This window comes from Mizuhopecten yessoensis, unplaced genomic scaffold (assembly GCF_002113885.1).
Source record: "Mizuhopecten yessoensis strain PY_sf001 unplaced genomic scaffold, ASM211388v2 scaffold716343, whole genome shotgun sequence".
Taxonomy (NCBI): domain Eukaryota; kingdom Metazoa; phylum Mollusca; class Bivalvia; order Pectinida; family Pectinidae; genus Mizuhopecten; species Mizuhopecten yessoensis.
Genome location: NW_018480069.1, coordinates 485,529 through 557,617, shown reverse-complemented (window position 1 = coordinate 557,617; position 72,089 = coordinate 485,529). Strand labels below are relative to the sequence as shown.

The following is a 72,089-nucleotide window of genomic DNA, read 5'->3' as shown; positions in this document are numbered from 1 at the left end:
CAGAGACACAACAGCCAGGGCCAAATGTGGACCGATGTCTACAGAGACACAACAGTCAGGGTCAAATGTGGACCGATGCCTACAGAGACACAGCAGCCAGGGTCAAATGTGGACCGATGTCTACAGATACACAACAGCCAGGGTCAAATGTGGACCGATACCTACAGAGACACAACAGTCAGGGTCAAATGTGGACCGATGTCTACAGAGAAACAACAGCCAGGGTCAAATGTGGACCGATGCCTACAGAGACACAACAGCCAGGGACAAATGTGGACCGATGTCTACAGAGACACAACAGCCAGGGCCAAATGTGGACCGATGTCTACAGAGACACAACAGCCAGGGGCAAATGTGGACCGATGTCTACAGAGACACAACAGCCAGGGCCAAATGTGGACCGATGTCTATAGAGACACAACAGCCAGGGTCAAATGTGGACCGATGTCTACAGAGATTCTATACAGAAAGGAAGAATTCGGAAATGAGAAAAGAAAATATATAGACCGGAGTGTAAGGTAAAAACAAGAAACAATACAATTAAAAATATTGCTTAATCATTAATCAAATTATCATTGATGTTTAATTTTTTTTTTTATTAGAATAAATGGTTATAATTAGATATTTCGATTTGATATCAGCTGTCATTGGTTTCTGACCTAGGTGGCCTGTCAAATGTCTTTGCATGTGTAAATAACACTTAAAAGTTACTTATAGACTTTTTTTCATCACAGGTCAGTCAGACGTGTATTTTGTCTGATTTTCTCTTTTCATAATTTAATTTCAACTTCTTCAGTTCTTTTAAACTAAATGTTTTGGATTTACAATATTTGAAACTATCATGATCAAATTCTTACAAAAGATTAATGAAGTGTTTCCTTTTACTGAAAAGTTGTGTCTAATAAATCAATTATGATGTTTATGTATACTCTGTTTCGTAATGAGAAAATAAAGTATTTACAAATTTATAATGTGTTTTTAATAATGTATTTTCGAGTTGACGAACATATTTCAAAAGAAATCTTGCGGGAAAAGAAGCAAAAGTGGTTGTTTTCCGTGTGAAAACTGGCTGGGTGTAGAAACGAGGTGGTTCTCAAAGTTTTATCTTACGTAAACAAACACAAAAAATGGAAATACATGAGTGTATCTGATTGGGAAAGGCATGGTGCGTGACGTCTAACTATACACAACAGTTACAAACTTTGTTTCTCATTTAGCCATAGATGGGTTTAGCTTATTTTGTGAAATTGTCCAAACTCGACATAAATTACCTCATGTTTTACATAACTATGGTCTGATCACAGGAACGCTCTGTAACGTTGGTTGTGTTAATTTGAGATAGAAAACGAAACTTGGTGCAGAATTATCCTGTGTGAAAATTGATGAAAATTACTGGAAATATGAGATTCAGATTTTCAAAGAACATGAACACGTATATAAAAGTCCTCATTACAAAAATTATATAATGTTTCATTATACATATACATACGCTCATATGTTTATATGATAAGTTCTTAAACGGCACACGTGTAGGGACTGAGAAAATAAGTAAATAAAATAATAAAGGAAATGACTAAAAAATGAATGAATACATAAATAAACAAATAGAAATAAATAAATAAGTAAAAAACATAATCACATCATTGTAAATAAAAGAGGACAAAACATGAGCTCAGAATCGATTCAGAAAGCAACAACAGGAACTGAGGGGACACCAAAACATAAAGGAGAACATCATGAACCTTAACAAACTTGATGTGAACCAGGTGTTCCAGAGGGGTAAGCGTTTCCTGTACCACATAAGGTGTCCGACATGATGTATTCGGTAAAATAGATAATGTATGTAAGTTGTCAACGACCTAAAACATAGGTATCAAGTCTTTGTTCATAGTAAACAACGACATCAGGTTATTATTGCGACCATAAAAGTTCTTCAAATTTGATAGAAGTTTCTCGAGCAGACAACGCCTGTAACGTTATCCGAGTTATATAGATACATATAACAAACTCTGGAATGGTAAATCAACTGTAAGCATGTTAATATGTTCCAAAAACGGGCAGCTAAATTATCGTCAAAACGTTTGACAAAGAGTTTGTTTGGTTGGTGAACATTATTGTCTTACTATTAGTAAATGACGTAGAGTTTGGAACCGACGTAGTTTGGTAGTTGTGTGACCATTACTGTCATATTATATTTACAAAGTGTATANTATATATTTAAAAAAAAAAAAAAAAAAAAAAAAAGAAAGTCAGATAGGCAAGAAGCAGTGCTAACATTCCCGTTGTAGTACCGATATTCTAATGTGAAAGTGATTCATCAGATTTATTATAATTGTTGTTAACAATTCCAAATATATTTGATCTACAATCATGAAATTGGCTCCTATGATGAGTTTGAGTGTTTTATTATGATAGAGACTAGTGACCATGTCTAGGATTGTTTGTGGTATTGTACTTTCATTAGTGACATCAGCATACCCGAGTACACTGGTTCTCTTGCTCTAAGAAGGAACAGAGCAGAAAACTTCAACTATTGTATAAGATGCATAATAAAATAACTCCTGATTACTTCAATCATCTTTTGCCGCCTTTATATGGAGAAAATAATCATTACGCTTTACGTAACAATAATAACTATAGGATTCCTCCTTTCAGATTATCTCTTACTAACTCTTCTTTTCTACTTTCTACTCTTCACTATTGGAATAACTTAGAACATTCGGTTCGATCCCTACCCTCTATTAATTCATTCAAATCCTGTTTAACATCAAATATTCAGTCGAGTCCACCTATTTACTTTAATATCGGAAATCGTAAACTTAATATCTTGCATGCTAAGCTCCGACACCAGTGCAGTTCTCTTAATTATGACCTTTTTAGAGTTAAACTTGTTGGGAGTGTATCTTGTAATTGTGGTCATCCTTGTGAGAATGTCTTTCACTATTTTTTGGAATGTCACCTTTTTACAAACGAAAGAGGTATTTTGGTTCAAAATTAGATTAATTTGAATGTTGCGTTAAATTTAGAAATTCTTTTGTTGGCAATTCACAAATATCCGTGGACCTCAACTCAAACATGTTTAGATCTGTGCAAAACTTTATTAAATCCTGCAACAGATTTTGAGTTCAAATTGTAATTACAATTGTATATATTTATTGTCCTTATTGTAATGTCATTTCAAATGTATATTGGGAGAAGGCGTTGCTACGTTGTTATAACTTACTCTACCACAGATTATATCCTCCGTTTTTGCGACGTTCCTTTATGCTCGGTGTCCTTCCTACTTTTTGTCTCATCATTCCCTGTTATTTTATTTCAGTATCGTCTTTCAGGTATCGGCATTCCTTGTGCGCTGACGCTGTGTTGTTGTTTTATTGTATTTCACTATTAGATAAAGATGGGGTAACGATTATGTAATAGTCACATTTTATGACTTGCAGTCGTTCTAATTTTTACTGAATTATAAAGGCTCAGCATGGATACTTTCTATCTATGACTTGTTTCAATAGTTGCTTTGCTTCGTTTTGATACTTTGAAATTTTTCAACATATTAGCCAAAGAGTAGTTTAATTATGAAAACATGAAAGCGCATGCAATGTTTTTTTCGAGGTAATGTGTTGTGCATAGAAAGGCAAACACCTAAGTTTCCCATTGTTGCTAGTAAGATACTATTGGTTTTCACTACGGTCCTTCTCCGTCGCTTTAATAACAGGTGAACATGTCAATAAGATTCCAAATTAATGTAGTCATGATAAAGCAGGTGCTTTGTATGTAACCTGGTCAGTCACAAGGTGGTCAACTCTGCTGCTGTATTTATAGTGGTCAGTCACAAGATGGGTCACTTTGCTGCTGTATTTATAGTGGTCAGTCACAAGGTGGTCAACTCTGCTGCTGTATTTATAGTGGTCAGTCACAAGGTGGGTCACTCTGCTGCTTAACTTTCAGTCTCGTGGTGGTCGTAGCCTTGTTGCTGGATTTTGATTCTTTAACGATTGAAATCAAAGCTGGAAACATATAACGTTGATAGGTCTGTATAGGAACCTCTCCCCATGTCCAATACGTCTACATATTAGGAATACATTTCACCAGTTTGGTATGAAAATTTAAGGCAAAGTTTGTTTTGAACACAAACAGGAATTAAAAACATATTTCGCGAGCTTGAGAAAATATCTGTTTCCTTTGTCAAGCAGTAAGCGTCAATACATTTTCATTTTTTTTGTAACAAACTGACAAACTTAGCTTTTACTGCTACACAATATTTATTCTTTTGATACCTAGTACCAGAAATAATTCCTAAATTAACGAAATCGCTATATACATGTAGTGTGGTAATACGTTGACTTTTCGCATAAACGTACAGGCTGTTTTTCAGTAGAGGTTTCGTAACTTCATATTTTAGTGATTTTGATTTAAATATTGATGAAGCCATCATCTCTTTATTTCTCATTGTCAATAACATTGGGCAGTCAGTTTCTTGTCAGATTTTAATTGAGTATTTGTGTCTTCTTTGCACTAAAAGACGTGTTTTGTTTGTATTAAAAGGTGTGTTTTGTTTGAACTTAAAGAGGAGTTTGTTTGTAATAAAAGGTGTGTTTTGTTTGAACTTAAAGATGTGTTTGTTTGTATTAAAAGGTGTGTCTTGTTTGCACTTAAAGATGTGTTTGTTTGTATTAAAATATGTGTTTGTTTGTATAAATAGATGAGGAGTGTCCGAAGAGGAAAGTGACTCGAGGAGGAACAAAGGATAAGGCCCGAAGAAAATACAATGAAAAATATCAATCCCGTTAATGGTTGGTAATTTTCCATTACCACTCTGAGTAGGTAACGCAAACCAACCGAACCTGGAACATTACCACTCTGAGTAGGTAACGAAAACCACCCGAACCTGGATCATTACCACTCTGAGTAGGGAACGCAAACCACCCGAACCTGGATCATTACCACTCTGAGTAGGCAACGCAAACCAACCGAACCTGTAACATTACCACTCTGAGTAGGGAACGAAAACCACCCGAACCTTGAACATTACCTCTCTGAGTAGGTAACGAAAACCGCCCGAACCTGGAACATTAACACTCTGAGTAGGTAACGAAAACAACCCGAACCTGGAACATTACCACTCTGAGTAGGTAACGAAAATCACCCGAACCTGGAACATTACCACTTTGATTAGGCAACGAAAACCACCCGAACCTGGAACAGTCAAGCTATTGTTATAATCATCACATCAGGTCAGCGAATGAGCATTGCTAATTATAGGGATTGTATAGTTTGGTTAAATTTGGGTTTAGTTTGTTTAACGTCCTATCAACAGCTATGGTAATTACACTGTAAGTACGTGCCTCCATGTGTGTAATGTATACATGTGTGAAGCAGTCTGGATATTGTGGTGTATTTTTGATTGCTACCTAACTGAAACACAATGTCTAAGACACATATAGTGTGAAGTAATATGAATGGCTGTAGATAGGACAGAGTATCATTACAAGTTGTAGGTACATTGTAGTATTAAGTAAAATGTCTAGTTGTAGATTGTGTGAAATTATTAAACTAGTTGTAGGTAGTGTGAAGTAACATGGCTAGTTGTCGGTAGTGTGAAGTAATATGACTAGTTGTAGGTAGTGTGAAGTAACAAGACTAGTTGTAGGTAGTGTGAAGTAACAAGACTAGTGGTAGGTAGTTTGAAGTAACAAGACTAGTTGTAGGTAGTGTGAAGTAACATGATTAGTTGTAGGAAGTTTGAAGTAACATGACTGGTTGTAGGTAGTGTGAAGTAACATGTTTAGTTGTAGACAGTGTGAAGTAACAAGACTAGTTGTAGGAAGTGTGAAGTAACATGTTTAGTTGTAGGTAGTGTGAAGTAACATGACTGGTTGTAGGAAGTGTGAAGTAACAGTACTAGTTGTAGGTAGTGTGAAGTAACATGACTGGTTGTAGGTAGTGAGAAGTAACATGACTGATTGTAGGTAGTGTGAAGTAACATGTCTAGTTGTAGGTAATGAGAAGTAACATGTCTAGTTGTAGGTAGTGTGAAGGAACAAGACTAGTTGTAGGTAATGAGAAGTAACATGACTGATTGTAGGTAGTGTGAAGTAACATGTCTAGTTGTAGATAATGAGAAGTAACATGTCTAGTTGTAGGTAGTGTGAAGGAACAAGACTAGTTGTAGGTAATGAGAAGTAACATGTCTAGTTGTAGGTAGTGTGAAGTAACATGTCTAGTTGTAGGTAATGAGAAGTAACAAGACTAGTTGTAGGTTGTGTGAAGGAACAAGACTAGTTGTAGGTAATGAGAAGTAACATGACTGGTTGTAGGTAGTGTGAAGTAACAAGACTAGTTGTAGGTAGTGTGAAGTAACAAGACTAGTTGTAGGTAGCGTGAAGGAACAATACTCGTTGAAGGTAGTGTGAAGTAACATGACTAGTTGTAGGTAGTGTGAAGTAACAAGACTAGTTGTGGGTAGTGTGAAGTAACAAGACTAGTGGTCGGTAGTTTGAAGTAACAAGACTAGTTGTAGGTAGTGTGAAGTAACATGACTGGTTGTAGGAAGTGTGAAGTAACATGACTGGTTGTAGGAAGTGTGAAGTAACATGACTGGTTGTAGGTAGTGTGAAGTAACAATACTAGTTGTAGGTAGTGTGAAGTAACATGACTGTTTGTAGGAAGTGTGAAGTAACATGACTGGTTGTGGTTAGTGTGAATTAACATGACTGGTTTTAGGAAGTGTGAAGTAACATGACTGGTTGTAGGAAGTGTGAAGTAACATGACTGGTTGTGGTTAGTGTGAATTAACATGACTGGTTGTAGGAAGTGTGAAGTAACATGACTGGTTGTAGGTAGTGTGAAGTAACATGTTTAGTTGTAGGTAATGAGAAGTAACATGACTAGTTGTAGGTAATGAGAAGTAACATGACTAGTTGTAGGTAGTGTGAAGTAACATGACTGGTTGTAGGTTGTGAGAAGTAACATGACTACTTGTAGGAAGTGTGAAGTAACGTGGCTAGTTGGAGAAAGGGTGAAGTAACAAGACTAGTTGTACGTAGTGTGAAGTTACATGACTAGTTGTAGTTAGTGAGAAGTAACATTACTAGTTGTAGGTAGTGAGAAGTAACAATACTAGTTGTTGGTAGTGTGAAGTAGCATAAAACGGACAGTGCCCGCAAATATCTTTACAAATGGTCTTTAAAACAGACAAGTAACAGTAAACAATACGCGGACCAGCACTCCTTTACAAGGGTGTGCCCTGTGATCAACCATAGCATCATGCTTTTACTTCAAGTTGTTTAATTATATATCCGATATCATTTTCATAAACGTAAAAGTATAACATTTCAACATGTTTGTCGTCGTCACTCGATAAGGAGTGCCAGTTCACGTATTTAATATGAATATATTTACGATTAGATACCATACTTATATGCAAAGGCGCGTACACCCTGGAACATGTCACTATCATTAGGACAAGATACATGCTTGTGAATAGTACTGAAGATATCACGATTTCACTCGCAGTGCATTTCGCGTTATTTTCGCGAGCTCTGGGAGAAATACATACGAATAGCATGTACTAGTAATACATTCCTCCATGTCTAAATAATATCAATTACAATTCATATATCTATGTATATATATGCCTGGGGATGAATTCAGCATTAACGAGAAAAAACCCCGGAACAATTGCTTTGAATATAAATAAAATAAAGATATTGAAAATAAAAAAATAAAAGATATGGATATTTATAAACTAAATGATGCGATGATACCAAAATTCAAAGAAAATGTTGTCCAATCGAAAAAGCCAACATCCCGGAACAATAACGTTTTAGATTTATTATTGAATACTGCTGATTATGAAAAATAGTAATGAAATAATGATTCCCAAATGAATCTAACGACGCTATTGGCTGATTTCTCTATTGTGTTTTCATGATACCTATAATTACTTGACTAAAATCCGCCTCCAGATATATGTACAGCTGTGTTACTACACCTATGTAGGTAAGTTCTTGTAAAAGAGGACCGTAATTTAACCCAAACTTAGTAATTCCTGTAATAGCCGAACAACGTCACTTAAACTGTTTATTGCCACTTGTTGGTACAATGTATATCTGTATTAATATTCGATTATATATATAGATATATACTTTTAACTAGGTATATGTCAGTCCTTCTACATGTTTCAGGTAAAACTAATTAAACCGTTAAATTAATAATGAATTGTCTACTTCCGTATTCAGTAACAGATGCTTACATATCTAAAAACATGTTTCCAACCTTGTAGAGTCAATTCGTTAGCTAGAGATTCTCAACTTTATAATTATTTTATAGAAGAACCTTAGTCAAGCGACATTTTCTTACAAATTACTAAGCGTCTTTTCATGAAACAAGTTTTTATCTGTATAGCATGCACCTTGTACGGAGGGTAACAAGGGACATTACTCTACCATATTCACGTAGAAGTCAGCAATGGAATCAAACTTATCCAAGTTTATTTTTCAATTGATAATACATCACAGAAAATGCCCATGTTAATATCCCGTGGTGTACAAAATTCAGAAGTCCAGCAGTTCCAGATCCTTTCGGATCGTTGTAAGGTCATTTATACAACTGGGATGTGCTGAATAGTTTTTCTCAGACTCATATTTCATATTTGATTAAAAGTGAAAATCTCTTGGATTTTTCGAGTGACTTTCCTTCATTTTTTGTCAGTTTCGTAAAGTTAAACTAGAAATTGATGGGAAATGGACAGGTGGGTAAGGCTGAAACATGATTCATAAAGAGTGATTTATACGGTACTATGTATATTGTGATATATTTCATATATTACAATAGATGAGTGTCAATTTGGGCCACATATTTCAGTGCTTTGTTTTCTTTTGTTTCAAACTTTTCTTTTGATAAATATATATATTTTTTGTCCTTCTATGATTTATTTGAACCCACGTAAATACTTAAAAAAATACTTTATATATGTTATATGAAAAATGTCTTATTTAGTTTTTATCGAGCTGTTTTTCAGCGAACTTTTCTTAGTTCACTACTTACTGATTTTGGTCTTTATTATACGGACAAAATTACCAAGATATCAACACCAAATTTCATCAAAAGGAACAAAAGAGACACACAAAAATAATAATACCAATAAACAAAGGCGGAACTAGTTGTTATGGACGGGTAGTTATGCCTACCCCACGGGACGCACCGGTCAATGATGTCCTTTTGTACTCTGATAAATCTAGGAAGCCGAGATTTGACTAAAACCGTTTTATAAAAAGCTGATATTTATTTGTGACACTATTACTATGACACTTAAAAGACGAAGCAAAGCAAAGGCTAAATGATAGAAAATTTACAAACAATACTTCATCAGATTTTAGATTAAAGTTTCATTGTAAAAGAGATGTGGAGTCAAATTAAAAAACCGTTATTTCTCGCCGTTCTTTCTCAAGTAAACACATCCACCAACAGTTTCGCAGTACATCAATAGTCATAGACTTTAGGTCATTGACCATCCACACTGTATAACGAAACCCTTCTGTTCGTACAGAAAAGTAATTGTTCTCCCGCAGACATTTGGTTATACTCATTGCATTAGTGCAGTCTTATTATCGTCATACTTTATGGCAATCAAATTGTAAATTATTAAAAGAAAATGTCATCCTTGCGTGTGACCATTGTCTCACGTTGCTAAAATTGTACTGACATATTCTTTCTTCTGGTATGTTTATTCACTGCTCATCAACTGTGTATTTACCCCAAACATGGCACAGATAGATAAAAGTAACTATAATAAAGAAGATACCCTATCTGTATTTGAAACAAGTATAAGTTAACTGATCACATGTTTGCCGTGTTATTCAGAAAATGTTGTTACGTGAGAATAAAAACAATAGACATGTAGCCCAAATGATCACATACGATTGTCATGACCTTGAGAGCATTATCGGATTTTACAATTCTTATTATTGAAAAAGAATAAAAGAATATTTATCCGTTATTTTCCATTTGATAGGAAAATAGTCCGACGGTTCCTCAGCGTCTTGCAATAGAGCCTGACGTTAACTTGCTGAAAGGAACACATCTGAAATATTTAAAAAAAAAAAAGAAAAAATCGTTTCGCGTTGAAAATCATTTGAGATCCTTGATCACAATGCTCAATTCAGAAAAAAACCAAAGGCGCAATTATAATATGACGCATTCATACCTTTTGATACAATGTAAGGTGCTTTATAACTCTTAAGGTAAGTTGTGCGACTGGTACACTAATGGGGTTAGCAAATAGTACGTGTGTCTCCGTACATTGATGGGGTAGATACATGGTACTTGTTTCACGGGTCAAAACTAGGGGATGGGTTAATTAAGGAAAGGATTTATACAGGCTTTAATCTCGTTGTCCAATCCTTTTGGTGTTGTACAATTATATTGTCAATAATATTTGTTGAAATTAATGGGGTAACTAAGTATAACCGTGAAAATATGAAACTTAAATAATTGTATAAAATACGCTAAGTTTGCTTTTGAATTTATTTCCTATGATAACGATATTTGAAACGAGCCCTTATTAGTTGCATTTTACTTTGACATCTTTATTTACTGAAACATTCATTTTAAGGGAATAATATGTTGCTTCAATCGTTTTAACTCTACTGGCTCTTTTGTCCTTTACTTTTAAAACTATTTGACTTCCATTGTCTCTCTTGGTACACATACTGTGCTATCTTTCTGATCTTGATTTGTTGGTGGGTCCCTACAGGACTCTATCATATAACTAAATAATCTCTACTGACATTTCACCAATAAACAATAATTATAGGCGGTTTCTGTAATGATATGACATAGCATTTTTATCTGTCTTTGAAAGGTTATTCGGGATGATTATGTCGCTGGTATTGTATATAACACAACTGCGCAGGAACTACGAAAAACACGTTCTAATTTACATTTCATACACACGGTGTACAAGATAGTTTTATATTTCTAAGGTTAGTTGCAAGTTAAAGAGATTAATCGTGAGCAAATATTTCGATATACACTGAATTTGATTATTGTTATTTAGCTATCATATAACATACAGACATTGTAACTGTTACTAGGTTGTGTAATGTGTAAGGTGAAATGCAATTTATTTCCATAACTCTCCTCGAGGAATATAACCGAAAACTAATAACATTTTTGCAATCTTGTCTTGCCATGTTTCTTAGTTATGTACCCATGTTAACTCCTCTTTTTGTACAGACCAAGGCTAATTACAGTCACCTTGCAACTTGACGTAACTGTTTCTGCCGAGGAACACGACCTTCCTAGCGTTAGTAAGCGTCACGAAAGTGATTTACATATGACTTTATGGCCGTCCTTGAGAGAAGACTAGTATTTGTATGAAGCTTTCCCAAGTCCTGATTTCCCTCAGCACACATTGAGATGTCTTCCCAGTGTCTGAATCATACATACAGATTTTTATAAATAATATTGATTATGCATTGAGAAAATTATTTCACACTTAACAGCAGTTTGAAACTTGCAAAATATTGTTTTTCATCCACTAACTCTTCATATAGATGGGCCCATCTTTTTATGATGCAATTTAAGCAGTTTCCAGACATTTGTTGGATGATTACCTCTGCTTTGTTATATTGTTCCCATGTCATGTAAACATACGTTGTTTTGACAAATGGTGAAAATAATTCTTTCTGCAAATTACATTGTATTGTATTTTAAATTCATGGCTCACATCAAATGACATCATGGTTCCGATATCCCGCATTTTACATTCATTAGAATTCCCAATATGTATCGGTTATTTCTGTGACATGGTTAATTGACTTGTCTAAATCTCGTTGTCAATTTGTTTGCGATATCACCCGCATGTTAGAAATTATCAGAGTTGTCGTTCGTGACCAATGCCCGCATTTTATCCGTGCCTGTGTATTACGGTTTGGTTGTTGGTCACATCCTGTCGAACCACAGTGTTTAAACATAGAGCTAACCATTCCAAGTTCTCATACATCACATTTCTCAAAAGGAACAAGTGCTCGGTCTGTTGTGTGTTGGCCGGTACTGTTGTAGTATTGTCGTAAACACGGTAAAACAATGTCGTTATCACTTTCATCTTCTTCGTGTCACTTTCAGTTACGTCTGGTCATGTCTCTGCTTGACCATAGTTATCAAACGATGGCAGGAGAGAACCTGGCCTCATCAGACAATTCATAGGGGAAGAAGATGTCGCCAGTGTTCGTTATTTCTGAAGCCTGTATATTCATCTTTATGAGTTTTCCTCGTTTTGCATTATTTTTTATATCACGGAGACCATCATGTCTACAAGTGCTAGTACATAGGTCTTCTCGGGTCCACTAATATCTACCTCTTTACTCACAATCAACGTCGACACAACACAGAATAAGACTGCCAGGCGCAAAACATTTAAAGCATTCGTCTGAATGGTCTTTTGGATGCTTTTGATATTCTGGAATCGACAGCGGTCTCGTTCTTGCCTATTCTCTAGCGATTGATTTGCCATTAGTGTTTTCCATCATTTTCTTTGGTTTGTTATGATGATAAATTTGTCTTCAAAAGGAATTACAATATGCTAGTTGTATTCATTTTGTAATCATATGTAATTATATATCATCTGTTTTTAATATTAAATTATATACCATATATTATTATGGGTGGTCGGGTGGCGCACTGGATAACGTACTTGCCTTTTACCAAGGCGACCGGGGTTCGATTCCCTGATCGGACGTGAAAAGTATGGGATTACCTTCCCGACCACGTTTGTTTTCTCCGGTATCTCCCACATACAAAATATGTGTTATATAACTTGTTTCATAATTGTTGTTAAATAAATAAAGCTTGTAAATATTATATCTATTCTATTATTATGTATAGAGATCCTAACTTTCAGCAATACATATTTGGGGTTCATAAATAAAACACAAATCCTCATATTATACATCTTTAGGTCCTAACCTTTTGTCTAGTGGACAACTCATTTCAATTGTTTTTGATTATTAGATATGCTTATTAGCAGGGCGATTTAAGGAAAGGTTGTCACCTTACCAATTAAATACAGTGTCGTTTAACATCTGACATTTGCAATCAGTACAGTTATTCAATTGTAGAATATTTTTGACACCCGAGAAAAACCTCGAAACTCCAAGGTATCATCAACGTTTGTTATACTGGAAGTGACATAACGATACATGGTACTTATATTAGTATAAAAATGTCATCAGACAGTCTAACATTGTAAATCCAAATGTCAAACTGAACGGGATACAAAACGATGCATTATCTTTTTTGATTATACGTCTGTTTTATTTATATGCATTGAATTACATTGTATGTATCAGACTGTATATAAAGTGACATAATACAGGTGAGTAGATAGACATGCAAAAGGCATAGGTCAAAGAGGAAACGTTCAGTGTACGTAGTGAGTAACGGACAACCATTGTTCTTCTTCTTTACGTGACATGACATTAGTCACTCAATAATTACATTGAACGATTTCAATGGAAAGCTGTGAAGTTTTACTGATATTTGTAAGAATTAGAACAATGGGTCTGTCAAATTTAATCTGATAAAAATTAGGTAAAACAATTCTTGTAAACAGTAAAGTATAGACATAGATCCCACATTTGCTTGGTTAGCCCTGCTACTTCAATCCATAGCCCCAGTAATCTTTCCGTCAGCTCAATCGCCATACAGACAGCAGTTTACCACTGCAATTCGTCTCGATAACTGTTCACTTAGTGCTTCATTTGATTCTTGATTTGTTGACGACGTCAGACATGGCGGTCTACCACTGCTGTCCAGGTAATGTAGTAAATAGTCAATTTGGGCTTGAATGCAAACATAAATTTGACGTCGGAAATTTCATTTCCTTTTATCCTAAAATGGGACGTGTGGAAACCTTTCAATCCGCACTTCGAATTTATATTTTGGTTGTATCCAAACAAATCAACTATGCTCACCTCTGTGTGGTAAAACAACCTTAGTTAACATCTACCTATCGATCATTAGTGTTGACTTTCTCTGTCGAGTAATCATCACTGTGATTGTCTCTTCTCTTGGGAGCAGGTATTGATTGTTACGTCATTGGTTTGTGCGAGAAAATTACGTCGTTTTCTCAAAAATTGATGACGTTACTCTCACAAACAAGTGACGTAACAATACCTGCTCCCAAGAGAAGATAACTCTGCAATACGCAAAGACGGAATAGACAACAGGTGTTAATAAACAACTATACTATTGCTACAAATAAACGCTCGTTATGCTCGACCGGGACTTAATTATACATGCTACCAAAATGTGTATCGGTGTTCCACCATTTATTTATATATTTTTTTCTCCGATATATAGTTTTATAAAGCATTGTGGTTGGATGTGTTAATTTATATCAGTTTCAACTCTGACGTTATGTAATCTGTTGTCAGGTCATGTAGAGAGATTCGTGCTAGATCCAACAGAATGGGCATTATGCTTTTCCATCATAGTATGCAAACAATGCAAGTAACATTGTTATTGAAATGCACATTGTTGAAATCGAAATTAATCATACAACACAAACAGATACTATATCACCATCACCTACGGACCTCAGTAACAATTGCATTAAGGATGTATGTCATACAAACTTCACTTTACTGCATACTTGCATCTATCACTTATGGTATTTGCTTTACATTACCGACTTCTTCTCCTCACGGAATAAATATTGTGTGTAACTATGATTATTTTCCTATATCTGGAATAGGAAAAGCTTCTTATGTAAATACAATCGTGAAACATTATATAATTTGCTATGTACGTCGATAAATACAATGCTGCCAACACCTACAATTTTAGAAATTGTCATGCATCTTGCATTGTATTCACTTTCAAAATTTCAATAATTGTCAAGTTGAATGAATTTACGCTTAATTTGATGGAAATTGCATACGCAAGGCAGTTCTATTAAATATCGGCTATACCCGAACGGTAGATGGCCATCGCATGATGCCATTTCCAATCCATTCTTTCTAGACATGTTGTAAATAGCCAGATATTGCGCAAACGTGATTGACGGAATGTTTCAGAAGAAATAGATAATTTCCTATCATTTTAGCAATGTATTGATTTCTTTAAAGACTTAAAGTAGTGGAATGTCCGTGCCTGGTCGCTTCTCGTCCTCTACAAAGCCTAAGCCGGCCTGCCTGTTCGCTATTGTACGATAGAAAGGGAAATTGAAGCATTGGGATCGCGGCTCTGCTAATAATGAGCTACTGGCATTTCGGCGGCGTGTGAACATTAATTTTCGCTCTAACCGTCAATCCAGTATTAAATCCCTGTATTTGACCCTTTGTGCAGGGTGACAATAACGCTAGGGGAATTGTAAATGGAATGACAAGTTACCACCGAGAAAATAGACAAACAGTTATTCTTGGAACAGTCCTAAATTAACAAAGAAGCAGCGGGGTAGAAATTTGATACAGCAGTCCTGAGCGTTCACTGGACCCGAGTTGTCACACCGCCCTTCAGCGCAGTTTCACGCACTTTCACTACATAGCCATTATTATCCAATTTTCATCTCGTGTTCCGATTAAACGACGATAATTCGTGTAATTACACGTCCCATATGTGATCGGCCAGCAATCGGCCGACACGCACACCGAACCATTTGGACAGGGATCATATGTAATTGAATAAACAAATTAATATGGACGTAAATAAACACAATTACAGAATGTCATTAATTGGACATAGTACAAAACGACAATATGACAAATGAACAAGGTGTTGTACGATAAGAAATGTTTGCCATGACATTGATCAACTCTTTGCAGGTATTGAATAATTTTGATGTTTATACAAGTTTACTGTGTTTTATATTACCGTTTAGATACTGGAAAAAGTTTATCTACCTGGTAGTAATTTACATATGATACGTTTAATACATTCGACAAACAATTTTTTCAACACTTTCAGTAATTGCATAGAAGCATATTTTTTGAATTGATAATATGGCGATGTACTCAATCGGAGCGTTAGTATGCGCGCGCATATATACTGCCACACTATAAAACGTGCAGTGCAGAAAATCTTTGCACCGCGAAAAGATATGAAGAACAATACGTAAATACATAAAACGTCAACCTCTACTGTCCTAGGATGTGACCAGACAATCTTATCTATATCGTCATATTAATTTCAATTTATTTAAGATTAAATTGTGTGTAAGAAAGTAAGTAGAAACAAAAGCAAAACTTTAAAACGGGGATGCATTACGTCAAGATACTGTTTCTTGTGACGCCAACATGTGTGTTTTAACACACATACATAGGGACAAGTATGTAATAGTGCTAATACACTGTGTAATAGCCATGCCATATTATCGATACAAGTATATAACCTTTTGGTGGTTTCCTTTTTATGGGATGATTTTAAATGGGTCTAGAGGATTTAGTTTTATCGAGATTAATCCGGACATTGCCAATTTCTTGACTTAAATCTTTGTCTTTATTTTGACATCTCAGTGGGTGGTATTACATAAGTTGATACGTAAAATACGAAATGGATGAATTCACTGCATAACACAATAATCATGTGATAAAAATAATTCAAGGGAAAAAAGGTTTATTTAGATGAGATTTAATCCACTGATAGAAAGTTTGCAATGTGTTAAGAATAGAGGGATCATTTTAAAACAAATTATACAAATTTAGTAGTTTGAAAGATATACGTTTTAGAATATCTTATGTAAGTAAATTATGATATATTGTGGCTTGCCGTTAACTTACTACGGGTTTCCGTTTTCTGTCGGAGTTTCAGTAGTGATGTGTCGCGCCTGTCCTTGTTGATCTCATTTCATACAATGATTGACTGAGTTTCATGGTTTGCAACAGTGTAAATGCGGTTTTGACCAAATATTCTTCTAGTCGTTTTCGGAAAACACAAGTTTAGTTGTCATTACTGGATCTGTGAACACCGAAAATAAATGTTGACATAAAATCATATCAATATATCCTAATTTTCCGACCGCCCGGGTTATTTGACTTAATTCATTCGCCCCTGAAGACACAAATGAACTCTTCCAACTCTAAAATTATTATGTAGTTATTTACTTATGATACCTTTTAGACATTCAACAAAAAATAACAGGTTTGAATCGTTCATTATGAAATGTCTGGGGTGAATGAGTTAAAGGTTTCCTCCCCAAATGGTGTCGAATTAAACATATTTGGCTGTATAATGAAAGTGGGAGAACTGTTTATCAATGATTGTTGTACATCTGACCTGTACTGTTCCGACATGTTAAACACATGGAGTGTTGTTCTAGGTAACCTGTAGGAGCTGTAAACCATTAGCTGGATGTTACATATGGCTAAGGGTGTCATCAAAGTCTACCAGCCTTAAACCTGTCCACGTGGGTGGATTCCAAAAGTAATTTGGTTTATTTATGTTTGATATCACCTTAATGATAAACAGATGATCACTCAATCCTTGTGTTCATTGTGTTCACACCATTGGCGTGTTCTACAAACCGCTCAAGCTGTGTTCCCACTTACTATCGTACAGATAGCTAACCTCTCCTAAATTGTTGCACATTAAAATATTAATACCTACTGGTTATGATGTTGTGAGTACTTAAGTGTGTAGAGATAACACCGGCGCTAGCTATAGTTACATCGTTATTAGACTTATGCTTTACGTTCAGAAACACAACAATTATTTAAACCACCATCTTCTCTATTCTTTATCATTATCAGCGGTATACCTAAACTTTGATAAGTCGTACTCCTGTAGAGTATGTACAACTAGCCCCCAGTATACACAAGATATAAGTCGTTTTATGTAGCATGTTTGATTTAAGTAAGCAGCATACCAAATTGTCCACAAAGTAACAAAATGAAATATACATATATATATTTTTATCGAGTCGAATTTGTAGTGTTTCTTTAATCATAAGTCACACCATTGTGTATTGTTATTAATAAAACTAGGTAGAATGCTTAGGCTATACTTTGTCATTTCCCATTGTTTTTTACATATTAATATGCCGCATGTTATCGGTTTCAAATCTGATTAAATCTGATTATATAAATGACGTTACAGACCGCCTTTTAAACCGGTATGTGAATGTGTCATCAGTTAAAGAATATATTTCAACATTTCATGTGCATACCGACAATGTTAAAAATATATCGTTACTCGAATGTTTTTTAAAATAATCCTTATACACGTAAATCTCACAAAAGTAATATATACGATTACTTTGATACATGTTAATTGCAAATATGTATCATCATCTATTGTCTTTCGAGTCGACTTTTCAATTGCTGACTATTGGGAGATGAATTGATTTATGCTGTATACTTATGTTTCCCATCCCTTTGAGATTGCATGTAAGTTATAACTATGTTGGATTATGGAATGAAAATACTGTTTAAACTAAAAACTAATACCTGACTACATACGGTGTTTTCCTCGTAGCAAAATGGAAAGTTAACTGCAAATATTGTTATAAAAAACAAAAACAAATACACAACGTGTGATAGGTGCACGGATAAAATGGCATGTGGTGTACGTACGTTTAGGTTGTCCGCTGTCAGTGTACATGTGCAGTTTGTATACCTACATGATCTATTGTCTTTCTGCACTTGAAAATGATGGATCACCTGTTTAGTTAATTATGGTAAACTCTTTTTGATAAACAATAAGTAGTTTTTCTTTCGCCAAAATATTATTTATTATGTCCGTTTAACAAATTTTGAAAATAAGATCGCTTTTAGATGGTAACAGAATTATATATAATTTAACATAATGGAATAATATCGTTCTCCGCGTCTTGAAATGATTTTAGCATTTTCTGTGAAATTTATTGAAAGTCAGTATGATTTCATTATTGTTTTGATCCTATTTTGGTATAGTATACATAAACAGCACTTGCACTGTCATTTCTAACATAACAAAAATACATGAACATCTTGTAAAAAGAAAAAGTGTACTTTCATATGTTTAAATACAACCTAAACTATGCATACATTCTGCATTATTGAGTTAGGATTTTATCTAATCTAATAAATTGACAGTATTGTTTTCAAGGATTTAGTCTTTTATCATTATAAAAATAACTAAGTACAATTTTAAGAAGATAAATTTAAGCAGGAGTTTCCTCGGATGCATTCAATCAGACACATCAGATGAGTACCATCAGATTCCTATTACTTATACATGAATAATGGAAAATGTTTGTATATTTCCTAAGGTACACATACGTCACACTTGATTAAACATGACTGGTATGTAACCGATATAAACAAATAAGCAGCAGCTTTATATATACAGATTAATAAGTACTTCACCTAATATAACCATGGATATCATCGCTATTTGAATTAACCATCGTCATTGAGTGGCGGTGAACACGTTTTGGTATTATAGACATGCAATTGTATTAAAGATTCTATGAAAACATTATTTTATTATATATTATTATATTATTCCATAGTCACGGTTCGACATGAGTCTCAACATATCAATTATTTGTTCCTGTATAAATCGGTATAATGGAAGCGATTTCATAAATTGAATAGCTACGAATCCCGGGGTACCATTTAAATCTAGACAAGTTATACACTATGAAGCATACCAAGTATTAATCATGCTGTTGATATGATAGGAATGTCGCGTGAACATGCCGAGAAGTCTGCACGTGAATGATATTTTCTTTTGTAATTCAATGATGTTATAGTTGCCATAGCGTACCGGAAATGACACCGAAAAAAGGCAAACTACATAGGCGACACGCTCCCGTACAAACAGCGTTCGCTTTCGTTATCAACTACCCAAACCATTTCTCTCCGGAAATGTTAGCAGTTGTTCCAGAGGAAAGTTGATGTGTTTTGCTAACCAAACATGTGCTCCCATCTATTTCCTAAAATCACAACTGTACAATAGTTTATCTATGTCTGTGGAGATAGCATCTCTCTATAATTGGAACTTTGGTTTTCAGAACAAATCTTTTTCTTTCATGAATTGGATATACTAACTAAATTTTTACCCACAACGAACAATTATATGGAAGAGAGCATCAACTCCTTTAACACCAGTTATATTGTTGGCACATGAAATGTAAATAGCTCTATTTCACTGATTAATTGTTTATTTTTAATGGTTTTCTCTTTATGTTCAGCTTCTGTATCACAATAGTGAGGATTTGTATAAGCAATTTATGTTGCCTGATCTAAACGACTCTGTCATTACAATTGCTGAAATGAAAATAAAAACATGAAACGGAATTGTTGGCACATTCTGTCTTTATAAGATAATTATTTAAATTTTGAATGAATTGGAATCGATACAGCTAATTTCCACATTCAGTAAAATGCACGACTTTCTAATAGGCCCTAAAGCAGGCGATAAAGGCTGATCGCACGGCATGGTTCCAGTGCGTTTCTTTGTGCTTCAATACAAAAACTGGCTTTAAAGATTTATGGTTATATATGCACCAGAAGACACATTGCAGATTACCATGTACGTGTATTTATAAGTTTAGTAAGATTGTGGAGAGAATGTATTAACATACAATTGAACAAACGTCAGGGTTCAGATAAACGATATCTGTTTTTGTTGGATATAAACCCCCATAAAGAAGAATGGAGATATGGGCAATGACTTTCAACTAAACACCTTGTCACACGGTGATTAGAACAAGATACATGTCATACTGCGAACAACCAATCATAGAAGAACTAAAATATGTATAATTAGCACTACTATACTGATAACAAATATATACAATTTTATTCCTTAAATGTTAAAGATGCTGTTAAAAAATGATTTTTTACAACAGTGTATTTTCAATGTGTAGCATACATTAATTCTTGTATAAAAACAACATATTTATTTACATGAATGAAAAAAATACGTTTCGAAATATTCAGAGCTTTGTCATTATATCATTGTATCAAAATACATTAACAGTATGTTAAGACATGAAAATTATACACATGCAAAATACTTCTACATACAAGACACCGTTCCTGGGTAATCATTGTTATTAAACTTGTAAAAATATTGCAAATAATATGTATTCACATGAGCATGAATAACACAAAGTTCATAAAAATATGTTTATGAATCAATTAATTCTAGTCCATTCCATAGGTTCAGTGAAGTGAACGTGCAGCGGAAAGAGTAAAGGAACACAATCAGTTAGCATGGTAATTAACGTGTACGGTTCTTTGGCCTGACATTGGCGGCACGTGCGATGAAACAATAACTTAATAACCCGTGGACGTGCCGCCAGTTATCACCGCACCACCAGACTATTTGATTACTATCATTTTGTCTTGTTAATGTACTTTTATCTTTGTTTTCTGAAATTAAAAAGAACGAGAGGAGTTGTGTTCATTCTGTAAATATGTGCATGTGCTCGAAATGGAGTCTGAATTATGACAGAGAGAAAGTATGATAAACATTTAATTTAAACATAAAATGTTTCATGCAATATTAAATTTCGTCATTCGTGTAACACATATTTCCCCCAGTGAGATAATATTAGGTTAATATAGAAACCTTTTCATTAACAACCATTAAATTTGATTTTGAAAATGATCAATCTTACTCATGTTTGTATTCGATTTTTCATTTTCATCATTTAAAAAGTAATTGGAATATTTTAATCATTCATAAGGCAGATTGCATGAGTTATTTAATAGGAAAGAAAACTGTGAGTTTTCATTGATTGTCTACAACTAGATTGGTTATAAATATTAATATAAGTTTAAAACAAATATATGTCGTAAAAGACTTAAAGTATGGATGCAAGACTCTGATATCAGAGATGTAAGTGTTTTTAAAATACATCTTAAGCTCCAAAGATGACGTAATATATAATCAGCATCTGGAAGCATTTACAATAACGGTAATTGAAACGAAACAAAAGGGAATGCATCATAAGGAAACGTGAAACTCTAATAATATGGAATGAGTATTAGTGTATCTTTCTTATTTGTGTATTTCACATGAACAAGTATTTGACGCGAACGTTGATTTAGTGTTTTCGATCTGAGAGCATGTCATCGTTCTGTGCATATTAATATATGATATATTTGTATGCATGAATTTTGGGTTCTTTTGTTCAAATTTTATACCGACTAACAGTATAGTATATGGTTAATTTCAATATCCTTCTTACAGTTGAAAAATGCAATTTGAAACAACTTATACAGGAGAAATAACTAATTCAAATATCTGGCGAATATTTATTTGAATCACATTTATAAAAGGAATTTATAAGTATTTCCATTGAAAATTTAAAAAAAAAAATGGTTATCAGTAATTGAAAGTGATACCCCAAACATAAACATGTGTGAAAATAAAGTGTTTACCTATAATGTTATGATATACAGATGGTGTTATATAATGGTATATGAATTACATAGGAAAACAGTATGCTGATGATTAAAGGAAGATGACATGTTTAGGAAAATACTTCTAAACTAACATTCTATTGTAGACATGTCTTTACTGGTATAGCCTGATTTGTTTTGCCATTATACGGAGCATATCATGAAATATTTACCAAACAAACTAAATGTATGAAAGGTTATTACAGCTGTTCTAGTATGCGTGTATTATTTCGTCTGCTGTTCTGATATATAGTTGATATGACATACATGCTGTATTAAAATAGATCAGGACAATAGAAAATAAATATTTTCATTGCCAGCGACTTTTGTTCTGGATTATCTTAATTTTTTAGAATTGCCAAAGGCTTGACATACGGAAAGTCGAGTTAAAATCGAATATTAACTGAATAGGTAAAGTGGAAATTTATGTTTTTGGTTCCCTTGGCATGTATTAAAACATCTAAATAGGATAAGCGTATCTACTATGGAATTTAGAAAATCTAGGACAATTGTAAAATATACTGCCCTCCCCTCTTCTGCTTGCTTCATTTATTGGTTTATCTATGAACCTCATACGGATCACAGGAATGATCTACAATATAAATGATCTTTTACAACATACGTTTGCTACTCTTATCACACCGTTTTTTTTATCATAACCAAACCTTTTATAATTATATTATTTTTCTATTTTTTCATGATATCTAAATGTAATTATATCATCATTGTTTCACTGTAGTTGATGATGTTTTAAGATGGTAAGTCCCCTCAGACAATCTATATTCTCACTAGGAGGGCGTCAGTGCATGGCATCCTTGCGTTCATGCTTGCATCTCTTCTGTATTCGTAACGATATTACTACAATCAACCACTCCTGCCTTCGTCTCCCCCGGGACTACCTACACAAACGTTCCATTACATTGAAATCTGTTTAAAAATCCTCTCTCACCTCCATTGATATATCATCCGTATTTTAGGCCGGTGGTACTAAATGTATAAAATATTGCCTTACGGACGTAATGTCTGTTGTTGTTCCTGTTTCTACAGCATCAGTTACCAGTTTTATCAAATGTTCTCTCTGCCTGTTTTCTATTTCAATTATCTGATATACCCTGACAAACCTAACCACATTAAACTCCACATGCTCACAATAATAACTAGTAATTATCGGTGACGTGTAATTATATAAGTACGTCGTTGTACGAAGCATCACACACATCAATACACGGTAACAAGGTGTATAACCAAATGAATTCACGTTTTTGTAAAAACTTCAAACAAACTTCCTTTTCAGTTCCTAGGCTAAATTTGTCATATTCTTTTTTAATTAATTTATTGTTAGTTATCTTGTGGGTATCGGCATCAATTACCTCTATATTAGAGCATGGGGACTGTGTTGGGCCCAAAATGCATTAAACGAGAGTAATGAAAATTTTCTCATTCAGTTTACTATTATAATATATTGAAGCATATATGGTTTCGGTAAAAATGAAATTTAATTTCCAGCATGTTAAAGTGTAATTAAGATCACAACCATGAACAATTATGATATGTATTCGACAAAAAATAAGTTATGAAATGTCAATTCTATTAAACATTGGCTATTGATGATGCAGAATCAGGTCCGTGCTCATATTTACAGCATGCTGTTTAAAGTGGTAACATATTTGTACTTCTTTGTCGTTGATTGAACGCTGAATATACCCAAATATTAGCATTCACAGCACATGTATTATATCTCATTTAATAAAAAGTATTTTAACTACTTTTACTGGTAATCACTTTATGTTTTAGTAAAACAACAACAAAGTACGAATATAATTTTCCATTACCCTACGTTTTTATCGTGAAATAATAAATCAAACTGAAAAACTCGAATTTTCTATCCTTTTCCATAATCGTTAAATTGAGACATAGAGCATCTGCTATGTTCCGTTACCAGCTTCAGTCCGCGTTGTTCTTTCCTCTGCTATTTGAATACCCTACAAAATATCGGAAATGTCATGGGTTGAAAGCCATGTTAATTTACTTATCGCAGAAAGCACCTGTTTTTCTAGCATATCATTGCCTTCAATTCATTTCTTTAACATCCTGTGTCGCTTTCGCTTGTCAAGACGAACGAACACATGGAGGGCCGCTTATACCATGATGTAGGGCCGCTAACGACATTGGCAGTCAAAATATTGGACAGATGAAGCTGTCAGCACGTGCTAAGGCAAGAACAGATCTCCACCGAGACTGATCTGGAATTGGCCATGGAAAATACATTTATACAAAACACCCCCGTATCTCTACACCATACTGTATCTGACCACTCTGTAACTGCCTTAGTTTTAAAAACTCCATGAAGATTTATAGAAAATGGAGAACAGAATCGTCGTTTAGCAGAGTCAGATTCAAGATTTTCTTGTTCATAATGTTAAACATATGTCTTTAATAGAAACACTATTTTTACTGATCCGTCGATGAATGTATGAAAGTGATAATTTTCAGATTGTTGATATGCTTTGGTATCATTCGTTTGATATTTAACCACACTATCATATTTTTGTTTCTTTATTAATATATTCGATATGTATAATGCTGCTGGAGTTATATATTTTTTATATTATTTTCCCCACGATATCGAATTGAAATAAAACATCATAATATAAACTACTCATTTATTAGATATATAAATAAATACTCTCAGTAACACCATGAACAGATATGTGTATGACATTATAATGACACTTGCACTCCGACACAACAAATAAACTATTTATGTTAACGTTTAACTATGCTGGCATTAATTACGTTATCACAACTAAACAAGTGATTAAATTTATTAACTAGTTTGAGTGAATTGATAAAATCTGGCATATTTGCTGAGTTCAATAGCCCCCAGGTTAAATCAATAGAGAGGCTGGTAACACTTTCAGATACACGTATCTCCTTCTCACGTATTACAGAACTTGATCAATGGGCACATTATTCATACATTACTTTGAAACATTGAAACACGAAACATTACACTGGTTATAGTGTTCGTGTTCTGGACTGAAGACAGAACTTACTGAATTGAAATTGACATTGTTTAACAAACGTTTCATCCATAACTTAAACAAAATTGTTTGTGGAAAGAGATAAATAAGCATGTAGGTTCCATTCCCAAAACCATTATTTTCGAATAAGATAGTTAATAAGATTATCATCTCCAGGGGACCGCTTCACATTGTGATGAAGAATCTCTTTGGAGTTAAATCCGACGTATTTGCCAAAGACAGAGACACGATTATTGGGTACAAGCCATTTCAACATTTCCAACGCACTTTCCTCCATTATATAAATTATATTAACAAACACAGGCATAAATAGGCAGATTGTAATATAGAAATAGAAAGCAAACAAAAGCGAACCACAAAAAGTCTCAAAATCCGAATATTCAGCTTGCGGACCTTTTGTTTTTACTTCTTGCACATTTTCGAAATATTATATATGCATGATGTGATAATGATATATTACACGATCTGTTATGGAGATGGGTAGTGCATATATAGCAGCGTATATGTAAAAATGGGAAATTAAAAAATGTTTTACTTTTTTTTTTATAAATATTTCATAAAATATATTTTCTTCAAAAATATCAACATGGATTGGAACCACTCATTCGGAAGTTCAGTTATCAACAGTGCTGTACATTTTTTCCCCATTTTGACCACACATTGATATAATATTATGGAAATTTAAAGCAATTGATTTCAAATGCTTTGATGTTGTGTAGTTATATAACCATAGTTATGATAATTACAATTTCACATGCGCATTTTATGTTTTTGGTGTGGCGTGAATAATAAAGCCATGTATGCTTATTCCTTTACAGCTCATAGCTGTCATTGTTAGATATTAATATAACAGGTAGAGCAACACTAGCTTTAACATTAAAGAATGAGAAATAGAAAGTCAAATATTAGATCAGACAGGAGTTTTGAGAGAAATTATCAAAACATGTGATATGATATCGGCATGTTTATTTTCCCCCAAACGTGTAAAGTTATACTTGAATAAAGTAAAATATAAATATAGCTTGTTAGAAAAATAAAAATCAATGCGCAAGATCATTATTAATTAAGAGGTTGTGATATAAAATATTCACATATTATTGATAACATGTGTGGAAAATCTTATCTGATAGGAATCATTTTCAATAATTGGAATGTGTCGTTTATTTAGCAGGTTAATGAAGAATGATAGCACCGTTTTAGAAATAGAGTTAAATGCACAGATAATTGTTGAACGGTTACTCGCCAGGTTGTCATGTGTCATGTGGAGTAGCTGATACTGTCTAGGTTATGGTGTCTCGGGTGGTAAATACTGATACTGTCTAGGTTATGGTGTCTCGGGTGGTAAATACTGATATTGGTCAGGTTAGAGTGTATCGGGTGCCCCTGCCATACGAAGGTGACTTGCAAATAGAATTTATCTCGAAACCGTTTACTTCTCCATAACACATAGCGGATAATTAAGGAATATCGACAGATTTTCGAGATATCACCTTAATCACTTTATCTATTATCAACACGATCAATTGATCAAGAGGGTTATTAATTTATTAGATAACCAGAGCGAGCTGATCGAAGTCCTACACGTGTTACAGACAAACAGTGTAACTTTCGTTGATGATATAATTACTGGTGGGTCATATCCATCTAAACATCGACATGTGTACGGGACCCCGGGAAGGACAGCAGAAATTGTTTATATACATCTTGATATTTAATATTGCGTTAATATAAATTGTAAAAACAGTCGCCCGGCTACTTTGTTTTTTTCTGTTCTGTTTTTGTATGTAATGAGCTGTTGGTGAGTATATAAATAAATAATCATACACGTTTTATTTATTTGATCAGAGGCGGATAGCGAGTTATCGTAGAAGATAACTGTTACTTTAAACGGACCTGTTTTGTTTTCATGCCAGGATCTTTATGTTTAAATTTTCAATAATACATGTTATTGGTATTGTGTTATTGTAAATAAAGCTCAATATATTTCTAAAATATAATACCAACATAAAGAATACAACCTTTTATAACGAAGGCATATATTTATTTACTACTTTACAATTACATAATTATTAAAACGATAAATTATAATTTTTGTCAATTAAATAAAAGAGCATAATGTATCATTTTATTATTATGTTGTTTCTGGTACTTTTGGCAAATTGGAAAAGGTGTTTCTACCCATGTAGACATACAGGGGTATACTGTGTTTTCACCAAAGGAATAGTAATACACTACGAAATGTTTTCTCCTTGTTGTGAGACGAAATGTTGTTATGAAGCAGCACTAACAGATTAATGTAGATCTTTTGTTGTTTATTGTTAAAATATCTACCATGTTTAACACAAATCAATTTCAAACAGTTTACAATAGATATTGTAATTATCGAACAGTTCAGCTAAGTTGCTTTTTTCAGAATTTACCTTACACTTTGAGTGTAAAACACTTACTTTTTCAACTGAACTAATACCATTGTTTTTACTCCCTCGAATATAAAGGGATAGTTATTGTTTCAAAGACCATTTATTTAAAATAAGAAAAAAGTAACAATAGAAATAATGAGATACATAAAGAGTCCCTCACTTGTTACGGCGCGGTAAGACAATGCTACACAAGTTGATCTGTTGTTTCGAATCGTTTTTGTGCCAATGTCTCTGGCTTTATCCTACGTAGAAAGCGTCATTATCTGTCGGGTAATCGTGTTGGTAGACCAGGTAGTGTGCCTGTTTACATTTTATCCCTATTGGAACACATGTGTCTACAAATTAAAGGCGGAGCGAGTGTCTGATTTGATATCCGACATCAGTTCGGGGCAGGGCGACTGTCAGCCAAGGCGCGAACTAAGCCATACATCAGACTGCCTCAGCCAATCAGCGGGCACGGTCGAGCCCAGGGCTTTGTCGGGACGGTAGGTGGTAGTGTTTACAACATGGTTAGTATCAACTAATTCATTTTGTATTAATGTTTAGGCTTTTGTCCCATGTAAGAATATGTAGCGTGTTTAACCCAGTAAAATGGTAGCTTTGGCCTGATGTACTTGGGATTCCGTTAAGTGATAAAAGTGTGAACGAACTCGGAACAGTGTGGACATTCTTACTAGTGGATAAACAGTGTGACCTCCGGACCTAACGGCGGACAGAGGACAGACACAGTGCCAGTCACCGGACCATGTCCTTACCCCAGTTCGCTCCATACCCGTTTCCTGGTCCTTCATCAGTCTCAACTTCTCCGGTAAAGCCATCTTACTTATTTACTTTCATTCTGTGCTTATGGATATTTTAACAATAGTATCAGTATTACTTGTTCACAAATATATTCTTTTGCCTTATAAATGCTTAATTTTACATGTACTTTTCTTAGTTTATGGTTTACTGTACATACTGGCTCATTTTATGCATTACATGTTTTTTTTATATTCTTCACAAAAGTAGAAATAATATTTATGCTAGTTTGTAGAAAGATTATCTGACAATGATAACATATCCTGGTGTGAAAAATTGCCAACTATTCGGTGGAGAAATATTTGAGTGGGTTTTAGCACCACTTATCTCGCGGAGTATGTATGTTATTGTCATTAACTTGTGAGAGAGATGTGACCTGTCATTTGCCTCCTCCCAGATGCCTGGTCCAGGGTCGTCTGCGGCCGGTCCCCGGGGCTGCTGTGAGAACGGTCGCCCCATCATGACTGACCCACACACTGGACAAACAATATGCTCATGCCAGTACAGCTCCACCCTGCTCAGCTACTCCCGGGTCCCGGGGATTGCGGACGGGGTGTACGGGAGTCCTCCCTATGGACCTGCCCAGGGTTTCATGCCCCTCGGGTCTGAAAGTTCGGCCTTCTACTCACCACTGGTAAGTACTTAGTCAATGTTGTTTATATTGACAGACATTCTTGTTTTATTCATAATAAATACCACTATAAAGAATATTATAGAAAATATTGGTTTTCTACTCCTCTATTATATCAATAGTAATATATATCTTATAACCATTTATAACTTAGTAAAAATATGTTTTGATCATTTTGCATATGATCAAAAAAAGAAAGAATGTATTATCCATCAAATCAGATTAAAATAATTGTTTTCACCTTACTCAAATGGTCAAAGCAATTAATATATGTAATGCAGTAATATCGTATAGAAATAAAATCCAAATACATTATTATATACATACTCGATCAGACATAAGGTATCGCTAATATTACTCCAATGTACAGAAACAATAAAGTCAGAAAAATATTATGAACTGAATGTATTATATAAGATGAATTTTAAGAAATATATTATAAAAATGGAATTATTGGAATGTCCATATATTAAATGAAATAGCAAAACTAATAATAATACAGTATCAATTTGATTTGTTTAATAATATTTGTATAAAACAATAGTATACAGCATTTTAGTTTAAACGGAATTTATTAAATTTCAATTTAGAGGAAACAAATGATAGCCCTAATCTTTAAAATATGTTTTTTTGGATTTTTGTTCGATAAATGAATCACGTACATAATAAAATACCAGATAGAAATTGATTAGATGTCGATTAGAGGAAATATAATGACAAGAATAATACCTATTTTATATTTACTTTGTTTGCAAAAGAAGCATCAGGGCTGATAAAGTATTGTATTATAAGCTAATCACCTGTGGAAGATAACATAAATCAGTGCCACATTGCCATTGAGTTGTGTATTGTGACACGATATTGACGAGCGATTGTTTTGTGAGTAGGATGACAAAGGTAGTGACAATGGAGCAGGCCACGTCTGCGGTAGACAATTCGTGTCACCAACCCGCGGTTACTCACATGTACATGTACATTGGTACTCGGGTTGTCAACACTGGTCTGAAACGACTTTACCACCCTGAAACAGGGGTAAGGGAGGGGAGGGGAGGAAATAGACCTAGGACCTAACCTTATTATATTTCAAATAAAAAATATACCCTGTATTGTTATGTTGGAAGACAAAAATAACATGTATACAGATATGAATATCTATCCGTTACACTGTATGATGTGAACCGGAATGTACTTAATAACTTAAAACCTTGAACAGGCTATTCTAGGTATCTACAAAAAACCATGAACGTATAAATACCCCATACTATATTATTTCTTTTAAGGTAATTTTATATTAAATAATCAAGTTTTAACAATAGCATCTATTATATACTGCAACATAGACATTAAAAAACGTGACCATGATGCTGTGTTGCTGTGACTCTGATACTGCTAAAGCACTGAGTGTTACAGCCTATTTTCCATTAATTTTCAGACAGGAGGAGCATTTGATGCCAAAGACGGGGCTGAGGCGTGGCGAAGCCTCACCCAGCCCGGGGCTTGTTTCCCATATGACCCGGCGGTGGCGGTGTATCCGTATGGCACGGGGTAGGTACCACCCAGAGACGAAGGGGTGCGGTCAGAACGTCCGTCACTCGGCATGGGGTACCGGGTGGGCTAGTGTTACACAGACTACATGGTAGCGTTCTGCTATTTGTGAGGTCCCTTACAGAAAACATATTTCGTTTCAATGCATCGTTATTCGTATTCCCGTTTGTATAATTCCATGCTAGATTTTTTCAGTGGTTAAATTCAATTTGATATCAGTTTAGTCGAATGTTTGTATTCTCACTTTCTGAATTCAGCAATGCCCATTTGTGATATTGTTAGTGTAACCCTACGCCGTGTTTAGACGCTCGTTACTCACGGATGGTCGGACTTGAGAGGCTATCAAAAGCCCGATGCTTAGTGCTTTAATATTGGAAGTGAAACTCGGGGCGCGATAGCTATTCATGCAAACTAATTTACTTCAAATCAATCTAAACACGTTCCATTTATTGGGTGTTAGGACTGGGCTAAAGATACCAAACACACATTGAAAATATGACAGATTCTAAATGTACCTAATAATTACCCGGGCATTATAGGACTGAGAGTAACACGCTCTTATTGATGTTGTAAAACACAAGTCAATTATCCAGTTCATCAAATTACAATGTGTGCAACCATGTTGCTTCTAATTGTATAGCTATAGAAATTTAAATATACGTTATCTACTTACGAAAGTAATGTTATAGGAATGGATATATTTAGCATATAATGATAGGTATTAGCAATATAAAGCAACACATGATGTGTCGATATAGAAATCATTATTGTAACAAACACCCTTGAAATACTTACACGGAAAAACAGAACGACGAACTGTATGATGTTTATATATAAATATATATTATTTTTATTTTTATTTCAGATATGGTGGCATTGATTTAAATGCAAGAAGAAAAAATGCAACACGTGAGACAACAAATACTCTGAAAGCTTGGTTGTACGAACACAGAAAAAATCCCTACCCGACAAAAGGGGAAAAAATCATGTTAGCTATTATCACAAAAATGACACTGACACAGGTATCCACGTGGTTCGCTAACGCGAGGCGGCGATTGAAAAAGGAAAATAAAATGACATGGTCGCCACGTAACAGATCAGAGGATGGTACAGAAAACGACGATAACGACGACGATTGTGACAACAAAGACGACGATGATGATTTGGACTTGTCGTGCAACGGTAGTACTAGTGACGGTCCGTTAGACTTGGGAACAAAACCAGTCTCAGATGAATCAGGTCAGTTCTCTTTTATATCTACATCTTGTTTATATCACACACCACACACGCTGTAAACTGTATACATATATTTAAACATGTTCTATATGTTGTTTATGAATCGTTGTATTTATAAGATCCCCCAGTTGATACTACACTTAACATATACTTATATGTCATCATACATTCGGTAATACTTTATATATATTAATATATCGTTGTTATGCACTAAATTTGTTGCATCTCAAAAATATGTTAAACACGAATTAAAAATACTAAAAATTGGTGTTTAATACAAATTTTCACAGAATTTGTGTCGCTAAAAAAATTATGCTTTTATAAAAAAAAATACTTATATGTTAATCATAACTTTTGGATTAAATTATTTTAATGTACAATATTTCTTTTTCTATATAACCAAATTAATGCAAATTACTATAACATTATTAATCTTTTGTCAATAAAACATTTCATAATAAAATCGTATGGATATGCTATAAATTATGCACTTGATAATATATATATATAAATGAGCTGCCTTTTGCCATAAATACAGATGTTACACTAATAACCGATTTCAAATGTAGTTGTTTTTAATTTTGAAGCATTTACTTTTTTCGATGTACTAAAGAATCAATCACTAACTTAGTTTTAGATAATATATATATAACAATATATTTACACTTCAAGTGTCCGTATGGTTGCGTTCATTTGTACTAAAATACTTGTTTATACATACCGTCGCCGTATTCAATATAATATTTTATAACATAGTTAATAGACCCGTTATAATATCCTTCATACTGTCTTACATAAACTTTTGAGAAACACTGAGATATTTTCTCAAAATCATTTTTAAAAAAACTCATTAAATGAAACAAGTAAATACGATACATTATAAAATGAGTTAACGAATTGAGCGTTTTTCTGTTTTATATACAAAGCAAATATTTATCTGAGGAAGTCACAAAAAATGTATATAATATACAAAGCAAATATAGTTATCTAAAAAAGTCACAAATATATATATAATTTCCAAGTATATTTTTCAAATTTTAGGATATTATTTTGTTTTAAACACTGTTAAAGTGGTTATTATCCTGATGTGACGCTAAAGTGTGTAATATAAGGATGTTTTTTTCTGACAGATGGCCGATTATACGTGAAAAAATTCTGTTGACAGAAAGAAAACGTCATCAATTATGACAAGAAAAGAAAATGTATATACTTAATATATTGGATATTTTGAATAGAAAACAAATAGACACATTTATCTTGCAATAATTATATCTGAAATGTATAAGTAGGATTGTTATTTCATGTTATTGATAAACTGTTTTCATAAACCATATAAACATATTTGTAGATAAAATACATTTTTTAATATATCTATATCCATATAAAGAAAATGAGAAAATGCATTAACAGGTAAACCCGAGTTTAAAGTTTTATACTATATCAATCATGCTACGGTCTTGTGTAATAAATCACCACTCCAAATACCTCGGCTACAAGGTGTGATGGCTTGTCGGCATAATTAATGGCACCTTGGCATGCTTATATACATATAAATTACAGTATTTGTCGTGTGCATTTGATTCCTTATTAGTAAAATATCAAATAGAATAACGCATGTTATAAAATCAATCAAAAAACTGAAATAGATATTGGTTAAACGGAAGAATAATGAGAATCACTTTCAATTAATTTCATTGCTTTTTAATATTAATCCGTGTTAAAATTATGGTATGCAATCTTAAAATAAAGTATACTGATCATATTGATTGATTATGGAAGATATGCCATTCTGTGGTAGAGTTATAATTTTTAAACGGGACGTTTATTGTAAAGAGTGCTTTAAGTATACACGGATGTATTTTTAGCTTTAATGTGTAATCCTTTGGACATGATTTATCGTGGCTAGGTTAACTGTTGATACTGTAGACATGTCCAGTCGTCTAACAATGTCCAGTGGGACAATAGCTGACCAACTCAAGATACGATCTTTCCAAGCAAACTCGGGCTACCATAATTTATGCATATGGATTATATATATATAAATATATTATATTATATTTGTGAATAGAAAAATAGATTTTATGTGAGGTATATAATTTCTTTATAGCAAATAAAACATTTTATAATGATGATGAGTAGGGTAAAATTTGCATTATATAATTGTGTTTCTGTGAACACTCTCTTAGTCGTTAATGTGCCTATCCAGGTCTGACAGAGTTTTGTAAAGGTGTATACAGATAAAAGGACAGATATGGCTAAATAGAGACAAACCGGAGATAGCATATATGATACGCTTATTTAAAAGTGAATTGAGACCTAATGATAAAACAAAACGTCAGATCATGTCTTTAATACGGTGGAAAAACAGCCTGAGTTGCCTAGGGCTAGTGTAAGACATAACATAAAAACTTAGATTTTCATATCTCGTTACGCGAAGCCGGTCAACGTGAAACGCTGGGGGCCAGTGTAGAAATATAGCTGAGATTTGGGTGTTGGATTAATAAATGTGGTCTGACATTACTGTAGCTGTAAGGTAACATCGCCGGCCTGACAAACGACATCTCAGCAGACAACACAGTCTCCTAAACTGAGAACAAGTGTTAGGAAGACACACTTGTCACAAATCATCTTTGCAACCCACACAATCACCTATGTAATTACCTCAACACGTCTTCCTGCTTAAAGGTTTACATAAAAAATCAGTTTTCCGTTAGGGTAACGTCATTAATATTGACACAGTTAAGATTTAAACTCGACATCAAAGTAATTGATATTTTCAATAATAATATAGCATTAAATAGTCCCATGCCTTTCTTTCTTAACCTTTTATTTTATTTTACTTTTCCGTTAATCTCATATTTTTTTTTTATACTTTTGTGTGATATTAAAATAAAATATGCTTTTGAAAATAATTTTTGAGCTGGAAACAAAGGCGAATTTCCTACGAATACATAGACATTGTTTATATATGTAGATATATAATTACAAAATTACAAAACAGTTATACTGTCAATTGATAGTGAGTATGAATTTCCATAGCACCAAACTGTTCAAATTGACTAATGGCCCATTTCTTTTTCCTGGGATATTGATAAGTACTTTTAAAAAGATATCTTACTAGTAACCCTGGCTGAGATCTAAGTAAATGATGGTTGTGTAATTTGCGGGAGAACATGTGTTTTGTATACAAGTACAGGAGATGGTAGCCTTAAGTAGATGTTTAGACGGTATGTCTGTCTGGCATGCGAGGTCCTTGGCCCCCTGTCTCCTGTATATTCCGTCCTCTGTATATAGGACTGGCGATATTAGTTCCAGTATATACATTTATCATCGTTCAATAGCGCCAATACCATAAACAACAATACTAACAACTGCTTAGCTCCAGACACGAGGAAAAATTCGATACAAATTACCTCAAATGATAAAAAAAACATAACGCTAGATTACATAATTGAAGAAATAAATAACTTTATTCTCTTTCACAAAAAAAAAATTGACGTTAGTCTGATAATATTTTGATAACTTTTTCTCATTTTTTTTTCAAAAGGAAACATGTTTTGGTTATGTTTTATTTGTTATTTTCTAGCATGTGGGCATTCGTGTTTCTTGGGTCGACAATGCATTATGTAAAGGAAAATGTTCCAAATGTCCTGCCTAGAGATATTATTTGAGGATTCTGAAGATTAAAGAATGTTATCTTATTTTCTAAAAATCACAAGTGAATTAAACCCGGTCGTTACAAACTCAGAAACGCGATGTTGCATGTCATAATCATAGATTAATGATTTAAGTAAAAGACAGACTGTGAAATTTGTTGTAAGCCGACTGATCCGACTTCTCTGAATCATGTCCCAAATGAACAGGTTCCCGACACGTCCCGATAACCTGATAGCCAATTCGTGAGAACTCACTACATTGTTTTAACTTAATCATCATTTTGAGCCACGAAATGATTTCTGAATCCCCTTGGATTAAGTTAGTGAAGTTTCATTCTCTTCTTGCTATCGGAAATGTCAGTCATCTGTTGGTTTCGTTACGTCTATAAGGAGGTGAGACGCGTCACCATGCCAGACCCACAGCCCCGGTCCCTAGATATACGTGCCCCGTTCCGGTATGCAAGCGTGTCACGCTGCGTGCAGGAGAATCCCAAGTCCCGGACAAATTTAATACTTTTCTATTTTCTGCACCGCCGCGTCCCATTGGTGTGCAGTGAATCTCCAAATTAGCCGTTATCTCCTGATTTCTAGTGACAGATCTAGCTACACACAAATGTATATGGCAATTTGTTCCATCTGACACTTAAAGTCACCGTGGTCTTAACCACTCAGCCAGTCCATTTGTTACTGCAAGGGTTCGTGAGGTGTCAAGTCGGGTACGGCATACGACAGCAAAACGTCTACAAACAAAACTATTATTTTATCAAAACCTCTTTGTTTGATTAACATCAAAATAGCAAAAAGACACGATAGAATATCAGAGCCACTCGTTAATAAATAATTGATTCCAGAAAGTCGTGAAGCTATTTTCTTATTTATGGGTGATTTACAAAATAATTACATTGATATCGTTTGCCGCTCAGATTTGCCCGCTAACTAGAATTATGGAAATGCGTTTCACATGTGGAAGCGTTCTATCATGGAAGTTGTTCGTTTTGCAAACAGGATGAGCAAACTATCCAGATGCGACTTCCGTGACACGTGCGAGTATTCAGTAATGCAAATTTAAAAACATGCACGTGCATGGAGCTAATCTTAAAAGAAATTCGGAGGTCGCTTGAGATTGGGTAATTTCGTTAATTTCTAGCAACTTATAATTACTTCTAGTAACATGTGATAAAGAAGGAAATAATTATCTAATATACGAACAAATACAACGATAAAGAGAGATTGGATACACAATAGATTTACTCTGCTGTCTGTTTCAGTGATTCATCTATTGGCGTAGTGTAGTAAGGCTCAGAATCATCAAATGACCAGTAATAAAACGGTTAAATAATATAAAATATATAAAGATATACACGTGTTAAACAAAAATTACCTCATTGACATATTGCATTTTTACATCTTAAAAAAAGTGCAACTGAAAAGATCCATACATTTTTTGAGCTGAAGTTTATCACAACCTCCTTGCATGTTGCCCAAGCTACAAAATATACTTTGTCTTAAGCAGTATGTTTGAAAAAAAAATAAAAAAAAAATGGTTTTATCTCCTTCGACCTCTAATATAAGGTATTCTTACACATGTGATAAATAATGATAAATTGCCACTATACACTAAGCACGTTTTAGCTAGATAAATTCATATTCCTTTTTATATACGAAGTTTTATGCATATAAATCTACATTTCTGAAGTCACAGAAATATTATCATCGTGAGAAAGTTCAGTGGTAGTGACAACTAGCATCCAGTTACGTGTCTTAAAAATATTTGATATAGGTATTAATTTAACAAGTAAGTGTATACCCACCTATTATTGCACGTGGGAATTGATATTGGACGTCTCCACAAAGGTGTTGATAACGATTCTGCATATTCCCGACGAAAACGTTTGCGAGTTTAATATACCATTTAATATACCATTTAATTAATATACCATTTAATATACCATTTAATATACCATTTAATATACCATTTAATATACCATTTAACAAAACAAAATTACAAAACATAGGATATTCTATGATTAATCAGAAAAAATACAATGGTCACATTTTGAGTAAATACATATTATCAGAAACCTGGAATCTATTTATATAACTAAAACAAATCCATTTTATTTTGTTTCATTAATGACGCAGAAGTGTCGGGCAATATTCAATACAATACATTTGATTCTGGAATTAAATTTCACCAATTTCGAGATTCAACCCTAAAGAAGGTAGCTTTTTCAGGGCTCAGCCAACCAGCTGTGGTATGGGGAGACATGTCCTAACAAAGCTATTAACAAACAAAAGATTACCTACAATTTTAAATGAAATTTTATTGTAATAAACTAGCCAACGCTTCTGCATTCAATGTTTTGTGTGTGCACAACAACGCCATAAAGAGTTGTCGTGTAAATGAAAGGCGATCCGAGGATGACTTCCTCTTTTATATTCAAACATCGCTTTTTGTGTCGGACACAAGGGTACCAGCGTTTGCCAGCTCTGCTTGGCCGTGATTGTACCAAATAGCTCAATAATTATCCATGTGATAAATTAATACTGCTTTTCGTATTAAATTAATGTTATGACCTTTGTATCAATGAGCTGACGGACAATTGTGTTTCTAAAGGGATGATTTTGCCTCATCAAAATTAAATGTTTACAATACAGCGGTGAATAGCATTGATAATATTGGGCTTTTACAATCTGTTTTACATCCACTGTCGTGTTGGAGCACTCTCTTTCATACTTCCTCGCATTTCCACTTAACATAATTCCAATCAATCGTAGATGATATCTTTGGCTTTAATTGAATCGGATAATGCACTTTTTATGCCTGGCGGTTGATAGTGTTTACCGTGGGGAAGACACTGCTAATAATATGCCTGCCGACATCCCTCGCACGGCGTTCTGTCCGTCTCCTATTGCCATAGACCGGTTATTTACTCCATATAAGATCGACATTAAGCTGTAATCAATTCCCTCCAACACAATGTTTTTGTTTCTCAATTTTCATTTCAATTTCGATGTCACTTTCGTTTATACATAGGAAGTGTACACGATTTATTACAATTAACACGAGTCCTTGATCTCCTGCTATCCCTCTATTCATGAACAAAATGACACGGGTTTGCGACTGAACCTGTTATTAAACAATTATCCTATGATTTATTTACAATCTATCGACATTAATTAGCAAAATAATAATTTGATAAATGATCTAAAAGTCGTGGAGTTTCAAAAGAACACTCATTATCAGAATCTCTTTACACGGGAGTTTACTTTCCCTTAATCAGTAACCAAATTTAATTGATTACTTTTAAAAGAGGAGTATGGCTGCTCACAAATATAAATATATATTCAAAAAGAAGAAAACAAATGTTCCTGATTTACATAATGAGAAATGTGTATGATTTATCAGATATAATTTGACGTATCAGATTTAAAGTAATCTATATTCGTTTAGGTATTTTTTATGATATCGTATTTGATCATTTAAAGCATGTACGAGATATGTTTTATTTTCTTTATCCAATAAAACAAATGGAATATGTCATATGCTAAGATATGTGCTGTAGGATGAATAGTGATATGTTAATACATTTGTCAGTGCATTATGATATTTGGCATATTGTTGTATGTATCAGCAATATACATATCCCACTTTTAATACTATTGCGAAAGATTGGATATCATAAACCAAGATAACTTCAACGATAACAAATAATTTACCTGGATATAACCATGGATTGGTAAATATAATCATGGATTGTAAACATTGTACATAGATATACAGTAAAAAATTGTAAATTACATACCAAGGCAAGGATTTCAAATATTAACCTTGATATGGTCCTAGATTGAAGTAAATATTATTTGAAAATAGAGTAATAAGAATAGGAAATCGTGTATTAAGATATAGATAGGAATAAAAATCACATATAAGAAGATAATAATACGGCATGATCTATTCAAAGATTTTCACAAATACAACATTATATAGTCAAAGAGATTGAAACTATGTATTAAGATGTAGTGGAGGATTGAAAATAATAAAACAATTAAGAGTCCAAGATTGGTAAATACATTTATTTTTACAAAATATTGTTGCAAACCTGCCATAATGTTTGCGTACAAAACATGAGTATTAAAAGCATTTAATGTACAATTGGTTCCTTTCTCCTTCAGAATCTGGACAAAGAAAGCAGCCAATGAAAGAAAGAATGATCAACGTAGACGATGATTGCGATGACGATGATTCGAATTTGAGTTTTAAGGACATCGATGAGTTAGATCCCGTCCGGACATCGGCTCGACGGGAGAGTGTGCGCGCTGATATCAGTGACGATGATTCTCAGGCTCCAAGTATAGGTGGTGATTCCCGTTGTAGTGAATTGGCATCCCCATCACTACCGAGGGGTTCTGAATGTAGATCAGAGACAATCCCGTCAGACAACGATTCTGAGACTCAAACGAGACCCAAAATCTGGTCTGTGTCAGAATTCCTAAACTCGTCTACAAGCAGTGCTAGTGACACTTCAAAATCCGAACCACGGGTAACTAAAGCAATCTCACAACAGCATGGTGGTCCTGGGTTTTTCTACCTCCCCGCCTCGAAGAACTCTCTGACCTCGGGTAGATTTGCAGCATTTGGGGCGTATCCTTTGTCCTTTAGTCATACGACGCTGTCCTACCCATATTCGCTTACGTCACATACAGCGTCAAAGGCAGGAATCATGTGTTCCACGTCACGGTTACAGGGGCCGGAAAATCTCTCCACCGGCGGCCCCGACAAAATACTGAGATCTCAGAACGGACTCTTCTCACCAGCTAGAGACATTGATGTTGTAAAACACTCGGGTAAATTTTAGAATATATGTTACATTAAATGTGAAAGCTTGGAAAATAGATTTTGTTTTTGTTCTTTTAAGTTTAATTTACAATACATTTTATAAATAAAAAATTGTTGTTGGGTTATGTATATTTTCAAATATAATAAAATAATAATAATATATTATCGAATTCCGATTGACTTTACTCTACTGAATTGAAACACATATTAACTGAAAAAAATCAAAAAAAAAATCTTGGTGAACTTCACACCATTGAGTAACAAAGAACAACGAATACTAGGGAAACTTTAATAATTTAGTTGATATGAAGAAGGCCACGTATTATCATCGTTTGGGCCTATAGATATATTTTTGAAAAAATTGAAATCTCAATATTATATTAGTTCCTTTAGAATACACAAACACTGTGAAATATATCATTTTGGTATTCAATATAACACAACGAACATCAAAATAACATCTGTTAAACATTGGTAAATAAAATGCACAAAGACGACATTTAATACTTTTATACGATAGGAAGCATATGTAAAATAGACCTCACAAAACTTATTTCACTCAAATAGATATTTTTAATATTACTATTATATACTTCATACTTTATAGATCTAACGTGTGCCACATATTTGACAGACAATATGTTTTTCTTAAAAATGTTTTGTTGGGTCTCATGTTGTATTATCTTTTGTTTTGGTCTCTCCGCATTTCTTCATGTATGAACTATGGGTTTTGTTCTTATATAATCCCGATTTGGTACTTCTTCTAGATTGCTATATATTAAAAATAATTTACAAAATGTTTAATGGTTCTTTTCATAAATCATTTGTGCGTTTATATCTGATGGAAAAAAGGAAACAAAATTTAGATATTGATCACATTAGTTTTCAAAGAATTGCTATGATATCTGATATTTTCAAAATGGCGTAAACATATGCTTTTTAACTAGTTTATAATGGACACTCATTTATGCTCAATATATTTTGGGAAATATTCACATAATTAGTTATTTTGAAATAATGTTCAAGTCTTAAATATGAGCGACGCATACGGTGAAACGTTTTATTTTCATGATATTTGCACTCTTATAACATGTACATCAGAAATAGATTGTAAGTGCTGCGAGCATCTCCTAGTCGTACGGATTATGTTTAAATACAAGTTTCATGCCTGTCCTAAGATAATACTCAACATTTTAGTCAATATTAAAAACATGAAATAATTAAATATACTAGTTATGTTTATAAAATAGGTTAACTATATTTGCAATCTTACAACAATCAAGAGTTGATGTCGGCGTGTTTCTTGAAGTTCAATGAACAGGCGTCTGTGTGCTGAGATGGGATATTTGCCTATTCATTATATATTGCGAAAGAGAAGAAAAAGAATAATTCAATACAGATAGATTAGTCCGATTAGGGTTACGTGTGTTAGCAGAATTAGAAAATATTGCTCATGATTTTCATTAGAAAAAAATGATGAATATTTTATTGGAAGATAACCATTACACTAAATCAGGAAAAAAAGGTTAAAAATAGAAATGAATTATAACTTTGTTATTCTTCTGAATGGAAATAATGTGTGACTTATTGATGATACTGATAGAAGAATGGGCTATACACTTCGTCACTAATCAATTTCCTTGTATTTAGTATGAAATCATAACACGCGACTATAAAGCAATCCAAATCAGCGGTTAGAGACAGATAACAAGCCATGCTGATATTGGCATTAATAAATATATTTCTAATAAACCACTGTCAATGAAAACACAGAGTATTAACACGAAAAAGTGTATATATAAAAATCGTATATCAAGTTAATGATATATAGACATGAGATATGTATAGTCACGCATAAGTTTTCACATATATGTAGTACCCATTATCCTGATACCTTATCTGCAGTCTATTTCGTAGATAGAAAGCCCGCCCATACACAGGTGATTCTGATAAAATATACATGTATATACATCTGTATATTGTAAGAAATCAGGACATCTTCCATGCATCAGTCCAGAAAGTTTGTTGTTAAACAAGGTTAAAATATGGTTTGAACTATGACGATGTTTCTTTAAATAATATAATTATCAGTGTTTATTAAAAGTATGATATATCATCAATATATAAACCAAGTCAAGTATAGATAAAAGTACGAGCCTATATTTTTGCATATCAATACCAGCCCTAAATAAGTAGCGTTAATGCCAAACAAAAGAATGAAGACACAGTATGCCAAACAAAAAAATGAAAATACAATTCTTGCTTTATATCGCAAATCAACGGAACATGACAATAACCTATTATATGCTCCTTAAAGCATATTCGAAATTAACTTTAAATGGAAATTAAAATATCGAAAAGCCAAACTAATCTGCCGTTGGTCGTATTTGTGATGTAGAGTGTGAGGAATCACTGATAAAATCTAGTATTAAACATCTACCTATACATCATGACAGGTGTATCTCCAAGATCCCACGTTACAACAACGGTCTTGTCAGTTCAGGCGATGGGCAACGAACCGACACGACTTATACCATGTCACATATTTTTGTATTGGCCTTACATAGTTATGTATGTTAAAAAAGTGTATTGAAAAGCACAACAAAATGGTTTTTATGGTAACAGAGTTAACAGCAGCATCTCACCAGTACCTCGATCTCCGGAGAGTTCTTCAGGACACGTCGTCGTACAGGATGTACACTATAACTGCTAACAAAGGAACAACTATCAAAACACTTCATCAGAAACAATAGTATTGAAAATAAAATGATTGTTTTTTTTGTTATTTTTGTTATTTACTTATGAAACAATATCTGAATTAAAAATACTGTTATAATTCCAAAGTATGATTTTGATTAATGGGATTTTACAATGGTGCATTCTGTACAGAAAATGCATACATACATGTATAGAAATAATAATACATGCACACTTGTTTCTATCCTCATGGATGCTTCTTATTTAAGTTTGCAGGACAAAATAACCAATATTTACACATATTCATAATCAAATACGTTTTTAGACATTTACGTTTTCAAAATGTTAAACCTGCCTGAATTAAAAAAAACGAAAACCAAAAGTATATTTCGATTGTGATAAAATTAACGTGAATAAGGAAAAACTGAATATAATTATCTAGATCATCACGATAAGGTTTCATTGTTGATAGGACTTTGCTAGGAACATGACTCTCTGCATACACCATGGATATAGCATGAACAATAACCATGAAACGTTTCCATTCAAGTTGGTAAACGTCACAATTTAAGAACCATTAGAGACTGTTGCCTTGTGTTCTGTCGTTTTAATGAATGGAGTGGCATGCATGAAGAATTCACCAGCTGTGACTAAACTATGAGGTATGTAAAATTCGGATTATAGACACAAAGGAAATGCTAGACAATTTGACATACCAATAAAATAGTTTTCAATTTTGCAGGGCAAGTTTATGATGGCATATTGATAGACGGGTTGTTTTATGGTAACTGAGCCTGGATCATAAGCCTGAGCGATCCGCGCTAATGTAAACGCCAATATTCTTAAGAGGTGAATTAAGCCTGTTTCTAGCTTCTGATCACGGCTACTTTGCCTTACAAAATAACGACGAAATTGTCACCATAACGTGGGCAAAATTACCGCATCAAGAACATTCTTAATTCAACACATGTTTACAAATTCTAACAAAATAGTATCGATTTGATGGCGGATAAAAAAAACGGTAGTATGTTTCGCGATATTTTACTAATACTATACATTGTTGCCAAAGGGGTATTTAAGAACACCTGTGAGGGATTAGGGAGAATAGCGTTGACCTTCAGTAAGGGCACTGGTTATATGGCGGTTACTGTAATGCATACCGAACACCGATTTTGTGAAGAAATCTCCTTATTTTGATTGATTCTTTTATTACTTTTGTAATGCGTTTGGAATAAATTAGTGTGAACAGAAAACGGGGGTTGAAATGATTATGGAGCTGAAATCAGTGATTATATGGTTTATCAGAAAATATTGTAATCGCACAGACAACAGTCGCGTTAAATCTGTTCAGTGTCAGTAAGGATAATGGGTATATATACAACAAGCCGAACGCTCAACAGGAACACATGCCTGTAGCAAAATAAGTCAATCAATTCACCAATCATTTCAATGTTATACATGAATGCAGCGGACAGGTAAGGATGCGCCCAATCTACAACAAACCTCCATCCTGCATACTGATTAGACCTACGTCAAGGTAGAACTTCGACCAGAAATCCTTTGTGGTAGTACACAAAGACAGAATTTAAAACAAATCTAATAAAGAAACAATTAGTGTTCCTGGTATAACTTCAATTGTCGACAATATTTTCGTATAATATCCAGTTTTTGAACAAGCGAATCAAAAACAAGCCTATGCCAGTTCAATATCAATCATTGTTTTCATTATGTTACCGATATCTACATAGCATACGTATTTAAACCTCATGTCTATAATGGCTATGCTTATAAATATACTTGTATATTGCATACGTTAATAAATTCTTTTTACTCTTAAAAAAATACTATGTTTTTTCTACTAAATTACTACAGTGGGTTATTTCAAATGTTACTTCTCATTATATTGCGTTAGTCGTTATTTGTGATTCAAACTTGACGCTGTAAGTAGGCACAAAACAAAACAATTATTAATAAAATTCCAAAACGTGACGTCAGACTGGTCAACGTTATATTGCCCAATTTTGAGACAAATAAGCAGTACAGTGGTAAAGCGTGTGTTTGTGATGGCCGGTTTGGTATTTATACCTCCTGCGATCAATGTTAGCGACACGGTCTCCCTATTGGCCGACCATATAAGCTGGAGTCGCAAGTCCAGTGATGGATCTGGAATTCCGTCAATAAGGACATAGCCTAGCCCAGGGAAGTACTAGCTCTTTTGTAAGTAATGCATTCGTAACACAGAGAGGAAATATACAGCCAGGAAAACGTGACCTCGCAATGTAAAACGTCATCTTAAAATGCATGCTTCTGTCATAAACCAAACCAATCGTTAAAATGCCTTCTTTCATTTAGTTTCTACATTTATCTTTTGAAACACGTGTTCAAGCTAGAAAATTAACCGGTAATTACTCCTTGCTTTCGCACGATTTGAGTTGCTGTGAAATAAATTTTCTAAGTCAAGCAGATGCGAACGAGGTGTTTGCGGAGATACATAACGGATGGCTAATGGCGTTGACAACAAAAAGTTGCCATCAATTGAAAATCTTTTTTTTTTTGAATACTTAATTTCCTTAATTTCATTTTGAAAACGTAAATAGACAGAAACAAACTACTGATACGGTGCTACATTATTTAAGATGTAACATGAAGTCCCGATGCGTCAATGTTTAGAGAAACAGAATTAGTCAAAAAATACTTTTGGCGTCATCAGCATTGCACGATTTAAATTTACATGATTATCCTGATCGGATGCCTATACAGAATGGTTTAGATAAATGCAACAAACAAAAGCGGTGCCAATGTCGTTAATTTAGGGAACTGTTGAACGGTTATTTTCAATAAAAATAATTAAAACAGTTTGGTCACGTGTGCCGGTGAAGAGACAACTTTGTTAAAGGTCCATTGACGCAAATGTTCCCCCTGTTAAAACAAAATGAGTATCGATTGTTGTCGATCATAATCATCATTCAAATTTTCAAAGAAAATCAAATCCTTGACGGTATTGCTATCGGTTGAAAGGTTTTCTATTACCTCGTTTGAATAACAAGGCAACATATTCCATTGTGATACCAATTTAATAGTTAAAATGCAATTAATTAACGATGTTTCTTACTATTTTTTTTTATCGCATTTGTATACAGAACAACTGTTTATGTACTTATTTAGTCTTTGGAACCAAAATCACGCACAGGGACTATAATTAAACTGCTTATGCATTCATAGTAAATATTGATCAAGACTAGATATGCATAATATGTTTTCACCTTTGAAGTACGACTCAAACAAGTAATAATATATTAAGAATGCTCAGTCAGATATCGCTTAGTTTTTTCTATATTTATTTCATTTTTCGAATATGAATCTTTACATTACTATTGGTGGTAATAAAAAGGTATTACTGGTAATAAAAAATTAAGATTCTGATACATGAATGCTGATGACCACAGTAATTATAAATAAGTGACATTATTTAAAAACTATTATTCGAATGCACAGGGTTTCAAATATGCGAGCCGATACACCTCTATCACAACTTTGGTCGACGATACGGGATAGATCAAAACTAGATAAGCAATATGGTATTGTGGAACATTTTGACACATGAATTGTTATTTAATTCATATTTTAGTACACTAATATTGTTAAGTTTGAAATATCTTCAAGGTAAATGTACCAAAGCTTCCTATCGCTGCAGTTGTTTTATATTATTGCTAAGGAAACGTTGCCATTGATTTAAGTCGAAATTAATATTCGTCATAAAAAGGAAACATAACTTTTTTAATTTAAAGCCGACTATCTACATTTAATGGTCAGGTCGATAGCGTTAATGGCCAATATTATAACTGCTATTGTTAGACTTGCATTGATGTAATCAAAATGGTATCTCTCAAATATAATCTCAATCCAACATTTTGAAAATTGATAAATGATTCCTAAATTCACTTTCAAACTGTTTATGCTAAAAATCAAACGGATTTCGTTATAGATTTTAAAATTGCACGACTGCATGTTTTCTGTTTTCGTGATGTCTTTGTTTTTCGAGGACATTAAACGTGTTTCTAACTTGATATACCCTTAGTGTGATCATCTTTACCATGTCAGCTCAGTCGATACTATAGTAGAAAAAAAAGTTTACTCAAGAAACATGGAAGTTGTACTCTAACATTATTTTATTTAGTATCCTGTCTGCAAAGAAGTGCAGCTATTTTACAATTTTCCCTTTCCACCCAACTTAATATAACCTGCAATTGACAACTTGATAAAATCATTGAATAACTGGTATATTGTAAAGATTTTTTCCTCTATTTTTTTATATTCTTTAAATGCTGAATATCTCTAAAACAAGATAATTCAATAAAATGCACGGCTACTCTAATTTCTTCCAGAGTATCGACTCCAAAATTTATGAAAAGATGACCTTTAGCTAAAACAAATGTGCCTTGAATTTTATGGATATTCAATCAAATCTGATGTCTCGTAAAATATTTGGTTAATTGTGTTCATGGAATATTTCTTGGACGATAAAACAAGCTTCAAATCACGGAATATAGAGTTGTAAATGCAATTTGTTAAAATATTAACATATTTACTAGTTTTTTTTATTATAACAGTATATGTCCATTTATGAATAATTGATCCCAAAACAAGAGACAAAAATCTCTCTCTCCATGCAAACAAGTATGAAAAGAATACCATCCGAACTGTGACGTCACACGAGGGACGACCTACTTTTATATGAAATTTAACAAGTTTACACAAGAAAAATATGTTTTACTATGATAATATTTTGCACTGCAGAATACTATTTTTTTTTTATCTTATTTAAAGATATATTTTCAATAAAAAACATCCCATACATATGAGTTTTAAGAAAATAAAAGTTTCTTTTAGCTTTCTGCAATCACATAACATATACAATATGTTTTTCATTCTGATAGTGAAAGTTGTCGATTTGAAAAACGCAGTTACATTCGATTAGAACACAATCAACACAAGCTACGTAAAAACTAATATAATGGCAGGCAGAATTTAACAGTGTAGTAAACAATTCCCAGACAGAAAGTGATCTAATGCATAATAATATGATAGTGATATATAGATGATAAGATGTATATGTAACAATATACTTAAACCTAAGTTCGTGTTTATAAAGAATGGCTTCTTTAAGAAATTGCATATTTTCTTCATTATTCATTTCTTTTTCAACAGATATTTTTACGTATGTAAAATAGAAAACGGGTACAAATCCGTCAACACAAAATACAAGGTATTAGAAACCAAAGTCGATAGAAAAATGCGCCAAGATGAATGGAGAATACACCAAATCAAACGGATTGAAATAATTACCACCTCTCCTCTCAAAAAATAAGAATAAAATAGAATAAATCAATAAATAAAGAAATCGAAAATGAAAACGTAAATAAATAAGAAACAAGATTCTTAATACAATATCTATTAAATTATATCCGGTCTCTGTTTAGATGTCCGTTATGAGTTATCAAGACGCCGAGATTAGTCATCCGGATGCCGAGAGTCGAACCCGTACACACCAGCACACTGTGATTCGCAAATTTTGTCAAACACTTAACGCTATATACCCCAAGTTGACTTGAGAGGAAGTTAGGTGCTCTAGAGGGTAGGAATTTTATAAGCCACATTTTGTGCGTTATTTCACTTCTTCACTGCTAATATCAATCTTACTGTAATGTAGACGCCATTAAAGCCATATATTAATCATTGAATCATTCTCATGCGAGTCATTGACTTAGTTTGAAATTCTCCTCGATTACTTAAGAACAGTATTCTTAGTTTTTGGTTATCACTGTGATTCAATTCTTTATGATGTAATTTATTGTGTACTTTTCCCGTTCTTAATGAGTTTTCGCGTCCCATATCACTCCATAATATTTAATGATTCTTAAATACATGTATATACTTATCTCTGTTGGAAACCATTGCCTATTTTATCAACTAATACTAAGACATTAAATAAAATTTCAATTGCATTGTCACGCATACATCTTAGGAACACTTTGTGTATGGTTAAGATACGCTGTCTAAATATCATCAACAAGGCCTATGTAGTTGATCATCGCTTTCCAAGCCTTTGCGATAACTTCATGCGATGGTCAACTATATTTGCCTTGTTTATGATTTTTCTAGTCTTCATAAATCATATATAATAGATGCGTCTTATTTCAGGCTCTGGTATTCTATGCGAACATTTTCAGAAAATACGAACATTGTCGGTTTTTGCCGAGATGTTAACATTCAAGTTTCCTTGCATGGAGTTTCAAAGGAAGTAGTTTTATTTTGGTGCAATAGCCAAATAACTCCAATAACACGAGTTGATTTTAAAATGGATTGGGTTTGACGCTACATATGGATTGAACGGTTTTTTTTTTTTTAAATTTACATCCATATTGCTAGAAGCCCGATAAGGCTTCATGTTTAATAAGGATGTATCCGATTTGCGTTCATACCGGCATGAAAATTTTAAAAACGCCGTTCAATCAATTATATGTTTAATTTTATTAATTTGTTCTTAAAAAAATAATGAATTTCATGCGTTTTGTATATGCGTCGTCCTTTAAACGACATTGTTGGAACAGCACTATTTAAATCAAATTGACGCCAATAATGTACCTTAGTCATTTGCGCGTTTGACGCAGGGGCATTCTCCATGTTGTCACGATAACTTTTGCTTTCATACTCAAATGAAATGCATTTTTGCTGGTGATATTCATATGGTGGGTTGCAGCGCAAATGTAAATATAGTGTCCGTGCTTTTTAAAGTGGAATTATAGAAGAAGAAAAAAGTTGTTGAAAGCTATACTACATAACAGACCAAACATTTAAATGACCCCAACAGACAGGAGCCCCATACATGTGGAGGTATTCAGCCGGGTGGTTAAGACTAGTAGTAACCGCCTGGCAAGGCGTCTTCTGTCAAATTCTGAAATTGTGTTGATTGTGGACATGTTGTGAATTGCACTTCTATATGTTGAAAGGCGTTTGAGTGCTTTAAAATATGAGGGACCAATATCATTGTTTTATAATTCAGTAAAATTAAAAATAAAAGATAAAAAATCATAAATTGTTTCGGTACTTGCATGCAGGTTCTCATTACTATCACAATTATTGTATGAAATGTAGGCACTTCTGTGATGACATAGAAAACAGTCATATCATTGCCTGTTTAAATTACTTTTCGTCCCTACGTATTATGTTATAATCTAGAATTTAAGTCCACAAATGTATTGATAAAATGACATTATATTGGCAAATAATGTTAAAAAAATGAATAAAAAAAAAAAAAAAAAAAAAAAAAATATTCAGTGAAAAAAATTTGTTTATAATTTCATGATAATACAGGAAGGAATAATAAAACAACCCTCGATTGACTGCGCTCTGCACATATTTGGAAATCATTGTGCCTATTGCTTCATAAAAAATATTCATTTGAGATCTTCTATACAAGTGATGTATTATTGACTTGCATTGTTTATATGACTACCGGTTCTCATCAACAGTTCCTATAAATGAGTGCGTGACGTCATGATTCCTTTGATATAGAAAACTGTTCGAATGCTTGACAATTAGTTAATTAGTTTGAGATTATGCACTGCTTTTCAAAATTGATTTATATTTGTGAGGAGAAAGGTGCAGTATCAATTTATCAAACCATTGTATGAGGCATAACCTAAAAGGCACACGGATTAATTCTCTTTAAAAATAGTCTATACACAAGTTCGATATTTAATGAGAACCAATGTAATATTCGCTATGTTTTTATTGACCTATGAAATATTTAAAATAATTTGTTATTCAAAATTAATTGCAATGTTGTAGAAACATAAATAAACATGAAACATAACTAATAGTGTGTCTCTTAACATTTGCATGGGTTTGAAGTGTGAAAGCGTTAATGGCGGACCCCCTCCTCCCACCTCGCACGACATGTGTTCTACAGCACCACAAATATGCTATATAACAATGTATTTGTCTAGATACAGATGCAAATGTAATCTCCTCAGGCCCAATACAAAGTGTATTGTTTGTATAACGGACAATCTCCATAACATTTTAATCGATCAACGGATTTAGAATTGTGCTTTAGGCATCATGGTTTTTGAGCTCAAACATCATAATAAATGCTTTGATATCTGAGGTTAGTATCCAGACTGGTCTTTCTGTGGTAGGATTGTGTATAACCTGAGGTTCAGACCCTGCAGCGAACATATGCTGGTACAGAATATCGATACCGCGTGTTGTAAATAAATTTACTGACAAAATGCACTGTGTAGTTTTTGCCTCTTAAATGATGACTTTTAAACCTGTAACACAATAAAGTCTAGTTGAACTAGAAAACTCTCGTCGACGTGTTCATATCCATGATACATGTTCTGTCAAACAAATTTGCTTGATATTTCAACATCCACTAAAACAGCCTGAAGGCAAATTTATCTAAAAAGCGTAACAAAATATTTGTGTATTACATCATATAATCGGGATGAACACATACATTATCTGCCACGAATATCGCCTTAACTCGACGTGTTCACGTGTAATTTATACAAATGTCCTGACAATAAGTGTTCACACATTAGCATGTGAAGGGAAGCCGGCAACCCTGTACAGGTATACCGTACAATTACAGCGGAGTGCTACATAAACCATCCTTACAAGTCAGGAAAACACATCCCCATCCTACTGCATTGGTTCTCATACTGGGATGCTAAATCCCTATTATTTTTAACTGACGACACTATAGACTTCAAAATGTGTACTTACGTTGCTGAATAATACATACTGTATAAGACATGCTTTTAAAACATGCTTTATTTCAAGAAAGTTAAAGACTTGTTATATTTTGAGACCATTGAGATATGCAAGGGAGACCAATATAAACTTGGAACCCAAACATGTAGTTACCGGTGTTAATCGGTATATAAACCAAGAAATGAGATATGTACAGTGAATCAATTATAGACTTAATGTAAAAGAGAATATATTGTGAAATTGCGAAAGAAACTTATTTTTTAGATATCACGTGCTGATGTCCTTATCATTAACAAAGATAGAACGTAAACAAAATCGGAAAAAATGTTCTGCATTAAGCAAAGAGCAGCATGATGTTAGGTTGAGATGAAGTCATTTAGAGAACTTTGAACTACTTTCTTCTAAAAATGGAAATGTGTGTCCTTTTTCCCCAGATGTACATATGCTAGTAAACTCGTATTCCTAGTCATCTGCGACAATTTTAAGGTTATACACACCAAGGAAAGCGTTACAATTATCTATAATAAATAGGAATACCGAAATCATATGATGAGTTTTTATATTATATTTTAGTGTTTTATTTTTTTACAAAAACGATGGAAAATGCTTTTCAATGAAAAAAATACCCTAAACGTCCGAAGTACTGAATACTATTGAATTCGTAAGACGTCCTGCGAACAAATATGATTTCACAGATATTGATACAAAGGTTTGGTATTTCAATTCTTCAGCGAAACCAGATAGGGATTAGCTAATACTAATGATAGAGTAGCCAGACAAACAGAGGATGGGATAAGAAACCTGAACGCATACGCTTATGATGGATGTTGTAATTTTATCTACTCACAAACAATTAATGCACTATAGGGCATCTTATATTACCATTTTAATGTTCTAGGAGTGCTTGAATCAAATATCATCAGGGTACTACAAGGGTAAGCGAGTTAGCAGAAAACCAACGTTAGATTTTAATATTAACACAAATATAAGTAATGTACACATACCAAAAACACCTACATGTATATACATTACGTAGGTCAACGGTTCAAAACAGCAAAACTTTGCTTGACACTTTCAATGTTTTTGGTTGTTAAATGCAATTATCTGGGGTTAAAAGATAAATCAATACAATAATTTATAAGAGCAGTATATTTTGAAATCCAATTACGGACTATGTACTTTAAATAAGGACGAACGTTTGGAGTTAAATAACTCATACTACGCGCTTTGTATGTGTACCATGACTACTCACAATGTATCCATAGCAATACCAGAGCTCGCAAAAAATACGCCAAACCTTAACTTGCTGCGAGAGAAATCGCGAAATTAAAATCCATAAGATTTAAACAACGCAGTATGTAAACCAAAAACAAAAACAAAATTCCGTGGTGTATACCTATGGGCTATAGGTATTTAAGCGTGTATTATTGTATTTAGATTGTATCTTCCACATGATCGGCTGGACACCACACCATCAGACAGAGACAGGTACAACGCACTCCTGACATTCACGAACACCTGCTGTAGTGCTGTATAATAACTTTTCGTCAGCACTGTCTCATCCCTCTACCTGTATATATATATGATGTCTACCTGAATGGCGGCGCCTTTAAACTCACACGTCAGCTGACTCTCAGGTGCTGTGATTTACACGTACCGGTCGTTAGCGAGGTGCGCCATCTCTCACTTCTAGCCTGCCCTTTAGCAGTAAAAGAAACACTCTCATTTGTTATTTAAATGTATGCTTTAGCCGTCTTGTCACCCCGAGCTGACCCGTTTATAAATAATAGCAACTGTCTAGTGATGTGGGATTTGTCTTATATTAGTCAGGTGGAAAACTGAAGGCATCTATAGTATTTCTTACATCAACCAATACCTTTACAAAATACTGTTGGAAAGGAAACAATTCTGTTCCGGAAGCTAAGACAACTATGAACTTCCTTATAATACACTTGTATAGGACCAGTAGTTAGCGCCTGATAAGACAGCTCCTGCGAATTCCTCAAAATTGTATTGATTAATGTATATGCTAATTGTATTAATTGTATATCTATATACTCAAAAGCGCTTAAGAGTAGCTTATGTTAGCTAGATAGGGCGCTATATCAAATGTTGTATATCTATTTATTTATATGGAGAATACCCAGTCTATCTCAAAGTTTCCTCCTGATCTCCACTACCTCGTCATAACGGAGATTGGACTCGAACACATCTAGCATGCAACTTGTACTTGACTTGGTCCAATGTATTTTTATGCCAAGTTTATCTTACGGAAAGTCTAGTACAAAGGCACAAAACAAAATATATAGCGCATTCCAATATAACATGTACATATATCTTAACTTTCAAATATTTCATAATTGTGTGATAAGATCTTTCAGAGTCTCTTTGGCCTATCATGTTTCTCATATTTATATATTTTACACTGTAAATAATAAAATTTATATCCCGAATTTGAAACCATGTCTAAGGCACTTAATCAAGTTTAATAAATTATTTTCCGATTACGCGGTTTGGTGGTAAAACATGATACACGCTTGTCTTGCCGTACATCTGCGGGCTAGGCGTTCGCTGTGCATTATCATGCTTCCTACCGCGAACATACAGAAACGTTGTCGCCAAAAATCTTCAAAGATTTAGTTAAAAGCGACCGAGAACAACTTTATAACGCAAAGGTTAAAGATTACCTCTACAATCGGCATATATGTCTCTTGATATATGTTTTAAGCAAGGAACAGGGTGTAAATATTTATCAATATTTACATAATTGTCAGATTTACCCTCGTCTTATGATAAATGATAGTGTAGTAGGTTTGTACGATATCGGGGATAAAACGCATACATATGTATCAAAGATACGCTCCGGATGGTGGGCCCCCATGGGGTTGGAGAACGTTGGTGAAGGTTGGAGAAAGAGGGGCACTGTTCTAGGCTAGTAAAATAAATTCATGTCGATCATTTCACAAACTACTAGTGGCAGTATGAAAACATGAGGAGGCAAAACGGTCGACGCATGCATGCCTCTCCCTGTGACGATCTACCCGGCAGCTCCCCTGATAGTAGTCCACTCATTAAACACATATCATTTCACACACTGAATTTCCAGATTTATCATCTGAACAGTAAGACATGATGTTAAATGAAATTGATATTACATGAAACATACCATTTTATCTCAAATCGTGTTACATATTTTGCGTTTTTATAAGCAGTGTAAGAACCGTTGCATTTTTATTTCGGTTTAAAAAAGGAATATAAGTTTTTGGCGATGTAAATGATTGTCTTTGATGTGCCATTACCTTGGTGGGACACCGTCGTAAATCATCACGGGGGAGAATTGTAGCTACGTGCGGAGTGCAAATATATTATAGGTCCCTCTGCGTCAGCACGGAATGCTACGAATAAAACAAACAGCACACAAACACACAAAGGATTATTTTATTCTTTTTCATATTTCTGCAACATGAAATAGCACAAATTCTGTTTAGAATGAGATGAAACAGACTACAAACTGGGATAAAACCAAATCGTTATTACTGTTTTATTTATATATATATTTGATACATATCTAAATATAAATGTATTAAAAACAACATATACAATGTATACATTGTATGTGTTCTTCCTGTCGGACTTAGCACAAAGATATACATATTTCAATTGCATATATACCAACCACAGAGAGTATTGATCTAACGCCAGAGGTAGATGATAAAAGGTTGAATTATTTCATTATCACAAACAAAACGTAACAGATGAACAATAATTTTACTTGTACAGTATGTAGACATTTTTCATACATCATATTATACAGTATAGGTTCATTTCCAACAAAGTTTCCTAATAGTTAATGTTCTTGTATGAGGAACTCATCCAAACAATGGCAATGTATCTATGCTAGTTATACGACAAGTTCTGACTGACATTACATGGATTACTGTAAGAATATACATGTTGACTTATACGATTTATATTGTTTGGTTTATGAAGTTTGATGCAATTTAACTGTCATATATAATGTACTATGGTTTGATTTATTATAGTTATCTTTATTTATTGGAATAGAAGGCTGTGTCTTACTGCCTTTACATTTTTTCAAATGGATATTTTCTTGAAATGCAGTTGAACACTTTTTTTTATCTGTTGCATGGTGTCGTCTCACGTTCGCTTATAAAGACACGACAAACCTCATAATGAACGAAAACATTCTTAACAAACGGGTTTTAGATACAGCAACACCTTAGTTGAATACCGTTTTCTATTTGAATATACTTTTCCGCTTAAAGACATTATTGGAGCTCCAGATGAATCACGTTCTAAACAGCCTGTCCGAACCACACTGCATTTCCTTCCTGTCACTTAATAACGAATATTACAGGAGGCTTTAACTAAAATTGGTGACCTATAAAACTTAGCAGACTTCATCAAATTAGATGGTGTGGCACAAATGCTACTCTTTCAGCCTGTTTATACAGAAAGTCACGACGCTCTGGTAATTAAGCATTTTATGAAGGTTACACTAACAAACAAGGGAACAGATGCCGCAAACATCAATACTGCATTTTCTTTTTTACACAACAAGTCTGTTTATGCAAACATATCACCATACTTCAGAAACAAACTTACTTGATATGTGGTCAAGTCTGCCATGCCCATCTTTCAAAAAAGAATTTGCAGATTGAAATATAAATACAAACCAAAATATTTACTCAATGACAAATTTACTCAATGACATGTTTAAAAAGTACGCAGCTATGTCGGCAGGTAAAGAATACATTAATTTGAGCCTTGCCTGCAAACACTATTACGTTTCCTGCTTGAAAGCAGAAGGATTTTCTGATTGCAAAAGAAACCTTACCTTAATCTTTCATACACAATTTCCAATTTTTCATAAGACAAAATACTTACTATTAATATTCTGTATTAGAATATTTTAACTACCGCTTGATTATAAGATACAGATTTGCCTCTTTCGTATTAAATTTTGAAACTTCACAAGAATCAAGCAACGTTTTGTCGCTAGTTGTCAAGCCATACTATTATTACTTTATTAACACTTTGAGTACTGTTAAATCAGGATGATGTCGTACTTTGAAATTGTATACTCCAAAAGTGGAATAAATGTTTACGTAAGATTTGTTTATCAATTTTTTCAAAATAATGTTTCCTCCATCAGAACATTTGACCTATTCATACTCTGAACTACAATCCCTCATACGACACTGAAGGAAGGCCTTCGTTCTCTTGTTATGAAATATCCTTTTTCCAGGGAAGGCGAAAGGCATAACGCTTCTATGGAAGTTAACTATTTTTAGAGCATATATTTGTGAAAAAAATAAAGACAAAGATGAATTATATACTGAAAAGGAAATCGTTAGTATGACTGAGTTTCTGGCTGACATCATCTTTGTTGAGATCGCAGGCAACGTTTCTAGCAGACTGTTGACATTTCCTTTCCTGTCCGACTTGTAGATACATCGACGTTGTGTTTTCTTTAAGTGACAGGAAATTTAATCACTATGTCGATAGTATATACATGTACTTATCTTTCTGAACTTAAAACCACGGACACTTTAGACTCTTTGACATCAACAGTTTACATAGGCCATAGCGTACAACACGTAACAGTAATATCTAACTAGTAAGCAGTAAGATAGTCATTACAGTTCTGACATGACAATTCCCTCATGAAAGCAGCAACCCTGATTAATATTTCTACGATGTTTACACATCATATCTGATCCAAGGGATTCCTCTGATTATCATTTTAACCATCATCAGCCGAGGGAAAAACACGTCAACACAAAGAGTTTCTAGTAATGCAGGCTGTGAAGATAATTGGCATGTTTTCGTCGACAACAAGATCCCCTAAAAAAGAATATGCTAACTCCTTGTGCAACATGAAGGTCTGGTCTTATTCTTCATGTACTTTTTCTATGGTCTCCATCCATGTAAATTTTATAAACGAACTTATTCTAACCTATTTTTAGGCTTGAACAAAGTTTTTATGTTTTTCGCTTGTTTTGTAATTGTCATGTATACATGTTAGTTGTCTCACCTTGCTGTATGTTGTTATACTTATTTTCACCATTGTTCCTCTGTAGTACACTGTTATACACATATACATAATTTATCCTGATGCTTGTCTTAATCACAGGTTGTTGCTTTCATTTCTATAGTGTTACTATGAACGATTACTAATGCCAACTGAAGGTAGTTCAATGCTTATTTGTTGATTTACAAATGTATCATTAAGTTCTACTAATTAATTAGTGATACTACTAAGTATAACAAATCATCCTGTCCTCGTCCTCGTTTTTTGTTAGTTTTTCGAAAGAGACTTATTCAAATTTAGAAAATATTATATCTTATTGCAAAGGGGAATTAATTCATCGGTGATAAGTCAAAGGACCAATTGCGTAAGAACACTAAGAAAAATGTAAATTTAGTCTGTGAAATCATAGAACATGGCATTACCATACCACCCTTGAAGAGAAAGATGATTACCTTGTATTTAGTGTGATCGCAAATGACGCCACAAGCTCAATAAAATGCAAAATAAATGTTAGATGTCAGTAAAAAACAGTTATTTCATATATACCTCATTCCTGATTTGGCCACCCGGGGTATGAATACAATACCCTTAATGATTACCATACACATTACACCATGTGACGGTAAAGTTTTTCTAAGTTTCTACGCTAATGGGAAGATATTGTATATCAAAGAGAGTAATACACGAAATATCATGTAAAAAGCATGTTCAGAGTAGCGAACAAAATACTACATCTAATTATCTGTTTTGGAACATGATTTTGACACGATACCATAGTTTAATTTAAATAAACCCGGACGTATCCTTACGTATTTAAATGGATTTAAAGATGGGCAGATGATACCCAGAAGTAATTACATAATTATCCAACTCGTTATGTGTTCTCGGTGTGTGTTTAGTGAGATGAGATCGGTGTTAACTCCTACAGAACCCTATATTGCTCCCTAGGTACACACACCTGAACAGTAGCTGACGTTAGTGGTATCATTGACAGATTATCGGCTGGTCGCCTGGGTACAATGATCACCCAGCGTACGCCGTCTATCCCATTAGGGCCAGATTAACGATGACATGACAACGTTAATTTTTAATTGTTTGCTCACTGCGATGACAATGACACATTCCTCGTGTAACAGATTTGTGTATAGGTCGGCCGTGCTTTGTCTGTTATGGCTCTCTGTAGGTAAATTAAAATGAAATATATCAGATATGTCATTAGTTGGTAGAAGAAAAAGCGCACTATCACCACATCGTAGCGTACTTTATATGATAAGGTGGGTGTTATCAGCGATAAAGATTGATAATGAAGGAGTGCCCCGGCTATCGTACACTAATTATGCAAACATATACACACACATTACCCTCGGCCGCCTTTACCAATGACAAATAATAACATAATCTGTTTAAAAAAAAATCCGATGATAAACAACACTGCGAACACGACATTTTGAATTTTAATCAGACACAGCTTGTAGTTTTACATCTGTTTAGGCACAGCTCGAGTTGGGACACGACAAAGTACATTCGAACAAGTAAACACAATAGCTTCAAACCTGTCTAAACAATATATAATGTGAATTTGCGTATTTTGTAAACAATCATTTTCAACACTGAGCTTCTAGACTCTTAATAAGGTGATTTTATGATGCGAAATGACCAACATCAATTTCTTTCCATATCCCAAAATACCTTTTTGAAAGATGTTCATAAGACATTTGAATAAACCATCGACTCTTGTCATCCATTTACGAGGCTATTAATCTGTGAAAAACACGTGATTTTCTTTGGTAAACATCACCGTAACGTTGATATGCATGTCTATAATTAAGTGTCACGATTTTGTATGCAATAAGATACCACTGGGGTACAGGAGTACCATGCTACTCAAAAACATTCAACTGCCTTCTAGAAAAGGAATATTAAGGGAGACAAAATTCAGTGGTAACATGAATTATTGTAAATGGTATGGTATCAGCCAATTCGATTAATTAATGGAGGGGTTTTCTAAGAAGTATGTCTCGTTCCTAGCACTCGAAACAATGCTGATGTTACAATGACCTTGAGACATTTTATTAAATACAGGTATCGGTATAATAACAATGTGTACAGGATGTCGAAACACCTCGCAAAGACAAAAACAAAGCGGTTGCAATTTCATTAATCAAAACAGGGAAACTGATTACTGCATAAGAGGTATTTAATTGATCAGATAACGTATATTATCATAATTATCATAACAAAGGAGTTTCGGCGAATTTGAAGCTTAGAAATTCACATTCTTATTGTAATGAAAAATGTTTCTTACATCTGTAGGTTTAGTGCTGGTCCAGATGTTAATGTTCATCCATGAAAATCCACTTTTTTAAGCATGAACATTATTCTATCGCTTAAAAGATGGCAGTTTGCTTGTGTAATTGTTGTTATATAAGTATGCAAACACTAATGAATAAAACTGAACAATGCCTTCGACTTTAAAAAGCATATTAAAAAGAACAGCAAGATATAAAGTAGAATACATAACAATATATTGTTTTTTCAATATTGTTTTGTTCACCAGGCCACTGAGATCTTTGGACGAGTGTGGTATGGTGTATGCCAACAGTGATGAAAAGTCAAGCCAAAAGATTTGTCCATTTGTATCAATAATTGATATAATCCTTTGAACCTAAGAAGGTGTACCTCTATAAGATTACAGAATGTTTCTTTGTAGGTAAGCTTGAGGAATTTGGCATGAACGTTATTTATTGATTTATAGAAAGACATATACTATGTGTGTGCATAATATTATGGTAGATAGTACTGTTACCGTTTTAATGTTGGCATTGAAAACAGGTTTCCTGCTAAATTTATGTATTTCTGTTTCAAAAAATATTAAAAGTCATAATATACAATTATGGACTTCAGGTGAGGTCTATCCCTGATTTACGGACCTGGTCTGAACAATATTCACAGAGGTCGAAGGCTGAGGTGAATATTGTTCAGACCAGGTCCGTAAACCAGGGAGAGCCCGAAACTGAAGTCCACAATGGTTTCATTATATGACATTTTACAATGAGATTAATAATTTTTCAAGTCATAAACACACGGATGGCATGGACCATTTTGGAATGACAGAGTGAAACACTTCAAATACAAAATAACATACACACAAATTTGATTTCAAATTCAATGCATGTGATATTTAATTTCAAGTAAAATCGACATCATCAATACTCACATAGTTCAGAATTTGATGAGATAATTCATTTATAGTTGAATTCAGTAGTGTGATTGGTAACAGAATCATAGACTTGCTCGGAAACTACCTAGGGCTATTTTTAGTAGCGGTCTGTAACACTTTTCTATTTATAGGTCGAGGTCTGTAACACATTTCTATATAAAGAACGAGGTCTGTAACATATTTACAAACTCGTCACATGACGTCGCTCCTCCAATCAGGGCTGGGAATTAGCACCAGTCATATAATAATATGTATTACAGTCCGTCAATATGCTTCTGGATTCCACATGTAACCAGGAGGTTCTGGCATCCCAATCCCTGTAGATGTTTTCTTTGTGCGACGTTTTACCTCTTTCGTAATTATATAAATAGGTGAGCAACGCGGAATAAGAAGAAGAACGCAGAACAATTTAGAACCCCTTTTCCCTTTCTGTTTCTAATACAACAGTGAGCGTTAGAATAGGCACTATGACTTACCTTATAAAATCACATCTGCAAAAATACAACCTGAGTTCGAAAGCATTAATTCACAACCACATACAGTATATAGAATTAAAATATATATGTATAATGAATGTGAGAACATATTTGTTTAGCTGATCATATGACGCACTAAATTTGAATATATTTCCATATTTCAACGTATAAACACAGTACAGTGCAATCGAAAATATAAATTTGCACCAACGCTGATTATTTGGAATGTATTTCAACGAAGATAAATATACAGCTGGCATTCCTATTTTTTTCTGTTGTATTCCTGCTAACTTTTCATAAATGTTTGGACTGATTTTTTTTTCTTGATTTGTCAAGTACAGGAAAAAACAAAGACGATCAGATAATTCAGCAACATAAATTGAGGAGAAAAACAAGCAAAAAAGGGAGACCATGACCCGCAGATCCAGGATATGTGTTATTGTGTCTCACGTCAAATCCAGAAAAGTATCACTGGTGACGTCAGTAGCCTGTGACGTATAACATCACCACTGTAAAAACTCTTCATTTCCTTGTTATTTTTTGCTTTTACACGACACACTTTGTTGAATCAAGATATACTTTGTTGTATAGTGGGAAATGGATCTCAGACACCGTCAAGTAATACTTTGCCGGAAGGCATTATTAAACACTATTTACTTAACTATTCACATACCTGTATTGTGTAACGCAATGATAACAACATTGCTATCGGTATCCTCCCTCAGTAGTTTATAGATTAATATTGAAACTATCTCAGTCTTTTTATTATATTTGAAACAGTAGTTATCAAATATGTTAAAAAGAGAACATGCCAAAAACTAATTAAGGAAAAAATGTAATTTCCCTTTCTCCAAAAATTATATTAGTTAATACAAAAAGGTATAAAGTATATATATCGAGTAACACTAATTGTGGTTTAAGCACCTAGCCATGCCCTGACTCCCAATAGAAACCTCCAGACCTTCAGGAAGACCCCTTCATTATCAGTGATAGGACCCGCAATACAAAAACAAAGCCATTGCATAATACATTCTGCCAGTGGCAAGCTTATCGAGTGTCTCAGTAGCATAAATAAAACACATACACACGAGATAACATTTGACGAAAGACGAGCAGACACACAGGGATAAATAAATTAACTACATGTGTTAGAGATGTCCGATAGTATTCACCTCCTATCGTGGAACAATCTCTCACAATTGGTGAACATGTCTGTTTATTCTTGCACACAAAGTCGAACAAACTAGTAGTACAATGGTTACATGACAGATCGTGCGAAGGGCCTGCACTTGGTGTTTACTGGGCGAACACGATATACTCTATCTTGCCTGTCTATATCACCGATGTCTGCTCTGATTGGTGTCCCCGTAAATACGCCATTGTCACTGGTTGGCTATCTAGTACATCGGGTACACGTGTATGTGTGGTCCACCAGCCCTCATGTCAGTATACACAATATTGCCGATAAGGCGCATACTATAGGTTAGATAAAATATTGCAATGCATTTTAAAGAAGACAAACCTCACACTGTCATACAATATACATATACATTTTATACTTTTATGATAGAGTATCAGATTGGTTGGAAATGTATTATTTAGTTTGTAACAGATGATAGATATTAATACATTATCAGAAGTGTAGTAATATACACGTGTAAGTAATGATGGAGAATAAAACAGACGGAAAAGGTTTTATTATAATTTACAGGAAGCGTTAGAATACGTAGTATCTACAGTTTATCGTTATCTCTCCGAGCAGAGTCAATATTAAATAGATGTTACTATTAATTATACTGTGAGATTTGCACAATATGGGAAATACAGCAAAACTTATTATTTTCTCGTATAGCAGTTCTCGTATATGGCAAGTTTTGTGTATGGACATTTTCGAGGTTTGACCCAAATATTCGTATTGAGGAAATGTCGCTTTAACATAGCTACTGCAATAAATGTCAAAATATTTTTATTAGAATTTTCTCAAATTGATTTCAAAATGAAAAATTTTCAATTTAAGATTTCGAATTTTCTGAAATTATTGAACATTTTTAACATTGTAGGTGTAATTACAACATTAACCTCTCAGCGTACCTTACAACTTCTCACATATTCATGTAGTTCATGATTCTTCTAAGAGCTACAGTTTTAATATGGTCGGTAAAACTCTTGTATGTCATACGTATGTTAAAACGCATATATTAAGGTAAAAACCACCAGATAATAAAAGTCTGCTAAATCATTTAGCCTGAGTCCTACATGACATTCATAGTGTACGTATATGATATTACTATGCACGTGAGTATAGCACACACGTGATGTTCCTTCGTGATGTTTAACACATGTTTTGTGATATGTTTTGTACTTCACGTGTGAACTTAGATGTGTATATGAAATGCTGTAAGTACATTATTATACAACATGTCAGGCGATGCACGTGTAATACAAAACGCATCATGTTGCAATCATGTACTACAGACATTATCAGAATGCGCACACATGTATTGTGACATCGCCATAGCAACACACATCACATTGTCCTGTCATATGTGACACAAGCTGGAAAGCACGTGTTCAACACGTGTTAGTAAATAAGTACGCAGAATGTCTGTAACACACATGCTTTACCTTCATTTTCCTCATGATCATTATTTGGCTTTTGTTGCTATCGAGGAATTAACCTACAGTAAGCTGTGTTACAATTCACATATATTCATCTAAGTTGGCAAAACTTATCATAGTGATGACCAACAAAGAAGTGTATCTTTCTGTTTGTAATTATTTTGAAACTATTTGTGTAAACTTTATCTTTATCTACAATCCGCCTACATGTATGATAGTAGATTGTCAAATATGATTAAAAACTTGTTGTGTTTTGACCGACATATTTTTCTTAAATTGACCTGAAACGTCATGGTGGGTACAATAATCACTTCTTTTCCCGAACCACCCAGTTTTACTTGTGGTTTATTTTTGGAGTTTAAGGTGTTTCGGTATCACCCAATTTTACTTGTGGTATATTTTTGGAGTTTAAGGTGTTTCGGTATCACTATCCTAGCAGTATTGTTATCTCTATCCATTAACTTAGTGTCCTAATTTTGTCCTTGTGTGTTATTACTTATTTATATATACATAAATATAAATATGTTTTTTTTTCTATAGGATATCATGTAACTGAACATGGATACATAATCGAGGACCCTTGCCATGGCTAAAGGTTTACCGTATGGCATACATCAGTTTAAACATGTCCCCCAAATATGTAACCTTTGCGAAATACGGGATCAGTTAATATAAACATAAACAAAATTATTCGAATCGTCTTACAGCCTGCCACTCTTATATTTCATAATTTGATACCTTACTACCGGATTTTGGCAAGCCTTAATCGCCTTTTTTTTCTATTTTGCATTGTACATGTATTTATAACTGAAACAGAGTTAGTGCGTAGAAGAGTAGTGAAACTTACGTTAAAGTACGGACACATAACATCACGTAACATAGCGTTACATATATCATACACTACTTTCATTCTAAACTGAGTAACCGCATTTAACGTATGTCCAATGTAAAATAATTAAAATACATATTATTGATACATATTATAAATACATATTATAAATACATATTATAAATACATATACATCACACATCATGGGATATATTTGTTAGCAACCGGATTTAATTGCCTAATAAACGTTACAAAATGTGCATTCCAATCCATAGATACAAGTCAAAACCTTATACTTGTTAGCATTAAGTGGTTCATTACATTTTAATGGCAAGACAATGGTGAAATAAATGACACCCTCGACTCGAACGATTCAGGACAGTTATGACATAGGGACTAAGGCACATTTGTTTACGCATCAGTATGTTATTATCCCCATCAAATGACGACGTTGGGTCCTAGATAAACGAAACAGCTGTATGGTGCAATTTATTTAATTTTTGGTTTTTATTTGGAATACGTACCAGTTTTTAGATATAATTAACTCATTCACCCCTGAAGACATATTTGAACTCTTCCAATTCAAAGGTTGGACTAGTGCAATATAAAATTTCAGGGGTGAATGAGTTAATGTTCTGTATGTGTTTTGTTCATCTTTCTTAAAAGTAAATTGCCATTATTTGCTTTAAGAATCACATACAGTTACAGACACTGTTGAAATCATCAGGACAAAACCGTTAATTATCGAACTGGTGATTAGTTACTTCATGTAAATATATTGTTGATATGAATGTCATAAAGCAAAGCAGGTTGACAAAATAGAGATGTTGTTGAAATTATAATACATATAGCAGCATTGTCACACAATGACAAAATATACAGCATCGTCATCACACCGGGACAGAAATAGCAATAAGAACTTACATTTGTAAAATATAAATAAAAGGAAAAGGGCAGTAGGTGGAGGTGAGGAGACATCAAACCTAATGGAAAGACATGGGTGATAATCTAAAACAAAAGTCATGCTGTATATACATGTATAACTGATAAGTTAATTGAAAACCGTACCGAGTCCAAATGTGCTTTCGTTATAACCTGAATTAGTTAGGATTAGGTAATTTGCTATTTGCAATGTGTTCATACGTTTGAAACAAGAGGAGGAAGTATCATAGAGCTTTATATTTGATTCAATGACATTATCGCTCTATCTTTAAATGCCCACAATCATGCCAGTATCTCCTTTATTTGATTCGCAACAAAAAACAACTACACGTAACATCAGATATATATACATTCAAACAGACAGTAGAATTGCTTATATATACATATCAATATTAATTTTCATCACATAATTCTAATCACCACGAATATGCAGTGAGTAGTTTTTTTTCATATATATATATATATATGAAATATGAAAATGTATGTTAAATATATATTAATTCACATGACCTCACATTTTCAAGATAAATTGTTTACTATAAGTAGCCTTTGGTTACAAGCCAACCGAGGGGATATGCGATAACATCAGCATATTTTATAAGTGGTTACTGGGTTTTTTATTTATGTATTTTATTTCGTAATATTGTTTCAAAGAAACAGTTTATCTTTGTTATATATTGTGATATGTAAGTGTTTGTGTTTATGTCTTGAAAAAAGAGGAAGATTGCCCTTAAATTGGACAAATACCTTTGTCTAAAATATCGTTGTCACTGCTTTGCTCATATATATATAAATATAATGTAAAGTGACGTCAGAGTAAGTCGTAAGGAAGGGTCAGAGGAGGTAACAAAAATCAAAGAAATCGGTGTGTAATGTGTATATAACATGGCGCTGACGGCTTGTCGATACACACCTGGGGTTGCGTATGCTTACACCGTATTAAATACAACTGTGTAGCTACAGATGTTTCCCCCTAATCCGACCCATATATAGCACCAATATGTCAGATCTGTCCAGTTACAACACCAATATGATTAGGGATTGGCGTTTGATCGATATGTTTTTAAATCGACATTACCATAAACTCAGTCAATTTGCAGAGAAAGTGACGTCATGACGTCCTCAGTACCCCGCGCGCTGACGAGTGGCTCTGACACTTGGGTGGTATGACCCCCACCACCCTTGCAATTAATATTTCACAGATTCTGTGTAAAGGGACACGTCGAATTGAATGGTATGTGTTGTTGCGATATGTAAGCATGATAGCTAATGATTCGCTTGCTTGGTCGCACAACAAAACACTATCCACCCGATCAGTTGTATGACAACCGCTACACTACCTCGCATTGTCGCTCCCCGCGCTGATCGCCTAACGTACGTACAACCCCGGAATGGGGCACCTGCTTACCAGCACGGAGGTGTGATCCTCGGGCGGCCTCTCGGTACCCGATACACAATCCTAAGATACCATCTAAGTACTGTTGTTTCTTAATATTATTTGATATAAACAAATAAAAAGCGGTCGACTGTTGAAGCAGCATGGCAGGACACCCACACAAGCTTGTTACATTGCCAATCTAGATTCAGAGACAAATGTCAAGATTTATCCTAAACATGACACAAGCTGCCTACATCCACCCGATACAAAAAAAATGCATATCATTTTAATTATCAAAGTGGCTCTGATTTCAATCCGACTTGTAGCGTAAAGCGAGCCTAAGTTTTGACTTATGAGGTGGCGATGATTGACAGTGACGCAGTGTCATTAGGGGCCTGGAAGGACACCAGGGGGCACTGACCACACACTATCTACGGGTGTCATTAATCACAACTATCTTGCTACTGACTGAGGATTATTATAACGTGTTTACACCTAGACCACCTGAGTGTAAACCGTTCTGAACGATTTGCAGGGGCGTGTGTCCGATACTCTTCCACGCAACGTGCCTGAGTCAGCTGATATCGGGAACCTCCCGACCAGCTATCTGACTCAGTCGGATAAATTCCGGATTCCATGCCCGTCTCCCGTCCTCCATTGTCGCTACCTTACCGCGGTACATTTTAAAGTTTATAGACGAGGTCATTTAAACCCCGATCAATGGTGATGTACATTTGATTGCCCGATGTTAGATCAGGCCTCGGTATGTGGTCCACGTATTTCTCGTGATCCAACAATGACTTAGCGACCACTAGATGCACCGGGCCCCCATCACAAAGAACAGCTAGAACCGTGAAACGCTCTTATTCTCTTCCTATGCACTTACATGTCTTATCTGTGGAGTAAAGGCCTAATCGTTTTTTATAAAAGGGATTTAATTTTAGCATTCTATTTATCTAAACATTGCTTGCAATCTTTGAGGTGGATGGGTTGAACAAATCTATTCACAAATAATGACTTGGCCTATTATGTTCGATATGCTTAAACTACATTACCGGGGAATGTTCGTGCCAGGAAATATCATTTGAAATTTAAATACATGTTGATTACACTCTCAATTCGTATTAACGGAGTATCCGTGGACACACAACAGACAAGGGCGATGTACTAATGGAAAACATTTAAGAATTTCCGTTTTGCCAAATGTTATTGAATGTTTCGTCTCATGTTTAACACTATCGTACATTTAGGTATCTGTATAAGTGACAAAGTGGAAATGTCTTCACTTTTGCAGATTCATTTTCACGAGTACATAAACCGCCACAATCAATTAGCGCTATCGGTATGTTTAAGACGTTATCGTCAATTAATGTTCATCCGGTATTTCAACGGGAAAATAGCAATGTGTAGATATATCATTTCTTCTATCAGGTCTTAGGTGCTATACTACAAATAAATCTTAAAAGTGTGTTGTTTAATTTCCACTCAAATCAGGAAACAAAAACAGAATGTATAACATTTTATTTTAGTGTAAGGTGCTTTAGAGTATATCTGAGATAGCCGTGGTCGAGGAGGAGCGTGTCGGATTCGTGTCGATCTGTTTCCTCTCACAGCTAGGTCTTTGATGTCTCATTCCAGATATTTTTTGCATATCTGTCTCACTCCGTTATCTGTTAAATCACTTGTCTGTCCGATGTAATACAAACTAATAATAAAGAGATAATTCTGCTTTATTTAAATCCCAAATCTTTTAACATTAGTGTAATGTCCCAGCCCCCTGCCATTAATCATAGGCTACTTAGTGAGGCTGTAGACCAGAGGTTTAGGAGGAGACCGTCTATCGGGGGTACGCTGTACATACCGCACGTAGAGAATTCAAAACATTTCTAAATATATCCTCACGTTATTCATTAGGTGATATAACACCAGGCCATGGCTATGAAAACCACACAAAGATTTGTAAGTTTAACTACCAAGGTAAATGACAAATAGTATCTAATCCTCTGTTTATGTTATACAGAAAAAAAATACTTCAGATAAGAAGGATGAAATGGAAAAAAACTCACACACACTAGAACACTACGTAAGACAAGCACTAAATATAATATTTTAATAATAAACCTTTGCTATTGTGTCTTCTGCTGATGCTGTGGTGTTTTACTGTTTTTACAATTTTCATATTGTAGCTAACAAAAAAAAGGTGAAAGATATTACAAAAAGGATAGCCATTCAATTTCCCTCATAACGGTTTTATTATGATTCGAATTGTTTAGAAGTGAGATGGAGTAGACAAATAGAAATTAATTGCGTTGAATTGATCGACTGCAATATATACATTGTATTAAGGTGTAATTAACTAAACGACGTTATTTCCTTTGAGACATAACGCATTCAATACTCATTGCTGTCTCACAGGTTTTAACGGGTCAAATAGTTAAATGTCCATGTAACGTCCATACTTCTCGTTTTAAATAATTAATATACATAAATAACAACACTTGACATTAAATCAATTTTAACAGGCCAGCTGATCATTGTATTGATGTCCATGTCAACATGTGTATATAGAAAACCTATGTTATACCATACATATGATAGGAAAATGTTGAAATCAATAAATTGTAAAATTCTGGACAATCGCTCAGAGTATGGTGCCATACTGGTATAATATAGTTGAAGATAAGTTACATATTACATGTTACATGACGGCTGTCACATGATCGCTCAGGAATTGCTTATCAGGGGTTCATAGTTTCGATTCCACGGGGCTCATGATCGCTTCCGTTTATTGATGTCCACTATGGTATGAATTAATAAAGAGCTTATTCATTGATGTAATAGTATATTATACCTACAGCCATTTAAACTTTCATCACATGTGGAAATCTTAATGTAATCTAACAGTAACCCTTTACAGAAACGTTTGTCAATCATACAGGTGCCGTCAGATACCTGGATGCTGGAAGAAGTACGTTAATTGTAAAATATCCGTTATGTTGATTAAATATTCCCTCCAACAAAGTGCTGTCATAAACAAATTTCGATTTGCTCAAAATTGAATAAAGAAATAGTTATCTTGGTTTAAACTTTGTTTTATTCAAATTTTGTTTGACAATACATCGAAGTATATGTTTTATAGAACAGAAAAAGGAAACAACAAAAAACAAGTGTCGTGACACTTATGTAAATTTGTTACCTGCTTAATAATCAACTTTTCAACACTAGCTACAAGAATGAAGTAATATGTACAATAGAATAATTACCGGAATAGGGGAGGGGGTAATGGATTGGATATGCAGTAGAAACCAGGAATGAATAACATATCAATATACATATGATATGATATGCAATGAGTATGTATAAATAGTTATCTTCACAAGTCCTTACTCCACCCACGCTCTTATGGTAGTTAAGAACCGAAAGCAAAATTATTACAACAACAGGAACAGCGCAGATATTAAGCAAAATGACGTCTTGAGCCCCTACCCTACCAAGGTGTTCCATAAAGGGGATCTGCATGCCAAATGTGGCCAGGTCAAGGCCAGGCAAGTATATTTGGCAATTTTCAACCATTTTGTATATTTGTGTCCAATTTGTGAGATAATATAGTGACTTGAGAAGTTGCTTTTAATAAGGTGTGGATCGTGTTTGTGGAACAATTACCATAATGTCATGTCGCGAAACAGACAGTAGTTTGGATGAATTGTGGCAGGGATTCCATGTTGGCGGTACGTATAGTGGGCGGGGTCGCTCAAATACGCCTTGTTGAAACACAAGGGTGGTGTTGTCACCTATTCCTTCTATCTTTGTTCTACACACCCCCGTCTGTTATCGGGTTTACATTCCTACCACTGATGCACACTCCTCTAGCGCTAACAACATTAATGTAACCATAAACATTCGCGTGAATGTTTACATGGGTATCACACCATCTCTCACCATCCGACATATCATAAATAGTCTTAACACAAACCTACAAGGATACAAATTTATCTCATTCAAATTCTGACCTAAAGAATGTACATATAAATTCTTATCTAACTAGACACAACTATCTACTAATGCTGATATTCCCTTTAGCTTCGTGTTTAAGTAATGACAATTGTTTTCCTTGTTGAGAGATAACATTTAGCTGGAGTTTGTTAACCACTGAAGGAATGTACAATGTAACACGTGTTCCCAAGTTTAACACATAATATATAAAATGACTATACTTACTTTCAAACACTAAATACATTTACACGTGATCTCATTTTCATTGGCATCCGCCTTTTTATCATTAAATCATCATTTTGAAGGAATGTTTATTCAGAAGGTAAAAGGACATGTGATGTTGCGGTTCGATATTCAGTGATTTTTAATTTAGAATACTTAGAAATAACCGCTTAGCATACTGCACAACATTAGCATCATCTATATGAACACTTTGGACGTTAAACGAATCTTCTATTTCACAATGGTATAAACACAAATATAAGTAAACACATAGCTCGTAATTTCAAGTAATTGGCACGCGGTAGATACAACA

The 72,089-nt window shown here is 33.9% G+C and overlaps 1 protein-coding gene across 1 annotated transcript; it reads left to right on the top strand.

Moving 5' to 3' along the window:
* Positions 1–28,306: 28,306 nt before the first annotated feature.
* LOC110443398 (homeobox protein caupolican-like) lies at positions 28,307–40,618 on the top strand. Its single transcript, XM_021487594.1, has 5 exons — positions 28,307–28,666; positions 29,054–29,290; positions 30,720–30,832; positions 31,698–32,071; positions 39,901–40,618. Exons 1-5 carry the CDS (start codon positions 28,604–28,606, stop codon positions 40,581–40,583), a joined length of 1,470 nt encoding a protein of 489 aa, XP_021343269.1. The 5' UTR covers positions 28,307–28,603; the 3' UTR covers positions 40,584–40,618.
* The last annotated feature ends 31,471 nt before the right edge of the window (positions 40,619–72,089 follow it).

Coding starts and splice junctions, on each gene's coding strand:
- LOC110443398 (XM_021487594.1), top strand. CDS start 28,604: ATGTCCTTACCCCAGTTCGCTCCATACCCGTTTCCTGGTCCTTCATCA. Junction 29,291..30,719: donor CGGCCTTCTACTCACCACTG/GTAAGTACTTAG, acceptor ATTAATTTTCAG/ACAGGAGGAGCATTTGATGC. Junction 30,833..31,697: donor GTGTATCCGTATGGCACGGG/GTAGGTACCACC, acceptor TTTTTATTTCAG/ATATGGTGGCATTGATTTAA.